This window comes from Rosa rugosa, chromosome 1 (assembly GCF_958449725.1).
Source record: "Rosa rugosa chromosome 1, drRosRugo1.1, whole genome shotgun sequence".
Classification (NCBI taxonomy): Eukaryota; Viridiplantae; Streptophyta; class Magnoliopsida; order Rosales; family Rosaceae; genus Rosa; species Rosa rugosa.
In genome coordinates, this window is record NC_084820.1 from 34,754,241 (window position 1) to 34,826,329 (window position 72,089).

A 72,089-nucleotide genomic window follows, 5' to 3' on the forward strand; every position below is an offset into this window, starting at 1 on the left:
TGTGTTGGTCTTCCTTTTGATCTCTTCTTCTCTTGCCCATTACAATACGTCTTCTTCCTTCGTCTGCTGCGTTTTCTCAGCTGATCGACAACGCCAAGGCTCTTCTCAGCTCTTATCTCATCTGTAGATGGAATCGGTATGGAAAGCATCATCTCTCATCTCATCTCATCACTTTTGGAGTTTGATTTTGAATTGATTTTGAGTTTGATTTTGGGTTCAGCTTGTTTGGGAGCATCAGTTTCGGATTGATATGCGTTTGGGTTCGATGATGTTATCAACTTGTTTCGATTTGATGAGAAAGTTTCTTGCTTGCTTCTTCAGTTCAATTTTTAAGCACTTCAGCTTGTTTCGAACTGATCTCTCCTTTCTTACTTGCTTGCTTCTTCAGTTCTTCTAATGAGCATGAGAGCATCAGTTTGATTTTGAAATAAGCATCAGTTCTTTAACTATGGTTTGTAATAACTTTAAATTTATGTTTGGTACTTTGAAGTTTGAACTTGATGTTTGTGCTGCTGGAACTTTGATTTACTGCTACTGGAACTTTGATTTACTACATAATTTATGTTTGTGCTGGAACTTTGATTCACTGCTGTTGGAACTTTGATTTACAGCTTTGGTTTACTGCTACTGGAACTTTGATTTACTGCTGGAACTTGGAAGTTGGAACTTTGATTTATGTTTGTGCTACATGTTAACTATTTGGTTTGGAAACAGATTGTTAGACTGTTGGAATTTTGATTTAGGTTTGGAAATTGCTTTTTGGTTTGAAATGTTGAACAGTTGGAGCAAATTGTTGATGTTTGATAGTTGATCTGCAGGTTTGACAGATTGTTAATGTTATTTGTCTAGTTGAGAACTTGAGATGTTGATGTCATGAACAGGTTATTTGAAATGTTCATTACTTGATTTAGAGAACAAATTATGAGTGGTTTATTTTGTTGATGTTTTGATAGTAATGCCTTTCGGTCTGAAGAATGCCGGTGCAACTTATCAATGACTGATGAACGCCATGTTCGCGGAACATCTCGGAAAAATAATCGAGGTCTACGTGGACGACATGCTGGTCAAGAGCATAAGGGCCAGCGGACATGTGGCAAACCTCAAGATCATAGTAACCATTCTCCTGGCCTATGGTATGCGCCTCAACCCAGAAAAGTGTTTCTTTGGCGTCACCACCAGCAAGTTTCTGGGTTATATCGTCAGCGAACGAGGCATCGAAACCCGGACAAAGTACAAGCCATCCTCAACCTGGAGGACCCTGAGTATAAGGTACACGTCCAGTGCCTCCAGGGCAAGTTAACCGCCCTTTCTCGATTCATCTCCAGACTCACTGATAGGTGTGCCCCATTTTTCAAAGTCCTCAAAACGACTCACAAGAAAGTCATCGACTGGAACCCAGAGTGTCAGGCGGCGTTCCAGGGCTTGAAAGAATACCTGGCGGCAGTCCCACTCCTTTCCGTTCCTATGCAGGGAGAAACACTGTACATATACCTAGCGGTATCAGTATCAGTGGTAAGCTGCGCCATTGTTCGGCGTCAGGGCCAGGAGGAACTCCCAGTATTCTACGTCGGCAGGGGCATGAACGGAGCAGAAACAAGATACCCTCCCTTAGAGCAACTCGCTCTCGCACTCATCGTTGCCGCCAGGCGCCTCCGCTAATACTTTTAGGCCCACACAATCCATGTGTTAACCAATCAACCGCTGAGGCAGGTAATGCAGAACCCTGAACATTCGGGGCGCCTCAGCAAGTGGGCCATTGAGCTCAGCGAGTTTGACATTGATTACAAACCAAGAACCGCCATGAAGGGCCAGGCGATGGCGGACTTCATTGCTGAACTCACCGAGCGTCAGCCAGAACCCGGCATGGAGACAGAGCCCGGAACGAAAATGGTAACCGCTGAAGAATCAGCTCCCCTACACTCAGACTGGAACCTGCATGTGGACGGCTCCGCTAGCGCCAAGGCCAACGGCGCCGGAGTCATCTTAACAGGACCCCGGGGACTGAAGGTGGAATACGCGTTGAAATTCAACTTCAAAGCTTCAAACAATATGGCGGAGTACGAAGCACTCATCGCCTGCCTACTCCTCGCCATCAACTCAGGTGCTGACAGCGTCAACATCTTCAGCGACTCTCAATTAGTCGTTAACCAGGTCAACGACAGCTTCCAAGCCAAGGACCAACAGTTAGCGGCATATTTGGGGTACGTCAAGACATTGCTCAAAAAATTCAAATTTCACACCATCACACAAATCCCCAGGGAAAAGAACGCCAAGGCTGATTCACTGGCGAGACTGGCAACCGCCCAGCCACATCAGAGTCCAGCGGACACAAGAATGGAGTGCCTTGACAAGCCAAGTATCACAAAGACCCTGGCGGAGATCTTCAACATTGAAGTCAATCCCAGCTGGATGGACGAGATTATCGAATACAAGCGCAACGGGACATTGTCGGAGGACAAAGTCAAGGGGCGACAGCTCAAGCGGAGAGCAACCCGCTACAACATCCAGAATGGCAAGCTCTATCGCCAGGGGTTCACCCACCCCAACCTCCGCTGTTTAACCCCAGAAGAGGGAAAGGTCGTGCTGGCAAGGATCCATGGCGGAGAATGCAGAAACCACTCGGGCGCCAGATCCTTGGCCAATCGCACAATGCGACAAGGCTACTTTTGGCCCACACTCGGTGATGACTCCCGGCGGATATCGAGATCTTGCCACAAATGCCAACAGTATGCTGATCTGCCACATGCACCGGCAGAGCCGCTATCAATCATCATCGGCCCATGGGTTCAGTCTACGTGGGGCCTCGACTTGATGGGAAAATTCCAAACCGCCAAGGGCCAGTTCAAATACATCATTGTTGCTATCGACTACAACAACAAGTGGATAGAGGCAGAGCCACTGACGGCAATAACTACCGCCAAGGTAATTCACTTCCTCTGGAAGAACATCTACTGCCGCTATGGTGTCCCACATACAATCATTACAAACAATGGCACATAGTTCAACAACAAAGAACTCATATCTTTCACCGCCAACCTTGGCACCAAATTGAGTTTTGCGTCTGTCGCCCACCCCCAAACCAACGGCCAGGTCGAAGCAGCAAACAAGATAATCAAGAAGCTGCTGAAAAAGAAACACGACAACGCCAAGGGTTTGTAGGCGGAGAAGCTTCCAGAAGTTCTATGGGCCATCAGGATAACTCCAACTTTCGCCACCGGTGAAACCCTTTTTTGTATGATGTTCGGAACAGAGGCTGTCCTACCGATTGAGGTAACTCAACCTACCGCTAGGGTCGAAGGCTACTGCCCAGAGACCAACAGCGACAGCGTCAACCTGGACAAGGACCTCCTAGAGGAAAAATGACACAAGGCCCATTTGCACAACTTGCAAAACAAGCAGCGGGTATCGCGTTTCTACAAAGCCAAGGTCAAGGCCCGGAACCTCCAATTGGGGGACTGGGTAATGAAGGAAGTCATTCCACCGCCAACAAAACTCCGCCCAACTTGGGAAGGTCCGTACAAAATTGTGGAAGTCGTTAGCCCATGCACCTTCTACTTAATGGGCAAGGATGGCGTCACAACGACCCACCCTTGGAATACCAAACACCTTCTGTATTACTACAAATAGTCATGCCGCTACCCAAGAGCATCTTGACTTAGCTAAATTTTTGTTCAATATTTAGCTAAGGGAAGCTACCCAACGGGTACTACCCCACTTTTGTAAACGCTGATCAATCAGCTATCAATGAAACGAGGAATTATTCAAACCATTGTTACCAAGTCTAGCACCGAGGGCAACTGGCAACGCCAGCAATCGTCAGCGGACCACGTCCGCTACATGGTGCACTTGGACCAATCTTAATTCCTTGAATGTTTCATTGATTGGCAAAAGAAAACTCTAAGTCAAAACCCTAGCGGTACAAGCATATCATGACAAACACCAAATTTCAAAACTTCATTCCATATAAAGGGCTGGGACTCCCCACCCAAAAGTGTTCATTACAAAAAAAAAGAAAAAAAAAAGAAAGGAGTTTACGCCTCAGCGGCTACAAAAAGGAGTTCCAACATCTACCAGGGGTTGGCCTCAGCATCTTCACCTTCGGCATGCGGCGGCGGGTGTGCGCGGCTTGTTTGGTTTGACCCTCGGGCGGTGGGACTTGGAGTCTCTATGGTACCATCCTCCGAGTTTGAGCCGCCAAGAACCCAGCACGGGACACCTCCGACTAGGTAGGAGGAGGAGTCCGCTGGGAGCCATCCGCCGGGCGTGCGCCACTCTCTTAGCTTCCCGAGCGAGCGCCTTCAGCTTGGGCGGGGACCACACCCTTCGCCAGCGGGGCATTCTTAGCTGGCGGCACATTGGGCTGGGACGCCTTCACCCAGTCGATAGCGCCCTTCTGTTTCAGCATCTCCACATTGGCTAGGGCCCCAGCCTTCGCCGCCTTAGTCATTGCATTTTTGTAATCCGCCGATTGTTTGAATGCCTCAACGGCGGCGGCCGCAGGGCGGCTCCCTTCAGCTCTCAGACGGGCGACCTCACCCTCTAGCTTCTTCACCTCGGCTAGTCTGGCGGCGGACTCCGGCTGCAGGATATCAATCTTCTTATCCTTGGAGGCCACCCGCTCCTGCAGCAGGGACATGTCTTGCTCCAGCTTGGAGACATGGTCATTCCGCTCTAGGTCCCGCTTGACTGCCACCGCCAGCTTGCTGCGGGCATCTGCGGCATCACAGTCAGCCTTTGTCAGGCGCCGTTCCACCTCCGCCAGCTCTCTCTGAAGACCCTGGATCTCCTCCCTGAGCTCCCGCTCAACCCGGGGCTGCTTCGACGCCGCCAGGAACATTTCATGCAGCCCAACCAATAAGTGACCGAAGGCCGAGCTAAAGGGCGACTGGTCAATGGCCGTTGGGTGCGAAATCCCCGCTAGGCCGCCAAACCCCAGCCGCTCGCAGAGGTGGTAAAGAAATTCCCGCACAGCATCGGTCATGAACTGCGTACGCGGCGAACGAGTCCAGGTCACTCGCGGGCGCTTCTCTCTCCTCGACCACGGGAGCCTTGGGCGGAGCTTGTCGAGCCCTCTTCTGCTGGCGGGCCCCAATGGTCTCCACATCGTCCCCCTCTTCCTCATCAGGGGAGTCATTCTGCCGGCGCCTTCGCTGGAGCACCCTTGTGTTCCCAACAGCAGGCCTCGATCCCCTCGGCGGCGGCTCCTCCCTTGCAACGGTGACGGTCTCCGCTGGCGGCACTGTTTTCTCCTTATGTGGGCCACGCCGGTTGGCAGGCACCCTCTCTTTTTGCGGCGCGGTGGTAGCAGACCCCTTTTTCCCGCCATCCACATTGGCCCCCGCTTGAACGACTGGCAGGCCGTCATCACCAAGGTGGGAGTGGTGCGGCATACCACCACTGGAACCTCGGACGGGCTCAGTGCCAGCGTTTCCGGGTTCACGACCGTCTGCTGAGCCGCCAGCCCGGAGGCATACATGGTCTCCAAGAAGTTGTCAATCTCTGCACGATCCATAGCCTTATCAAAAGCGTCGCGGCTCGCTTTGTTACCTAGCAGAGTTTCTAAAAAAAAAAAAACAACAAACCAGTCAGCCTGAGGCACTCTGATCGAAGGTACAATGTGGCGGAGATTTCTTACCAATGGCACAAGTCAGTCGTTGATCGACCAACAACTCCCAACCGGTAAGAAGGCGAAAGTCCAGCAAGTTGCGATTCCGCCAACAGCCTCTGATGCGTGTCACGCGACACTCTTCTTCACGAGTCAGGTTATAGCGCAAGCCCGCTGCACAAACAAACAGTAATCGTTAGTAGAAATACAAGGCTATGCATAAGAGAAACCGCCAGCTATGTTCAGCGGAGACCGGTAAACAACCTCGGATATGTTGAAACTCCGACTTAATCCTAAACGTCGGCTCCCCCTCGTTGGACCCAGCTTGATATTCCCACCCCGCCGTGGCAACACAGAAGGTCCCCCTCCAGTAGGACATGGAATCCCTTAGGTTCTCGATCAGGTTTGGCGCTCCCTGACGGCGGCTCAAATTCACCTGCCCTCTGCAACCTCGGCGCTTCACATACACTAGCTCCTAGAAGTGTAGGACTTCCGCCACAGTTGGTCCCTCACAACCGGACAACAGCCATAGTGAGTTCAGCGCCAACATTAACCGCCACATATTGGGACAAATTTGCCCAAAAGCAAGGCCAAACTCGCACACCAAGATTTGAAGATTTGGCACCAGCGGGAGTGTCACTCCTTGGCGGAATATCGCCTCGTGCACGGCGGCAAACCCCTTTGGAAGAATCGATGCTTTCTCGTCCACCGTCGGCGGACGCAGCTTCACCGAACCTGGCAACCGGAACATCCGCTTCACCCGGTTGACCGCGGCAACAGTCATCCGCCCTCCTGCCTCGTCAACAGGGGTGCCGTCCTGGAGGACCCACACTGACTCAGCATCCTCCCCCGTCAGCGGAGCCACTGGCAGCGCTATTACTTGCCAACCGCTCATCACGCCTATTTTTGGCAGCGGCGGCCACCCCTGCCCTAGAACTCTCTGGACGCGAGGCACGACCCATGGCTACTTCCCAGGATATGGTTTGTAGCGGCTCAACCTCTAGCGGTTCTGGCAGTGAGGTTCCTGCATGGGCAGACGGACGCAACGAGTCAATAAATATTTTATCCGCCACGCTGAACGACACGTCAGACCCGGAATCCTCACTGCTCGAAATCTCTACGACGTTAGCCATCCCAAACCCTAAAACCCAAATCAGTTAGCGCAAACAAGATCTAGCCTACGCCTACATCAGTTATAGCCAAGAACATCAAGAACAGTTACCCAGAAAATGCCAAAACAAGAGCAAACACACTCAACCCAGATTCGACCATCTAGCAAATCCCTAAACACCAACCCTCTGCTAAACACCATAACCCACCCCCAAATCTCACTTCACACCCTCAGAGCACACCAGAGAAGAGCAGATAGCACCCCAAAAACATAAACAACAAAACCCAGAAACCAACAGATCCAATGAAGCAGGGAAGAGAATCAAGATACCAACCTTAGTGGCGAAAACTCCGGTGTGATGGTAAACAATAGTCTTCGATGGGGAAAATGTTCATTTTTCCGGGAACGATAACCCCACGAAATCCCAGCAGCCTCCTTCTTGAGTCTCGGACGAACAGAGCTTGAAGACGACGACTACAGTTTGAAGCTTTAGCAAAGTGTCAAATCTCGCAGAGTTCCCCCCCCTTTTATGTCAACATTAACGAATTCTAAACCGTCCACTGAAAAACGACATCGCGCAACAGCCGTACACGTGTCCCACGGCTCTACTTACTCTCCGGATTAACCGAGGCGTCGCCTCGGTTACGAAATCCATAATTACTCGCATTAATTGCGAGAAGACAGCCAGGCTTAGGAGACACGCCTCCAGACGCTAACCCTCTAGGAGTTGGCCACATGTCGACCACCATCAGACGAAGCGTCTAATGGAAGTAACCACTTGGGAAGAAATCACCAACCGTCCGAAGTCTCCGCTGAGCGGAACCCCGCCAGCAGAACTTCTCCCTTATCACCTTCCAAGTGATGAAGTCTCCGCTGAGCGAAACCCCGCCAGCGGAACTTCTCCTTTGTCACCTTCCAAGTGATGAAGTCTCCGCTGAGCGAAACCCAGCCAGCGGAACTTCTCCTTTGTCACCTTCCAAGAGACGAAGTCTCCGCTGAGCGAAACCCCGCCAGCGGAACTTCTCCCTTGTCACCTTCCAAGTGACGAAGTCTCCGCTGAGTGAAACCCCGCCAGCGGAACTTCTCCCTTGTCACCTTCCAAGTGACGAAGTCTCCGCTGAGCGAAACCCCGCCAGCGGAACTTCTCCCTTGTCACCTTCCAAGTGACCAAGTCTCCACTGAGCGAAACTCCGCCAGCGGAACTTCTCCCTTGTCATCCTGCAAGCGGGGTGTCTTCCGCTACACACCTCTACCGGAACCCCCTTTTCATCTTGCAAGCTGCGTACTTTGTTCAGCAAAATATCGCTCAATAAAATACCGCCAAGCACGTCTACTGGACGCTGCTTCCTGCTACAGTCAGCAGCGGATCCCGAGGCCACGCCTTACTCTGACAACGACCGCCACGCGGCGTTACGGTCAGACCGTCCCTACAGGACACGGGGACTTGTCAACAGTCTACGACGGCCCTGATCAGGCACGTTGACCCCCGTCACTTGGGTACTAAAGATTGGGCTCGCTACCCAACACTCTCTGCTCCGTGCAGCTCCCCCTCAACAAACAATTTGTCGACCATCCGGAGGTCTATCTTAGCCGGGGAGTGGGGGACTCCCTAGAGGGCCTAGCAGGGGCCCACCCGAAAGGGTATAAAACATTTGCTCAGTAAATCCATGGTTGACAATGCACTGACGCTAATTATGCTATTGCAAGTCTAGCGGAAGATAATGCTTCAAACCGCTGAACAACTCCCCAACCAAGATTGCCCTCCTTGACTGGGGACTTAGGGGACTTGTACATACATGTACATTTACAAGCATAATTAGCTATAATGGGCTACGCTCATTGTACCGCCAGAGGTACTAATTCCCGCCAAAGGAATAACATACAGATACACAGCCAGGCGAGCTACAGCCTGAACCTCGGATCACCCCCAGATCACCGCCAACGCGCCGCCACGCGCCGTGCCAAGATAGCATCAGAAGCTCCTGAAGCTGGGGACTGAAGCACATCAATCCCACATCGAAAACAAGGAGAAGATCAGCCTCCTCCTCACCTATAAGAGGTTCTCTCCTCTCTCCTCATTAATTACGCATTTACTACTCATTTATTGTTATGCTATCTATATGCATTGACTGACTTAGGCATCAGAGAAGTGAAGACCGCCCAACGCGGTCTCCCTCTGACGCCCTGTCTTTCGTTTGACAGCTAGCGAAGATCACCAAATCCACAGAGTAGTGGTCTGCCCACCGGACCCGCGTTAAACGAATGTTTGGCTACCGCCAGACTTTGAGCATTAACACAATTAAGTTATACAACTTTAGGAGGAAAATTGGTATAGGCCAACGTATTTGTAATTAAAATTGAAATTTTTATCTTATGTCCACGCACATCCATTGACTGAATATTTACATACGTGATGTAAAAAAATAAGCACGTTTAGCGGTTGTCATGTCATCGGTCAACCAAGAAGACATACAAGTGACAACGGTTGACCAATTCGATTGGATTCGAAAATATGGTGAAATTGGCTAAATTTTTTACCACACTCATAATTTATTGTAATAATCACATCCACCGGTCGGTTTTTTCATTTTATTTGAATTTATAGAGGTTTCTCTTTGGAGTGTATGATATATAAATATAGGTTTATAAGAGTAACTAAGTTTGACCTAGTTGATCGAATTCGAAACAAGAACTAAATTGGCTGGATTTTTTACAACCACCATAAAACATTACAATCTCTCCATCGAGCGGTTGGTTTCTCCATATTCATTTTCCACTTCATGGTTGCTTTAGAATGGACCTCAACAATTTAAATGCAATGTATAAGTCATACAACTTTATGAGGCAAATTGGTATAGGCCAACATATTTGTAATTAAAATTAAAATTTTTATCTTATGTCCACGCACATCCATCGATGAAATATTTACAAACGTGATGTAAAAAAATAATCACGTTTCGCGGTCGTCACGCCATCGGTCAACCAAGAAAACATACAAGTGACTACGGTTGACCAATTCGATCGGGTTCGAAACTATGGTGAAATTGACTAAATTTTTAACCACACTCATAATTTATTGTAATAATCACATCCAACGGTAGGTTTTCCCAGTTTCTTTGAATTAATAGAGGTTGCTCTTTGGAGTGTGATAGGAACATAATTATGCGATAATAATGTTGTTAATTCCCATATTTAGTTTGTTAGTTTATCTTATTTTCTGGTTAATTTAGTTGTTTTTATGTTTATTAGGTTTTCCGAAGCAAGGAAAGAAATAAGAGCAAAAGGAAGGATATCAACCAATCTCAAACTTGTCTCAGTTTCGTTTTCTTTCTGTCCTCGGTTTTGACGTTTTCTTCATTTCTTTCTGGATGCCTTGTGTGTCTAGTACGTCTCTGTAAATTTTCGTGTTTTTTTGGGTTGTTTTGGTTAGGTGTTTAGTTTGTTTTTCGACTGCTGTTCAGTAGGAACTGCAGTCACATTTTGTGACTTTTGTTGAAGCTTTTAGTTTAACTTAATCCTCTGCGGGAGACCCTTATTTCCCTATACTACAATCGACATATTTGCAGGAGAATAAGGAAAATCAATAGCTTTAAATTTAGCTATCAGAGTGTATGATATATAAATATAGATTTATAAAAAATTAGTGTCTTTAAAGATTTATTTATAAAAAAAGCCCGCAAGGCCCGCTTTATATGGACGGGCTTGGATACTTCAATTTACAATAAAGCCCGGCCCGTTATTATTTAAAAATATAGTAAGGCCCGACCCGGTGTAAAATATGTACACAAGATGAAACAAAGTGTTACATTAAAATAGAAATTACATTAAAATTGATTTATTTAAGGAAATAAGTAAGTAAAATATGAGGAAATAACTATTAAAACATCGCATTAAAATGCTCCTGTAAACAAGATGAAACAAAGTGTTATAGTTTCCGGTGTCAACATAGTGGGTGACATGCTAAAAACAAGCGCGCAATTTAATCCTGCAAAATGTAGTTGTCAGTATAGAATAAGTAGGGATCGTTCTAGCCGAAGATTGAGGGTACACCTGTAATTGTAAAAATAAATAAATAATTAATAAAAGTAGGAAGTATTATTTACAAAAATAAAACAAAGAAAAGAAATATATACAAGTAAACACAAATAAGGGGGTGTTAGGATTATAAAATTGAAAATTAAAATAAAGAAAATAAAGAAAATGTAAAAACATATGTACAAGGGTGGAACGCAAGGAATAAAGATCAAAACCACAATCATATGAATGAAATCCAATCACAAATCCTATAATTGATTATCTGTGTCATGAGAAAGAAGTTGACCATGTGAAACGTTAGTAGGTAAACGATTTCCCATATTTTACTTTGCTTGAATAATTGATCTAAGTGAAAGCACCTAAATCAATCCTATTGAACATGAAATCATAGTCTAGAAAGCTAGCTAATCAAGAACACATTCAATGAATGAAGAACAAAGAAAGGATGTCAACCAAAGTGCACAACCTAGTATGAAAAAGTTCATATATTTGCAATCCTCCTAAATTGATTTCGACTTTTGTCCAAAGCCTTTACTACTTATGATTTAGGTTCACAAAACTATTAGGTGAATTGTTTACCTAAATCTAGCTCCTATTACATGCATATATCCTAAGTTGGCCACCAAAGAAGACATACATATAAAAGTTTTCTATAATCCAAAATCAATTAAGCAATCTCACATAAGCAACATAGAAATCAACACAAAGAAATTACAACTTTGTTTCAAAACATAGAGACGGCCTTTAAACTTTGCCCTTAACGTCATGTTAACTAGAATTCATAACTCTACGAATCAAACAAAAAAAAACAAAAAAAAGTATGAAATACACCATGAAAGATGGATGACAAGCCTTGAAACGAAGAACTTCGAGATCCTTGAAAGCAAGCAATCTTCTAGGGACAACACAAGGGTGGATGGCGGCTAGGATCTTGATGTATTGCATAACTTCTTATCCTCCTTGCTTGAAACGCAGAGCTTCTGAAGACTAGAGAATGGAGAGAATTTTTGGTGTGTGAAAAGAATGAAGGAATTAGTGGTGTGGTGATGCTCCTATTTATAGAAGGATGTCAACTTAGTCTCCAAGTCTTCATGAATCTTCTATTAATTTCCTAGGAATTATCTGCTCATGCCACACATCTTCAACTAATCAAATAATGCCACATCAGCTCTGCTATGTCATCCAACCAATCAGAAATCTTCAAATTATCACCTTGATTATAGGGAGATTATTTTTGCATTAATTACATGATTATTTTCTGATTTATCTCCTCAATTTCAGCCAAGAATGAAATGTGGACTTCAAGGAATGTATCTGGACTTGTTTTCAACCTTTTTGTTTGTTGTAATCCCTTGAATTTCTCCAGGATAAGTTCAAAACGTCACCTTCTTGAATCTTCTTTTATTTTCACGGAAAATCATGTATTTATCCCAAAAAATTACTCATTTTACCTCCAAGACCCCTATAATATCTAGGGTTCTTCATTTTGCCGAAAATTCCCAAGTATTCTAGAAGAATCTTGAGTTTTGAATCATCTTGAAGCCACATGGTCTCCTAGTGCCCTCAGGTTTCCTAGCCTCATCAGAATTTCTACATTGACTGGGATTCCTAGTCGGACCAGGAATACTCCATTTCTTCATTTCAGCTCATTTCTGCATCCCTTGTACCTTGCCTTTATCATCTCCAACGTCTCACATCCTTTTCATGTGTCTTTAAGCTCATTTCCTTGTCATTTTCTCCGATGTACCTAGAAAATAGAAACTAAATTAAAAATGATTAAGTAAAGAAAATAACTGAGCAAAATATGGGGAGTTAAATATTAAAATGTCGCATTAAAATGCTCCTATCAGTGGGAAAGTTGTTGTTAATGTAATATGGCATTTTGTGAGCTTTAGCTTTCCTTTATGTCACCACAATTGTAAAGCAAATAGAGTAGCCAGTAGAACACTCATTGCTAAATGGTGCATGTCAGAATGTATAGAATTAGTGGAGACTCTTGATATTATTTCAGAATATTCTCTTTTTGCTTATTTCAAACAGGTATTTACGCATCACGTCTCCCCCCACCCTTGTATTCTGTGGTTTCATAAATGGACAATGCTTAAAGGCAGCCACACCGGCCCTTCCTCAAGAAAAAAAGAAAGGCTTACAATGGAGAGTGCGAAAGGTATCCAAAAAGAAAAGCAACAAATCTGAAAATAGATACAACAATTGCATCAAAGTTACATGGAAATAAAAATATACACTACTAGAATAATGTCATTAGACATCACCACTATTAAATCGGTCAGGATTGCACCTGATGTTAAAAAACATGTTAACATCAGTTTGTGAAGAAACCGATTTCTGTTGCTATTATGGACATCAGTCACCAAAGAAAACGATGAGAAAAGTTTTGTTCGAAAAATTTGAAAAAACACGGAGGGACTAAGTTTTAAAGTTTGAGAACGCGGGGACTAATATTTCATTTCCCCCCACACTTGGTATTTTTTTCCGCTTTCTCTAAAACTGTCGAACCCTAGCTAATGACTTCATCAGTTCACCTTGTCGACCTATTCATTCTCCAAGCTGAAGTTCATCGAGTCCCCGACCTCCTTCTCCGACCCAAGCCGACTGGAGCCGCCTCCGACCTGACCCCGAGTCCCGACCTCACCCCGTGTTCCCCTGCCTCGCTCTCTGACCTCGAGTCCCCGATTTCGTTCTGCAGACCCCGATCTCGTTCTCCGCCTCCGATCTGACTCGATTCTTCTACACTATTTATCATCATCTGCACTCAGGGACGGAGACACTACAGATCGATTTTGGTTCCACCTTCCAGAGTTGCAGGCTCCAGCAATCGAGCCAGCTCCCCTTTCAGTTCGCCTGAGCCACCTCCACTGCGAGTTTGCATCTCTGCGACTACGTGAAGGATTCAATCCCTGAATCTCAGGTAAACACCGTAAACTGCTGATTATGTTTGATAATTGGGAATGGGTTGTCCAGATTCTTGATTCATGATGTTTGGTGTTTTGGGTGAGGTGTTAAATTGATTACCCAACAGTCCAATACCCAGCTTCTGTCTGTCTGATTGTTGCTGGAAATGAAGAGGCAAAATCTCCACAAGTTAAGTGGTGCTTTGGTGCTGGTGCCATCGTAAATCATCTTCATCATCTTAGGTACCAATTTCTCTTCTTTTTGGTTTTATGAGTTTTGGTTATTTTAGAAATTGGATGTGTTGATAATGTATGAGTTCTGCAACGATTTTGATTGCTTGGAATTGGATGTGTCCAGTTTGAATGATCTGCAATTGGATGTGTTGAGTTTGATATTTGATATTGTGAATCATTAGAGCAGCTTAGAGTAGCCATTTAATTCTATCTGTTGGAGTAGAATTCCTACATATGTAATAGTAAAACAAAATATGAGAACCAAACTATGAACTAGAAACACTTATCTGGACATTCACTCTCTCTATCTACTGTTGAATTTAGGAGACAGATGTACCTAATTAACTTTGATGATTTCCTTACTCTACCCTTGTATTAACTTTCTGGCAGATTTTCTATTTTAAGTGTGTTAATTTGATATTGAGGTTTTTCAATGTTGATATAACTCCAAACTTCCTCAGGATCTATTTTATGATAATCACCAATGTTGATTTTACCTATTTTAATATGCTTTCTTGTTTTCTGGCGTCTGTTTGCCTCTTTCCATTTCGATCTGCAACTGTATAAAGATTAAAGAATCTAATCTTTAGTGTATATTTCGGGTACTTCAGAATGACGATGGTGGCTGGGGACTACACATCGAAGGACTTGCAGGGCTTTGGTTCCAGTTTTCTGTGATGGGTAATGCTCGAGCCATTGGTGCGTTTCCGGTGCTTGTGTTAGTCCAGTTCTTTGTTATTGCAGCAGAGGCAAACACTCAGGAATGTAAGTTCTCTTCAATTGTTATGTTCTTTCTCAAAGTGAAGCTAATCAGTTTTCCTTGATGGTATGGCAGCAGACATTGGTTTTTCTTCTTTAGCTTTGTTAATAAGCACCTTTTTGCATCCCCTAGTTGTACAAAGAGCTTTATGTAACTGTTTCTGCTTTACAAGCTTCTTGTAAGTCACTGACTGTGGATTGAAGCTTTAAACATGATTTGAATTTTGGATGCAGATGGTTATATGCAGATTCTTATGGATGAGTGGAATATAAAACCTCCTAGTTGGGTGAGTGCCGATCCTTGTGACGGTTGGGAAGGTATTAAGTGCACCAATTCACGCAACACTGCCTTGTAAGTTCTTGGTCTTCACCTTTTTAGTGCTCCTGGAAGTTGCTTGCTTCATATTTTATGAGGATATTACAGGAAAAATCTTAAAAACAGAATGCTGCTTTGGCCTGGTAAGTCGCACTAGCCAAATTTTATGGAATATAGTGTTTTTCTGCAGTGAGATGAGAATGGCTATAGTTCTTTTCAATGTTATTTTTCAAGGTACACAGAAATCTATTGATAAATGTATCAGGATTTAGGATGCAGAATCATGACTAATAGTAATTATCTTTTCCTCAGGTTCTCGGTTTACGAACTTTGTGGGAATACTTAGCCAAGGACTAAGAATAGCTCCTCCTGAAGCTCCAGCTACTGGTTATATGGTTTGTTTTCTTTGTCTATGTATATATCTGTATTCATGAGCTCAAGAAGGCCACAGTGAGCTCATTTGCATCCCCCCTTATCCTTTCTTTTTCTTCTATCCTTTTTCATGTGTGTTTTGATCATTTTGATATTCTGTATATATATTGACATCATGTGTCAACTAATTTTAACTCCCGTAAAAGTTTTCAATTTGACCTATGTAAAAAAACAATATACTGGATTCATCAGACTTATTATTTCTTACAACTTTTTCCCACTTAACTTATCTTTATGCATTCTACTGTCATTCAGTATATGGATAAACCTCCTAAGGGAAAGCACTTTACGAAGGGACTTGGCAAGAAAAAACCTGAGTCGGACTATGTTAAATGGAGAGATGATGTCACTGTGCCCTGCGGCAAACCAGTGGATTCACATGTCAGGGCCTCTGAGCTGATGTATAATGAGTATATTGTTTATGATACAGCTCAAGTAAGTTATGAACTCTGTTCTTGTTTTTTTATCTTCTATATGGGATAGTGGCAGTTTCTTACACTAAACTTTACGTGTTTATAAGATTTTGATTTAAATTAATTCTCTACTAGTAATACTAGAAGTGGCAGCTACATTAACTGGATATCAGTGTAAGATTGTGTACACTTCGGGTTCTAATTCTTAGAGCCGCTCTAAATAACTGGATATCAACCTTTGCCTAGTGTTGGTACACTACTAATTTTAGAAGTTGTTCTCTGAACATGTTAAGATGCAATTTCTATTGAAGGTGAAGTCCACTTAAGGTTAGTTCCAGTTCTAGCAGGACCAATTAAAGTAGCTGGGGTCAGTATTTACTGATTTATTATAAAAGTTGTAGAAAGGCCTTGATTTTCCGGTCTTCATTCATCAGGAGGTTTCCTTTAAATAGTTTTTTTTTTTGGTACTCATTCCTTTAGCTTCTGTTATAATCTGACTGACACAATACAACATAAGTGATACTCCTTAACTTGGTTACTGGGAAGAGTTTAACTTCACGTGGCAAATATTTATTATCTGGGTAACCATGTTGTTTTGACAACATGCACCAATCTATGGTTTTAACTGACAAGCACTAACATATATTAATTGAATATAACCTATGATCTGCAGATTAAGTTTCACTCTCCTGAAGAGGAACTAGCCTTTGGTCCTCCTGCTTGTTGGTTATGGGACTATTTAAGAAGAAGTGGAGCTTCTGGGTTTCTGCTACCCCTTTCTGGTGGAGCAGATAGCTCGTCTGTGGCTGCCATAGTTGGCTGCATGTGTCAGCTTGTGGTAAAAGGTTAGTTTTTCTAAACTATCCTATTTACCATTTGTTTCATTTATTTTTGTGCCATTGACTTGTGGGCTGCATGATGCATGGATTGTAACCATATGTGAAACGTAGAATACGTTGATCATTAGCCTTGCATGCTCACTCGTGATAGAGTTTACATATTCCATATTAGAACCATACCATTTTCAAGTAAACCTGAGCAAGCTTTTTGCATATAGTCTAAAACAAGCGTCTCACGTTTAGGATAGTGAACATAGAGGTATTGGGAAAGTTAACAAGGATTCTCCTGCAGATTAATTCTCATAATATTATATAAAGTAACTCAGTAACTTGGTTTTACTGCAGCTCCGACTCGACAAAATCACGGGCAAAGGTTCTAGCAGATGAAATTGGCGCATGGCATCTTGATATCAGTATAGATGGTGTTATTTCTGCACTTCTGACGCTGTTTCAAGCAGTGACAGGAAAACGACCACGATATAAGGTAAAAGTTATCTACCTTCAACCTCTTTTCCTCCTTGTGTGGCTCTATTGGGATCAGGATTTGACCATAAGCAATAATGCTATACATGATTCATCAATGTGGTTTTTGGTTGACAGATAGATGGAGGATCTAATGCTGAGAACTTAGGTTTGCAAAACATTCAAGCACGAATCCGAATGGTGCTGGCTTTTATGTTTGCATCACTTCTACCTTGGGTTCATAACAAACCTGGATTTTATCTTGTTCTGGGTAGTTCCAATGTGGATGAAGGATCGGAGAGGGTATACCCAACAACAACTTGACGAGGTCCGCATTGAAGTAGCCGACTACTTACAGACTCTGCTGTAGGTTCTGACCAGTTTCTTGATTTTGAGTTAGGCTAGCTTTTAATTAACTTTTTTGTAGCAATTATGAACAAACATGAATACTAATTGCTAGGCTAGCCTTGTAGTAGGTGAATTGGGGTTTTATTTTGCCCATTTTGTAAACTGTTAAGGATGATGATTTCAGATATAATACTCCAATATTCAAATCACTCTTGTCAACTATTGAAATTGCAATTTATAACAGCAGCTACATATTTTGTGGACATCATCCTCTTTATAGAATGTGATGTCTAGATATAAAGTTGAAATCAGTTTTAACCATAAAAACTGATGTCTAGTGATACAGATACATCAGTTCCAAAATGAAAATCGATGTTACTGAAATATACAAACATCGATTTTTTGTCGAAAACGATATGTTACTGAGTACCAGACATCAGTTCCAAAATGGAAATCGATGTTACTAAAATATACAGACATCGATTTTTTGTCGAAAACGATATGTTACTGAGTACCAGACATCAGTTCCAAAATGGGAACTGATGTCTGTAACAGTATCAGTCATCGGTTCTTAAATCAATAACGATGTTAAAACGCAAACTTGTGTTATGTAATCTATATTTCTTTAAGCATTAAATACAATAAAATGTGGGTTTAACAATAGTAAAACATGTAAGTTTGTTATCATTTAAACCTATTTACATCGATTTATAATTAGGAACCGATGTCTACACGAATACTAGACATCGGCTAAAAACCGATGTCTGCATTTTCCGGATCTTTCTCATCACCCACAAAGACATCGGTCGGGTTTTTGTTTCTCATCGGTTTTTGGCCGATGTCTGGGGCCATAATTCTAGTAGTGATAGCAAGAGCACAAGCACGAAGATATTTTTACCACTGCGGATTGCTACCGTGTAGTGAATTTTGCACTCGAGGATATGACTACCCATGCATATCCAACGCCCGTAATGACGAAAGTCAATTTTGCGAAGAACATAGGGCAATTTTCCACCAACAGATCGAACATAGTCATGTTGGCAGATGATCCATTTCGAATAAATACCATAACTCTGGGTCCCAAACTCAATACCAATAAAGATCATGAGTCCAATCCCAGTGCAATAACTAGAGAGGTGCCTAATAAAGGAATCAGATAAAACACTCGGGTTGGATCCAACACCCGAATCCCAAATCCATCTGGATTCAAGTCTCGCTAATTCGAGCTCCATTTCGACACAAAACCATCACGCCAGCAACATGCATAAGCCATTGTCTGCACACCATTTAAAAGAAATATTTTAGAAGAAAGAAGGTTAAAAAGGTATAATTCTATTACCATGTAAACTTTGGAGGTAGAACATCTCAACGGTTCAAACAATTTTCTTGTTGATTATTTGAGAAAGTATGGATAAAGGCAAGGAGATAATAAATCCATCTACTGCTGGATGGATAACCATTCCAACCAAGGCCAACTCAGCCTTATTTTCAGTCAAAAGCTAAACCAGCTTTTAAATTTTATGTTGTCTTTGAAGGGTTCAAGAACAGGAATCTTTCATATTTGGGCTGAATGTTGTGCTTGGATAAACAAATATCATGGAGCACTATGGAAAGGCTTCACCAATATCGATGAAGCAGTGCTGGAATATCAAAAAAATATATATGTCAGCAAAAGTAAAATGGCAATCGCGAAAAACACAAGACTTTCCATCTCAACCAAAGATTGGAGACTTTTTCAATCCAGGGCTTCCGGGAGCTATCTATAAGACAGTCAATGCAGTATGGAAAAATCATATTGTTAGAGCAAAGAAAGAATTCAGAGTACAGTTATATATAACACAACTGTCAACTTAGGTCACAAATCTGGCTGGCACAACTAGATGTAGATAAGTAGAAAATTATAAATTCAACTAACTCTAGTTTACATAAAGTAACTACAGTTAACTAACTATGGTTACATATTTACCTAACTAGGATTACATCTTATCAATCACCAACCATGGTTAAGTTAAAGTGCCACCTAATCTATCAATATATTTCTACCGCATTCGAAGAGACTGTATACTTTTTATCTGCTATCATCTTTTTAGGCAGTGTTGTGTCAGTCCACTATGCTTCCATAGTATATTCCAAATTTTGGTAACCCACGTCATCTAATCCCAAACTCTGGTTGGAATGGACTTTTTCTTGGCGCAGTAAGTAAGACATTTGGTTGGGGTATTATAATGGCATCGCGGTTTGATGCAGGGATTACTGGTTTTACTATGCTTAAATTGTGAGCATTGTGATAGTTTGAGATTTACTTTGTTTCGCAAAATTGTTCTTGAATTTTCAAATGATTTAAAAGGTTACAAATATGTCAAATGTTCTGTTTTCGGAGAAGGGATGCCTGATTTATGTGGTGTTAATAATGAAGTTCACCTTTAACGTTACTTGAGGTGAAATTTTTTTTATTATAGTTTTGTTAACCGAATGTTGAGTTGAGGGTTAGAACATGTGGCTGTTAGTCACGACTTGGCTTACTTACGCTTGTTATTGAAGGATGTGAAATTGATGATGTTGTCGTGATATACGCTTATTGATTGTGCTAGGTTGAGATAACTCAAGCATGTGTTTTTGTATGTTTGTTTTGAGTTTATTTACACAAGCTTATGATCTTATCAAGTTTGTTTGTTGCAACCTAGTGCACTATTCGATAGTGTAGGTGTTTATCCTACAGATCAGGGTGAACGTAGTTGAAGTTGAAAGGTCTCTTGCTATTGTAGTTGTAGGTTTAGAAACTTAATCGTTGTTTTCATTTGTTAGTCTTCCATTGTGTAGTGAGTGTGGTAGATGTTTACTTATTGAATTGTTGTTTCAGTTTAATTTGTAAACTTAGTGTAATGTAATATGTGACTTTAAAGAACAAGTTTATATTGACATTGTGGGTTCAATGCATCATCTTGTACTTGTTTTAAAAGCAAAAATTTTCAGGTTTTTTGTGTTGATGTCTAAACCATCACGCCCAGTGTATTTGTGATTGTTTAACTTATTTATTATTTGTGCTTAAAAATTGGGGCGTGACAGAAATACTGGGAGTACACGGTAGATGGAGGATTGAGAAGCGCTCTACCTGGATGACTAGTCCTCTAGTTGATAGGAGCAATATTTGCTATATTTTTAATGTTATTTTCTCTACATTTTACTTAGTTATTTCCTTAACATTATCATTTCTAACTTAGTTTTGGTTTTTAGGTATTTTTGAGTCTAAAATGGAAGGCAAAGTGGAAATGGTGCAAAAATGGAAAAAGATGGAGAAATGAAGTTTTTCCAGTTCTACTAGGAGAAGGAAGTTGAAGTAGGAATCCTGAGTTAACTAGGAGTCAAGCTCGTGGAAATGATGAGAAATGGCAAAAATGCAATAGTACGTCTTAAATGGATTAGGAAACTTGTTGGCAGAAGGAGTCCTGATGACACTAGGATACTTGAGTGGACTAGAAGAGCCTAAGAACAATCATGAAGTTTCTAGATGATGTCATGGAAGACATGTGCAAGGCATGTGGCGGAAAAGCAATCAAGATTATATAAGGAATCCTAATTAGAGACAAGATACGCATCAAAGTCAAATCCGATTCAAATTAAGAAATCTGTCCATGCAGATCAGTCAAATTGGACAGTTTGGGAAGGTTTCTACTCCATATTTGATATGATTTTGAGGATATATTGCAGCCATGATGATGTGGACCATTGAAATTTTTTTAGAGGAAATCTACATCAACACAAAGAAGGAAATTGAATCAGAATTGAAGAAGGAGATCTAGGGATGACATATAAAGCTTCTTCTATATATACACACACCTATGTTGGACATCCTAAACATCTTCCTTTACCCCATTCAGCCATCTCTCTCCTTCCATATACGTCTATCCATTCCACAACCCTGAATTCACTGAAACCCTGAATCAAATAACGCAATCCTCCCCTTTTCTCTCTCAAATTGGGCCACCATCCTCTCTTCAAGTCAAGAAGCCACGATCAAGCTCCATCAAAATCTCCTTGCCATAGTCTTCATCTTTCCTCCACCACTTTTGAAGCTTTCTTGCGTCCTTGAGATCTTCAAATGTGTAACCATGTCCGTCTCAAGTTTAATTTCGGTTTTCTTCTCTTGTCATTCAAAACAGATTTTTGTTTTGTTATTTTGGATGTTTCGAATTCTTGTGAGATTAAAGTTTGGATGTTAAAGATTGAATTCCAATAACCATGAAGCATGTTTTGTTTTAGGTTTTTCAGATTATAATTTTCGATTTTAAATATGTGATGATTGTTTGTTGATTTTGTGCTTCAGTCCCACCTTTTATGTGTGTATATATCTTAGTTGGTTCGAAACAATTAGGATTTGCATGTAATTGATTCCAAATTAAGATATGCTAGTGTTCTAGGTCTTAATTGCTAAGTGAAAAACCTATAGTTCCTTAGGTAAATCAACAAAGAGTATTGCATGCTTGATTAGCGTTCTAATTTGTGTGTTTGGCTCAAATCAATCAAACTTCCACATGATCTTAATGCGTTAATTGTGTTTGGTTAGGGAATTGATCACTCACTAGCTTTGCATGATTAATAGGATTAATTATTATGCGTTCATCTAGTTAATCTAATTAAGAGAAGTAATAAGGACTTTTTATGCGTTAATTTCTGTTCTTGATTGATTTCTTTCTATGACATGTTTGATTCGAAATTTATGTTTGATAATCTGCTTAATATGCTAATGGTTGTTAATTATATCTCTACTTCCTCCATTAATCTACTTCTACTTTGATTCAGATTTGTTTGTTCATTTAGGTTAGATAGTTAGATTTAAATACAAACTCTCATAAATCCCCTTATCTTGTAATTTTCGTATATACTTATACTTATACTTTGTTTTATTTTTGTTTTATACTTAGTGAATAATAATGATTTATTTAACGTTGTTGACAGGAAGTATATCCCAATCCCCCGCTTAGAACGATACCCTACTTACTCTTAACTACAATCTGATGCAGGGTTTTAAATTTGCACTCACTTTGAGCCTATCACTAGTCCCCTAAGTCCTCAGGCAAGAGAAGTCTAGATCTGGTCATGCTAGCTATGGCACCAGGTGTGCTGCTATAAGGCTATCGCTTCAGGTGAGTTAGGGTGATTGTCCCGTTCTCGTGCCTGAAGGTAGCCGTACCTGTATTAGGGTCACTAAGAGTGTTGCTCCCATGTGGTGTGACATTAGTAATGCTATCAGGAGACTATACCAAAATCGATTTACAATTTAAAACCCCATCAATATAGTAAGAGTAAGTACGGTATGGTTCTTGGCCAGGGATTAGGGGTATGTAACTCCTGCAAAAGACGTTAATTAAATAAAAGAATCAAAGTATGTAAACATGGTATTTACGAAAAGGAAAAATTTTGCAAACAGTACACCAAGTAAAGGCCACTAATAATTCTTATACACAAAGTTTCAAACCAAACATTTAGGTACACGAAATCTGAAACTCGACCCACTATCAGTACACGACGTCAATTTTTGAACCAAAATATCCATTATGCCCTCAATTCTTTTTTTTTTTAATAATTTTTTTTTCTGTTATTTTTTTTCCTTCGTTTTTATCTCTTTCTTCTTCCGGGCTCACTCCCTCACTCGATCTTTCGCCGTCAAGGACGACTCTGTTCCGGGCAAGGCCTTCGGGTCCGAGACCCCAATCTGGCTGAGCGGGGCCCACGAGCTTCAGTTCAACAACTGCGAGAGAGCCAAAGAGGCCCAAATCCACGGGATCGAGACCTTGATCTGCATCCCAACACTACTAGAATTTTGTTCATAAACATCGGTTCTGGACCGATGTTAAACTAATTTTCGACCGATGTCTTAGTGGGTGTAGAGAAAAGTATAGACATCAGTATAAGCGCGTTTTCAACCGATGTCCCAGACAACAACCAACATCGATTCTAAAAAACAAATCGATGTATAATCGTTATAATCATCATATTTTTGTATGTTAGGTATGTCTAATTCTTCATATTTTCACATTTTATGGTTAATAAAGTATATGTCGAACCATACCTATGTGAACATTTGCATCGATTTCTATTCCAGAAGCGATGTCTAGTACACTTGTAGACATCAGTTGCCATGAGTATTGTTTGTTCGTGGGCATTTTTACATGTAGCTTGGCACATTATTTTCTTAGGAACGATGTCTGTATCTTTAGGCGTCATCGGTTTTTTTTTAAGGACTGATGTTTCATTTAACACAGCACATCGTTTTCATTTAAGCAAAACGATGTTCAATGGTTTTATGTACATCGCTTGCTTTTTCTAGAACCGATGTGTTGTTTCATTATAAACATCGCTTTTGTTTTGTAAAATCGATGTGCACTGGTTTTGAGTACATCGGTTCTGCGGACACAACTCGATACATTAATAATCATAAGACATCGATTTTCATTTTGATACTGATTTCTAAACTCTCAAGTGACTTCGTTTTCCTTGGCATTACTGTTTTGTTATGCTTTTATATACTTCACTTCATTTTGACAAGCGTGTTGAGCTAAGTTTGCATCTAGCTGCTGCTAGGAAAAGAAATGCATTTCATAATCATCCAAAAATTGGGGCTTTCCATTAATTTTCTTTCCAAATTCATGATTGAACATATGTCACAAAAGAAAACCCCAAAACCTACAAAGGCTAGCCTAGAAACATATGAGCAACAATCTACAAAATTTCAACACCAAACTTTGCTTCAAAGCAAAAACTAGCCTTGCTCAAAATTCATCTTGGTAGTCAAGTGCAAGAGAAATATGTATTAAGCTAAAGGTTCACATGAAGTGAAGTAAACAGCGGTAACCAGACCAATGTGACTAGATCACCTTATCAGGCTTGCCCATCCATTTCACTTCACACCCTAGCTCTTCATATTTGGCAGCCAAATATTTCACAACTTGTAATCCAAGGCCCTGCAAGAGAATGACAAAGTCAGTTTCACAGTGCAACATAAACGTAATGACAGTGATTTTTGGTATTACTAAACTCAACAAAAAAAATATAAACCCAACTGATAGTAGTGATATAAGTGCGAAAACAAGCAATTATATGAAATTAATAATATTTCATCCAAAAAAAAAAAGGAACAACAAATGAAACCTCCTTTTCCTTTATTTATCTTTTATTTATTCGGTAAAGATGGGCTTTTTCTGTTCCATTGGCAAGCATACCTGAATCAGTTGTTGAGCCGCCTGAACCTGTGATGAGGTGCCTTTTATTTCCACTGTAATTTCATCAGGTAGTCCCCTGCTCTCTTGTACAGTTAACAAGGCTCCACTACTACAACGAATAAATTCAATACTCCTTCCTTCAACCCCAATAATGTCCTCAGCATAAGACAGAGGAATTTGCATTGTTTGCATAATCTGATTATAGAATGCAGCAGAGAAAATACTGTTAACATAGAACAGAAAAATACCCCAATGATGTCCTCGGCATAAGACAGAGGATTTGCATTGTTTGGGTAATCTCCCTATAGAATGCAGCAGAGAATATATTGTTATCAAGATTTCATACATAGAACAACAAAATACAAGACTACTGAAGCAGAATCAATCTCAAGATTACAGGTTTCTTATTTCTTGTGTAGCCCTATTCACACTAATAGTTGTTTCATGAACAACAACAGAAATTCAGAGTATATATAAAGAAACTGGCATATGCAACACAACCTGACACATTCTGGCACTATAGGTTTCCAATTGACAACAATGTTTCACAATATCCCCTACATCAAGACATTTGTTCTCAAATACACCGAGTCCTTTTGTAAAACATACAACTTCATAGTGAGTGCACGACCTCAGAGGCAGCATAAAATGGAACCTCTTCTGCCAGAACAAATATTAGGTATCAGATGCCTTGTTTAGAGAAGTAAGAATATCATTCATTCGAAGAGGCAAAAGAACTTGAGAACAAATGACAACTAAGGATAACAGGTATAGAAAATACTGGAATCTAGATCACCGATTGCAAATCTAAGCTTTAAAAGTAAAGCACAAAAGAAAAGAATGTAAACTTAAATACAAGAATCATTTTAGTTCCAAATTTCTGTAAGTGACTCCTTGCTAATTTGAAACGGTGATAACCACATAAAATAGCTACATGATAATTATACTCTGCATTGGAGAAAAAAGGATAAGACTTGAACACTGGTAAGACAATGAAGATAAGATACGGAAACCACTGATATTTTACTGATTAGAGAAAATCAACACTGTGCCACACTAAAAGCATACCTCCAGACAATACTCGCATAGAAGCAGCGGTACTCTCCTGTATAGATTTGATTAATGATCCTTGTTTTCCAATTAAATTAATCGCTTGTGTGGATGCTACCAACAAACGGATGGAACAGAATGCAACTCCAGCAGCACCAGAAAACTCTGCCTCGCCTGCACTCTCAGATAATCCAGCGACACGTTTGAATACTCTTATTACAGCATCCATTGCAGGGGAAAGAAGAGCCTCTGGCTCTTCCCTTCCGGAGATCAGCACCTAAGTAAACAGATTGTATCAGAAATGTTGTGACAAAGAATGATACCAATGTAGACATTTAAGTCAAATTGCTAGTTGAGGTGACATGTATCCATGGAAGGTTGCTAACGTGTCAATCTCAGACGCAGAGCATGAAAAGCATTCAATACACACCCTTATTAGTTTTCTAAACTCTTGAAAAGTGCAACTAGAGAATTGCAGACTTGTCAAATCTACAACAGAACTGCAAACTGTAACTTTTGGAGGTCTTTCCTAAACTTACTAATATCTTGTTTTCAAGTAAAAAAGTTGATATAACAAATAATTATGTAAGCTAAATAACCTGTTCAAAATCAGATTTATGTTATACCATTTTGGAGTACTAATATAATTTGATGATAACACCAAAAGTAAATACATCATCAGTTAACTAAGCAACCTGCAAACCAACTAACCAACAAATGAAATCACACACAATTGTATCTCAATTCCCACGCAAGTGCAAAGAAGAACTACAGCCAGAGAAACAGTGATAGGACCACATTGAGATTAAGGAATTAAGTTTCCCATGGGAAAGGAAGTATAAAGCTAGAGATTAGCTCAAGTCTTTAATCATGCACAGAAAGCAATCCTTTTTTTCCATTAGCTTAATTAACTACTGAACTTTAGCTATCACAGCAGAAGCTTGAAAGATATCATCACTACCTAAATGTAGTGTATCAGATCCATAAAAATGAAAAAGTTTAGAATCTCCTTTAATTTTTTCAAGTCATTTAGGGGATTAAAATAAAACCAGGTCAAGTCCCATGAAACTCAAGTACTTTTCATGACCAATTTGTTTCGAGCTAATTACTGAACAAATAAACTTCAAACATCAAGAGAGTCATACCTTCGCTTCGTCCTTGGGCATTCCTTCTCTCCATGCTTGATCAAAGAATCCATACAAGTAACTGGAGCCAGAACCTATAACACAGAAAAATATGTCAGGTCAAACCACAGGCAAAAGTATCGCATTAATTGAACCTCCCTCATAAAGTGGAAATCATATCCAGTTAGAACCAAAGCATGCAATTGAAATCAGTTCTCACGATATAAAGAGAACAAGGCTATGATATCCTGATCTGAGCCTTCAATGCAGTATATACAAGCCAATATCATTAACCACAAGATGAATTCCTGGCATGTAATCCAGACGTATACTAGCCAAATCCAAGATTATGATAATCCATAAAGTTCACAAGTATTCTAACTTGAGACCATAACTCACTAAGCATCTAATTCCAACCAATTAACAATATGCTGTACTGTTTTGCACAAGTACTAGATTTTACACACCCAAAGCAAACAAAGACAAATTCACTCACACAATGTCTACTCCCTATATTGAAACGAAAATTGTAGAACTAGGTCATAAAAAAGCTTTAGCGTGCATACCTCCAATGGCAAATGGCGCCTTTATGACTGTGCCGCCAAGCGGAACTCCATAAATCTTTCCCCCTTCATACTTGTCCCAGCCTCCCACAATCAACCCAGTTTGCAACATATTCTGCCAAGCCCAAAAAACAACAGTTTAAACCCCAAACAACTAATTGAACTACAAATAAGCTCACACAATAGTATCAATAAGCGAGAAATTCACCAAACCTAACCTTGTTGCCATATGACAGTAGCCTGATGAGATTAGCAACAACTTTGACAGTAGCAGGCTACCATAGCTGAACACTGTACAAACACAAATACACAATTAAATCCAGTAAACCATTAACCCGAAACCGCAATACAAATCGATACGAATCAGTGAAATAAAAGGCACAGAGGCTGAAAAAGACTCACGTGTGCTGATGAACAAAGTGCCTCACATAGTCGGAAACAACCTGAGAATCTGCAGCCTGCAAATTGCGAAAACTCCACATGCTCAAAAATTCGATCAAAGACAACAAATTAAGATAGGTCTAGGCAGTAACGAAGATGAGAATCGTACCGATCCAGAGCGACAGACGTAGACATTATCCGTGAGCTGAGTGATTTTATCCGAGCACCGATTCTCAACATAGACACCTATAAACAACACAAACAAGTATACAGAATTATAAATCAAACAACAATGGCGACGAATTTAGAAAATTTAAGCAGAAAAAGTTAGGGTTTTGATGAGAGAGAGAGCGACGACTGACCAGTAGAGACATAGTTCTGATACAGTTTCTCTACAACCGAATGATTCCAAACAAATCTGAAATCGGAAATCGAAAAATCCAGTTCACGATAGAGCTTAAAAGAAAAGCGAAGTATCACGAAGCTTACCCTTTCTACCGGCGAGCTTACGCTTTTCCCTGCAGAAGATCCTATAAACCTTGTCCTTCAACGAGCTCGGACAAAACACTTTGGAGGGCGAACTGTGAAGAGTTGAAAAGGGTTTTGGAGAAGCAAAATCAACTCGAATCCCTCAAGCAGAAGAAAGCGAATTTGGGTTTGGCAGGGGGAGGGCAGCAGCGGGAGTTGATGAGGACGTCGTCACCGTCGTAGTGGGAGGCGCGTAAGATGACGGACTGGACGGAGTCAATGCCGAATAAGCCGAGGACGTAGAAGAAGGAAGCAATGAGGAGCTCTAGAATGGCGGCGATCGAGTTCGAGTAAGCTTAGAGTCCAGAATGGAGGTTGAGTTTGGGAGGAGATCCAGTTTGGGGTGAGTTTAGAATGAAGGAGTCTCGCTAGGGTTTTCTGTTTCAGTTTTGGGGTCGGGCGCAAATTTTTTTCTAAGTGTGAAAGTTTTTAGATTTAGTACCCGCTTCTTCAATTCACTTAAAATAATTAGCGCGTTTTGCAAAAATAGGTTTCCGCAAATTTTCAAACAAAACTTTTAACACCGGTCATTTTAAGACCCGATGTTAATGATATACATTTAAATCGGTATTTTCGTAAAACGATGTTAGATTACGTTTTTACATCGTGTGCAAGTCTGACCGATTTAAAACATGCGATGTCTATGAACAGATTTCTAGTAGTGCAACTTCCGACGGTGTTCTTGAAATGGGTTCCTCCAGTTTGATCAGAGAGAACTGGGGGTTGATCCAGCAAGCCAAGTCGTTGTTCGGGTTGGATCAGCCTGACCCGGAAACAAGACCGCTCGAGTTCATCAACCGGAACTTCTCCATTTTTGACATCGGCATCATTTCCGGCGTGCAGGAAGAGGATCACAGCTCGTACAATGACGACAAGAAACATGTTTTTGGTTCTACCAAGAAGAAGAACAGAGCTCCGAACCCAAACCTGGACTTCGCAGATTCCGACTGCCAGATGAAAAGAGCACCGAAGAAACGGGGCCGGAAACCCGGGCTAGGCTGAGACACGCCGCTCAACCACGTGGAGGCGGAGCGGCAGCGGCGGGAGAAGCTCACCTCGCAAGGGCGGCGTTGGAAGCGAGGGAGTGAGCGTGGAGGTGAGGAAGGCGGCGTTGGAAGCGAGGGAGTGAGCCCGGAAGAAGGAAGAAGAAAGAGATAAAAACGAAGGAAAAAAAAAATAACAGAAAAAAAAAATTATTAAAAAAAAAAAAGAATTGAGGGCATAATGGACATTTTGGTGTCAAAAATTGACGTCGTGTACTGATAGTGGGCCGAGTTTCAGATTTCGTGTACCGAAATGTTTGGTTTGAAACTTTGTGTATAAGAATTATTAGTGGCCTTTACTTGGTGTACTGTTTGCGAAATTTTCCCTTACGAAAATTACAGAGATAATGGGGAGTTTAAAGAGTTTATATCTAATCTAATTACACAAGTGATCAAACAAATCTGAATCAAGATAGAAGTGAGTGAATGGAACTAAATATAGATGTAATTAACTACTACTAACATGTTGGCATGGTTTTAAAACACAAATTATGAATCAAACATGTCATAGAAAGAAATCAATCAAGAACATAGATGGCATACAAAGTCCTTGTTATTTCCCTTAATTAAATTAACTAGATGAATGCATTATAGTTAACCCTATTAAGCATGCAATTACTCGTGGTAGCTAATAACTAACAAGAACACAATCAACGAATTAAGCACATATGGAAGTTTGATCGATTTAAGCAAAGACAACAAGTTAAAACGCTAATCTTGTCATGCAAAATTAATTGTTGATTTACTTAAGGAACTATAGGTTTTTCACTGAGCAATTAAGACCTAAATCAATTATATGCTTATCATTCAAAGTATGCATCCAAAGATTACAAAACATAGAAAGGATGGGATTGAAGCATGAAATCAACAAACAATTCGTGACATGGTGAAATCGCAATTTTCTAATTATAAAACCTAAAACCGAAACATGCTTCATAGTATTTGAAAATTAAATATCAATATTCAAACTTCATTATGACAAGAATTCGAAACATACATTGAAACAAAATAAAAATCGGAATTGTTTTATAAGGGAAGAAAACCAAAAACATAATAGAGATGGACATGGTTATACTTTTAAGGTCTTCAAGAACGCAAGAAGAAGCTTCAGAGTGGTAGATGCTTGAATGATGGCTATGGCAAAGGATGTTGAATGGAGATGAAGCTTTGCTTCACAGCTTCTTGACTTGAAGAATGGATGGTGGCCGAAACTTGAGAGAGAGAAGGGAGATTTTGCGATTTTGATTCAGGATTGCAAGATGATTTTCAATGTCAATAGCTACCCCTTTATATAGTGCATGGCAAGGCCAAGAGTCAAGGTGTTTCTCTACTTGTTCTGGATCATCTTACCAATAGAAATATTCCAAATAGAAGTAGAAATCAACTTGCATCCTCAATGAATTATTGTTGCCGAAATTACTATGTATCTTCCCTCAATTTGGTTTTCATTCAACTCGTATGTAATCAAAAAACCTTAATTGATAAATATTCTCTTTTATTTTATTTTCCAGATTGCACACGAAGTAGATATCTTTTCCAACTCTCCATATTTGACGTCAAAAAGATATTCTAGAACCCTCCTTTTAATTTTCATGGCAACAAAGGAATAATTATTCCTTTAGGACCCCTATGTGACGTCTCAACTTCTTTCTAGAATGTTCCATGTACCTTTTTGAGTCATCTTGAAGCTACATGGTCTTCTAGTCTTCCTGGTATTCTAGTATCATCAGGACTCCTCATGACAATAGGCTTCCTAGTCCAATAAGGACTCTTTATTTCTGAGATGTTCTGAAATCTTCTGAAATTCTCCTTATATAACAGGGACACCTAGTGACTGCACCAAAGTTAGTACACAATTTAAAACCCTATCACTGTAGTAACAGAAAGTAAGGTATCGTTCTATCTGGAGATTGAGGGTGCTCCTGTCAATTAAACGTCAAAGAAAGAATTATTAATTACAAGTATACATTATTTGTGAAAATGACAAAGTATAAAGGGGTTTTGAAAAGTTTGTATTCTAATCTAACTAAACTAACTACATTGATCAATCACTCTATGAATTAAGGTAGAGAGAGGGAACGAAACATGTAGAGATGAAGTTAACAATCATTAACATGAAAACAAGTGTTGGAGACATCATTGAGTATGAAAGTGTATGCAAATTTATGGATGATGTGCCCTACTCCCAAGTATAGGATGTAACGTCCCAAACCTAAATTTACCGGTTTACTAGTTTTTCGATCGGTAAACGACATTCACATTTACTTTTGACTCCGTTTCGATCTTTTAGAGGCCCTAAAAGTTGACATTTTTTCGGGTCAAAATTTGAGAAAACTTTCTTCATGAAAGTCGTAGGGGACGTTAAACAAAGCACTTGCATATGTGATACGTAAAAATCGGAGTTCGTATACGAAAGTTATAAGCAAAAAGGTAAAGTTACTGTTCATGGTAATTTCCTATATATATGGAAAGTTATTGTGGTAGCTTCCATTTTCAGAAACTACCCCATGTGACTTTCTCTCTCCTCTCCCTTCTCTCTCCCCCACCCGGCCACTGTTGCCGGCTGTTTCTTCTCCGTCCGGCGACGGATTTGGACTTCGCCGGTGGCTATGGAACCCTCTCTTCCTCCTCTCCACGTCTATGGTTCTTTGGTGGTGCGATTTGGGCCGTAGGAGGTGCATGATACGTGCAAAAGCATTCACCAATTTAAACCCTGAAAAATGTAGTTGAATAAGCAGGGATCGTTCAAGTCGGGGATTGAGGGTACAAACATGTGAAACGAAATCAAAGAAACAAAAATATACATTCACACGAAAATTTACAAGAACACAAAGTTAATAAGTACAAGCATGCATAAAATTCGAAACAACAAAGAGTTAGAGAGAAAAACATACATGTAACACAAAATTAGAGAACAAAGAATGAGAAGGCAACGAAAACTAACATATATATACTCACACAATTCGAAACAACAAAGAAATACAAGTTAGAATGGTTTTAGAAATCCTACTCCTACTTATATACATTTTACAAGTCATATTCACATTAGAAATCCATATACAACAAGGATTATTACTTCTACACTAATTAGGAGTACAAATACTAAAAGAAAACAAATTCTAAATCAAGTCAAATAAGGAATCCATGTTTAAAACTAACTCTAACTACAAGCTATTATTTTCGAATTATTTACATTATTTTCAGATTATTTTCTTGATATTTACGTTAACATGCAATCCTAAAAAAACCTAAATAAATTTTCACCTATTCACAAACAAGAAAACGTAAAGATAAGGGGGTTTTGATGATTGAAAACATAAATTTTCAGAAAACAATAAAGAAAGAAAACGTTTTATATACATAGGTGGGAAAAGAAGAACTTTTGAAAATAATTTATCAAGAACAATTCAAGATCAATCCATTCATGCAATCTTTTTATCTTATTAGTTACCATGGAACGTTATCAACTAAGAAACAAAGATCAAAGCAACCAATGTCCCTTATTTTACTTCCCTTTACACAATTGATCAAGCAACACACTTAAACAATATATTTCGAAGACAAGTATCACACAATCAATGCAATTTGTAATCTCATGTTTTCGAATCATTAAGAACAAGTGAAAGTTTAGTCAATAAACATGCAAATTCAAGTACTCAACGCAAGTCTTTTCAAAGCATGCATAATCTGATTTTGACTTATGTCCTAAGCCTTTACTACTGAATTGAATTAGGGTTACAACGCATAAACCTAATTACTAGCTCCAATTACATGCAATCATTCTAAGTTTGCAACCAAAGAACAAGAACACATAAAAGATTGCAATCAAACAAAATCAGATCATCATTCCATAAAATCGGCAACTAACAAAGATCAAAGACACATAAACAAACCAAACATCGAAAAGAACATCAAAATTGCATCCAAAAATCTTACATACTCATAGTTTCGATTTTACACAAAGAAAATCAAAAACAGAAATTCTATCTAAAAGAACACTAAACCGTGAAGAAAACATATGGAAGATGGTATGAACAACTCTTAGTCACATCCCAAAGATCCAGCGCAGCTCCAAGGTGGTGGCACAAGGTAGAATTCACGGCAAAGATGGAGGATGGCACGGCTAGGAACTTGAAGATGTGAAAACCTGAAAACTCAAGAACACAACTGAGAAATCGAAATTGTGGAGAAAAAGTGTTAACCTTGAGACATCAAATACACTAGGTATATATAGGAGGACGTCCCAAAGCTCTCCCAATTCGTTTCTACTTGACTTCTCTTAGTTCGTGTTGATTTAGGACTTCTTTGACACAAAACAGATTTCCGGCAGAATTGACCTCAGTGCACTAAAACTGTCATAACTTGTTCTAGAAACTTGATATCAACAAACCGTAAAATTCTATGGAAACTAGACATCCGTATCTTTCCAACCATATAAATATCATAATTTTCTGAGCTCTGAGATATTTTTGGCACTCCGTTGAAGTTGACTGATCTGCATAGGCAGTTTTCCGAATCTGTAATGGATTTGACTTTAAAGCATAACTTGTGTCCATTTAGGTTTCCCTTGGCCGTCACATGCCTCTCACATGATCTCTATGCCTTTATTGAAGATGAAATGTCAAGAATCTTCAAGAATATCACGGAAATTCTCAATCCTTTTCCACTTCGAATTCCAACTCCATATTTCTCTCAAAACCGAACCCAAAATGTATTCTTCTTCTAAGTGTACGGCATGTGATCCTACTTGAGTCTTCTAGACAGTTCTTGGATGTTCTATATGCAAGTAGGTTTCCTAGTTGAATACAAACTTCTTTTCTGCGATGCTTCTACACTCTTCCGGAACCTTCTTGAGTAATCCTTATCCAACAGGGACTCTTTGTCACATTAGGTTTCCTTATCTGAGTAGAATTGGGTTTCCTTGTTCAAGTAGAACTCCTAGTCCAAGTCAGCTTCAGACTCCTACTCCAACTGGGATTCCTTTTCCTAGTTCAAATTGGGAGAACTTCCATTTCTTCATTTCTCTTCATTTTTGCGTCACTTGTGCCTTCCTTAGTCATTTTTGGACTTTGAGACTCTATTTACCTGTAAAACACTAACTAAGTTAAATTGATCAAGATAAATGAAATAACTTAGCAAAATATAGGGTTTAAACATTATAAACGTCACATTTTAGGCTCCTATCAGTGCAGCAAGGCGGTGATCGCGGTGGCCATTTCGAGTCTCCGGAGATTTCTCGTTTTTCGACCATTTTCGGTCGTCCCACCACCCATAACATGGAGTCCTTGTCTTTGTGGTTCGACCCATGCCCGTGGGTAACCTCAATTTTGCCGGATTACGGCGAATCGATGACGAGAAGCATTCCGCGGATTTGAGGTAAATTCGGGTACTTAGACTTGAAATTGAGCTTTGTCACAGTTATGAATGATGCATAGAATGTCGAGATGATGCTACTGGTGAATTTTGGTGGCTATCGGAGGTGGTGGCCGGAAGCGCGTGGAGGCGCGTAGGACAGTTTCCGGTTTTCGGTTTTGGTTAGATAATTCAATTGTGAGTTAAAGAATATGTAGATATGATTTTTGATGGAAATAGGAGAGGTTTGATATTGATTTTGAATTTCCGAAGTTCGATAGTTTGGTTATTGTTAACGTTAGTGACCGAGGGGTCTCTAGTTAGCTTAAGTGAGAGAGAGAGAGAGAGATTGACACGAGATGTATAGTGGTTCGTCTCTGCCTTAGCGGGAGACTACGTCCACTTGAAAGCTTATACTAGTGTGTTGAGCCTTGCGGCCCAAGAGGGATTACAAAGCATGTAATGGGATCGTGTTTAAGTGGGAGGAGACATTCATTTTATAGGTACAAGTCCCCGAAGTCCCCAAGTAAGAGGAGCTTCTTGGTTGGGGAGTTATAACCACGAAGTCATCAAGCATAAGTAACCGGGCGGCACGGAGCCCCTACAAGTCCCCGAACTCCGTAAGCAAGAAGGGACTCGTTTAATCCTGCACAATGAGACAAAAAGAAACGCGCATATGTAGAATGCTTGTTGTATTGGTTACCGTCCGTATTAATGGAATGCGAAAAGAATTCGATTTGTAGTGAACAACAAATGGTAGAAGAATTCAATATTCCATTAATGTGTATGAACATGTAAAATATTGGTAGTTGTATATGTGGATCTTATGGCCATATAACACGCACAATAGATAGTGACAAGTGTAATGGGTGTCCATATAAAATTGTGGGAGTAGTCCCGGTGACATCGTATGAAGCGTTTGTGAACTTGGGGCTTAAGTAAAACATGCTGGACATGATCGAGCAAGTTGGGTTGTTCGAGCAAGTTGGGTGTAGTTGAGTGTGTAGGCGATGTGCGAGCATGCGAGGCGTGGCCCAGCAGCAAGTTGTGGCCATACTCGATACCCAAGCGAGTCGTAACCCGAGCAAGTCGTTTATCCGAGCATGTTTAATTAAGTCGTAAGTGTCACAAACGCTTCTAGATGAGTGTCACATATTTATTTAATTGAGTTGCAATTAAGTAGTAGCATGGCATATGTGTATAGCATGTACTTGTAGTAAAGTTGATAATAACATGTTGTAGGCATGTTGAAGTGTCATGGAGACATGTATAGTCATGGCAAAGGCTCTAATTGCAAGAGCGCAAGAGGTAAGATATAGTTACTTATCTTATGTCGAGCATGACGGTCCATGTAATCGATCGATGACCACAAATAGCCCGCTTTGGCCTTGCTCTCGTGAAAGGTTGTCCGATTGAATGAATGTTCATGTTTCTTGTGCCTCAAAATTAAATTTTGAATTAGCAATGAAACTTGGAGAAGCATTGAATGATTTGAAACGATGTCCGATATGCATCCTTAACAAGAGAAACGATTAGCATATAAATTTGTAAAATTATTAAATGCTTGGTAAGTGCATTGGTCGGAGAACATGCATATACACAGAAGGTTTTGTACTTGATGATTTATATGAGGCCTAGTGGGACTTTGGCGGTGGAAGCATATATACCATTGGTCATGCACTTGAGACAAATTAGAGCAAGTCATAATTAAATGAATGTTTAATTGCATGGCAAGTGTAGTGCTATGTATCATGCTGCACTCATAAATAATAATTTGTTTCTGTGGAATAGAGGCATATATGTGGTGTTCCAAGCTACACCTACATCGCTATAAACACATGGTAAGGAGAACCAAGTGTATCATGCTGCTGATATGTGGCAGTAAGATAGTCATGCTTTATCACCAATAAGCACGTGGTCTGCTTGTGAGTATGGATAAGAGTATCAGATAAGTATAAGCTATAATTCGATAGACTTAGCTTTGTTAGTTGCTCTGGCCACCATAGAAGCCCACAGTTCAACAGCAGAATTGAAGGCAGAGTCCGCCTCAGTATACACATCTTTCGGACGATCGTTGAACTTGGGTGAGGCCGGTGCTGAAACTTCCTTGGGTGAGGCCGGTGCTGATCAAAGAAGACGGTGGTGGGTGTCAAAAACAGATTTGGACTGGGTGTCCGCCAGTTTTTTGCTTGCCGCTGGCATTCGGCCTGGGTGGAGCCCAAGCCTGGCGGTGGAGTCCAGCGGAGATGGTGCTAGCGGAGCACTCGACGGAGTTGGGCGGAGCGGAGCCGCTGGCTAAGTTCGGCGGAGGTTTTGCCGCTGATAGTGTTGGGCGGAAGATGCCGGCGTTGATGCCGGTGTTGGCAGGCTGGTAGTGCTTAGCGGAGGAAGCTCGGGTCAGCGGAGGTTGGCCAGCGGAGCGGAGCCTTGTGCTCACTTGGAGCTCGGCGGAGACAGCGGTGATTGGGCACTTGAGCTCAGCGGAAGATCGATGTTCGGCGGACACTCAGAGGTCGGCGGAGATTCGGAACTCAGCAGAGCGGAGCTCTTTCCTAGCGGAGGTTTTGCTCGGCGGAGGCCTGGCTAGCGGAATAGTTCAGCGGAGACCCTTCCGGCGGTGAAGCTCAGCGGTGGTCGGTGGAGCGTTTGCCTAGCGGAGGTGTGGGCCGCAACGGACCAAAGCTTAGGGGTGACTGGCGGAGAGAGAGTTCGGCGGTGATGGAGTTTGACCGGAGAAGTTGCAGCGGAGGCAGGAGAAAACGCAGCGAAAAAGAAGAAGAAGGGTGTCCAGAGAAATTTTTGCCGCCCATTTTTTTTTTTTTTTTTTTGAAGGTTCAGCGTTGACTAGACGTTGACCGGACCCTGATGGGCGTTGACTGCCTCCGCCGGGCCTTGACCGACCCCGCCGGGCGTTGACCAAGCATTGACCGGCCCCAATTTGATGTTGAACGAGCGTTGACTCGACACTTTCGGGTCAAAGTTCGTGGTAGGTGACAAAGCCTTTGTGTTGGCTTCCCACAGACGGCGCCAATGTTAACGTTAGTGACCGAGGGGGTCTCTAGTTAGCTTAAGTGAGAGAGAGAGAGAGAGAGATTGACACGAGATGTATAGTGGTTCGTCTCCGCCTTAGCGGGAGACTACGTCCACTTAAAAGCTTATACTAGTGTGTTGAGCCTTGCGGCCCAAGAGGGATTACAAAGCATGTAATGGGATCGTGTTTAAGTGGGAGGAGGCATTCCTTTTATAGGTGAAGGAGTGCTCTTCCTTTACATGGTTTTCGATGTGGGACAAGCAAAGATAACTATTCTAGTGTAGAAAGCCTAGTTTGTGAGGGCATGTTGGCAAGGCCGGAAAGGTGGCTTCCCGGCGACGGATTTGCGATTTCCGGATACCGTAGCGTAGCTTGAACATAGGGCTACAAGATGCAAGTAGCGGTTGGGCCTCACCATGGCTTGTGGGTGTCCCAAAGAGGGTGTTAATTATGCTTGGTGAGATAGCAAACTAGCCTTGCTAGTAGAGGTATCTACAGTTATTGATTTACGAGAATCCGGCCATCAGATTTCTCTCGATTCTGCCCTAGAACCTTTAAATTAAGGAATTGTTGTTAATGGTGAAGTTTTGGTTAAATCGGAGAAGAGATGGAAATGTTGAATTATGAGGATATGATGTGGGAATCGTATTTAATTTTTGGATTGTTATTCACTAATTATAATTGTGTACAGGACGACGTACTGAGCTACTGCTCGACGAAGGAAACCGTTTGTTGATTTATCGGAATTTTCTAAATTATATTTAGTGGCATGCTGATAATATTTGAGTATTTGATTTATCGAGATTTATTGAAATATGCTTCCGGTGATTATTGAGGATTTATGGAATTATTGAGTTTTCTTTTTTGGAAGCATTTATTGATTTTTGAGTTATGAGAAGTATTGAGAAGTGGTTTTCGGAAAGTGATTGATTGAGAAAATATTATGAGAATTAAGAATTTTCAAGGATTATTGAGATATTGAGTTGATTTATGCTTTCGACGATTTACGGATGTTTTATTTAATTAATATCGGGTTTGTTTCCGAAAGCAATTATTTGAAAGAATTGGATTCCAGTTTATTGAGGAGGTAAATAAGTCAGCGCATGCATGTGTTACCTGGTCGGCAGTCCCCTCCAGGTAAGTCTGGTTGGCAGTCCTCTCCAGACAATATTCTAGTCGGCAGTCCGCTCCAGAATATTCCGGTCGGCAGTTCCCTCAGATGCGTCATCTGGTCGGCAGCCCCCTCCAGATGGCATGAGGTAGTTAGTCTACCTATGGTTAGTCGGCAGTCCCCTCTAACCATCACCTCCTCGTCTGGTCGGCAGTCCCCTCTAGTTATCGCCTATTTGAGATATGATCTTGTGATATGAATAATTTAACGAGATTTTTGAAATATCAGTATATATTTAAGAGATTTCGAGATGTTCGATATTACTTGATTGAGATTTCAATAAAGATGATGATTAAGAGTGTTTTCAAGATTTTACTGCATGCGAGGTTTTAGAGAATAACTTGGGAAAGCATTACGTTTCACTTGTTCATTCGAAATTACTTATTTTTTGTCCACTCACTCTAACGATGTTTAAATGTTTTTCCCCTGGGCCCTTCGGTTTCAAATGCCGAGTTTGCAGGCCAGATTAGCTTGAGGTCGAGCGTACATGGAGTTGAGGCATAGCTGTCATAGCTTCCGCATTATATAAAGTATTGGTCATTTATCTTGTATTCTATCCTCTTGTACACCCTGTGCATTAGATTGCTCTAATAACCCATGAGATTAATATTCTTAAGTTCAGAATTGTTTTGTGAAATGGGAGATGTTGTGATTTAGGGAGCAGGGTGGCTCCAAAAGAATAAGGTGGGATTGCTTGGAAGTGTTTTGTTTTTCTACAGGTTTTTGGGTAGTCCGTTTTAGAGGAGGTTCCGCCAAATTTTTGGTAGAATTTCTTCTAAGATGGACCCCACAGGGCCACTTTATATTTCAAGGTGAAATCCGGGGCGAGTCCTGTCATAGGAGGTCAAGTTTTAGTAAAGGGAAAAAAATAAGAGTATCGTACCCAAGAGATTGAGTAACTCTACCCTAGCTAGATCACCGTGAAAATAAACCTAGAAAACACATGTAAAGTCTACCTTTTTACAAGTTCACACCCTTAGCCCTTTGGAAGCTAAAGATCATGAGAATGGTATTAACAATTGTGGTAGTGAGCGGCTTGGTTGATTTTAATTTGGATAAAGAAATTTAAATTGTTGGGACTAATATTTCCTATATTTTTAGTGCATTTCTCTCTACATTTTACTTAGTTACTCTCTTAACATTGTCATTTCTAACTTATTTTGTGTGTTTTAGGTAGTTTTGAGTCTAGAAATGGAAGACAAGGAGTAAAGAGCGCAGAAATGAGAAGAAATGGAGAAATGAAGTTTTCCCAGTTCTACCAGGAAAAGGAATCCCAGTTGAAGTAGGAATCCTAACTCGACTAGGAGTGAGCTTGGAAAAATGATGTTCGGAAATGAAGAAATGATAGAGTCCCAGTTGGGCTAGGAAACCTGATCACACTAGGAGTCCTGATGCTGCTAAGAGACCTGGTGAGACTAGGAGATGTTGTGTCTTGAAGATGACTCAAGATAATTCAAGAATGTTCTAGAAGAAGCAAAATTGCGTCACATTTGAAGATGAGTTTCGAATTGGATCATTTTGAGAAGCCTGGCCCAAAGATTGAAGCATATGACTTGCATATGAGTCTCTAGAATCATCCATGACGTCTTGAGGAGTCCATGGGCCATTTATATTGTTTTTTTCCGTGACATATAAAAGAAAATATCAAGGGAATTTCAGCAATGCACAATTTGGGATAGTTTTGGATTTCTATGGAATTTTGGAGAAGAAAATAAAGGAATAAATATTGAATTCGGATTTCTGATTCCACTCTACATGCAAGGAGGCTGAAATATGGTCTAGGTTCAAGGAAGATTTCGGCAAAAGAAAGGTGACTTGCTCTCCAATTCTCATGGAATATTTTCATTGGCCGGATGATGTCACAAGTAGATTTCAACCTTGATACCCTAGCCCCTGCCTTTCACTATATATAGGAGGTTTGTGAAACCATTATACACACCACAAAATTCAGAATCAAAAGCCACAAACACTTCCCCTTCTCTCCAAAGTTTCGGCAACATCATCAAGTTCCAAAGTTCAAGACCGTGAGCATCCTCCTCTCCATTCAAGCATCCTTTTCGTGATCCTCATCCATTCCATCACCTTTTGAAGCTTCTTGTGTCCTTGAAGATCAAAAAGTGTAACCATGAACACCTTTATTTGTTTTCGGTTTTGGATTGTAAAACTATTTCAGGTTTTTAATAAATTGCAATTTGGTTTTTTATTTTGGTTCTATGATTTGCGATTTCTTGTGTGGATGAAGTGTTGATTTTAGATATGTAGTTTTGGAATACTATGAAGCATGTTTTAGGTTTTCAAAACAAAAAATTGCGATTTGAATATGTTGACTGAAGCATGTAGAAATTGAAGGGCCAAGTTTGTCAAGAAAAAGGCCGCACTTTCTTGGGCCTATAGACAAGTTTGCATATTCAATCACTCCCGATTCTTCGATTGATGGAAGCAAGAAGATGCGTCAACAAAACATTAATGATGCCATTTGGAAGGAAAGAACACATAGTGTGGATCAACGGTTGGCTAGGTGGGTGTATGAAGCCGGCATTCCATTTCATGCGATTGATAATGATAGCTTCAAAAGATTTGTAGAAGCGGTTGGTCAATTTGGCCCGAGTTACCGACCTCCAACTCAATACCAACTAAGAGAGCCATTGTTGAAGGAAGAGGTTGAGAGGACTAAAAATTCACTCAAGAAGCATGAAGAAGAGTGGGCAAAGAATGGTTGTTCCATTATGACCGATGCTTGGAGTGACCGAAAAAGAAGAAGCATTATGAACTTGTGTGTCAATTGCAAGGAAGGCACTACTTTTCTTTCTTCAAGGGAAGATTCGGATCAATCACACACCGGGGCTTATATCTTTGAATATGTTGACAAATGCATTGAAGAAGTTGGGGCACAAAATGTAGTTCAAGTAGTGACGGATAATGCTACTAACAATATGGCGGCGGGGAATTTGTTGAAGATAAAGAGGCCAAATATATTTTGGACTTCATGTGCCACTCATACATTGAATCTCATGCTTCAAGGGATTGGTAACCAACCAAGATTCAAAGGAGTGATTGAGAAGGCAAAGGCATTCACTATCTTTATCTATGCACATCACAAGACATTGGCTTTGATGAGGAAGCATACAAAGAAAAGAGACATAGTGAGGCCGGGAGTCACTAGATTTGCCACTTCCAGAAAACTTTACAAAGCTTGATGGAGAAGAAGAGTGAGTTGAGGTGTATGGTTGCTTGTGATGATTGGACCGCTTGCAAACATTCTAAGAGTGCCAAGGGGAAAGCGGCATATAATACCATATTGAGCACATCTTTTTGGAATGGGGTAACACTTTGGTTGAAAGTGTTTTCTCCTTTGTTTAAGGTGCTTCGCCTTGTGGATGGGGATAAAAAGCCATCAATGAGCTTTTTGTATGGAGAATTACTCAAGGCAAAGGAAGACATTAAAGAGGCATTCAAACATCAAGAGGCCAATTATCGGCCAATTATAGAGATTATTGATGAGAAAGCCCGTGGTTGTCTTGATAGTCCATTACATTTGGCGGCTTACCTCTTGAACCCCTATTACTTCTACAAGGATGAAGACATTCAATATGATCATATTTTCATGGAAGGGTTCTTTCTTTGTGTGGAGAAGTTTTTTCCCGATGACCTTGAGACCCAAAGTGTGGTGACAAATGAAGAGTTGTTGATGTATAAGAGCAAAGGGGGTGGATTTGGAAGAGCATTAGCTAAGTTGGGATGTGCAAAGAATGATGACAAGTATGATCCGGGTAAGAAACTAAGACTATTTCATTATTTTGTGAAAATTACAAGACATGATATTTATTTTGTTTACTTATTGTTATTGTTTTGTTTGTGGCTTTGTGCATATGTAGTTGGATGGTGGTCCAATTATGAAAATGGAACACCCAAATTGCAAAAAATGGCTAGAAGAATACTCTCTTTAACTACAAGTTCATCCGGGTGCGAGAGGAATTGGAGTACTTTTGAGGGAGTAAGTGTTTTCTTTCAAATGCCTATAAGAATACTCTCTCATAATGGCTGATTTGTTACTAACTTATATATATTTTTTATGTAGATCCATACAAAGAAAAGGAATAGACTAGATACTTCAAGGTTGAACAATTTAGTCTATGTCCAATTCAATGCCAAGATTATCAACAAAAAGAGAAGGGCTCAAGAGTTGGGTGTAGATGTGCTACTTGGTAATGAAGCTAGCAAGGCTCAAGGGTGGATTGTTGATGGTGGTGATGAAGAAGATGACTCGGATATTACTAGTGAAATGGAGGGAGAGGCTTTGAGAGTGGATAATGGGCTTAGGAGAAGTTCTAGAAATGTAGAGGTAAGAGAGCTTCATGATGAAGATTTTGTATCGGATGAGGACACGGAAGAGGAGGGAGAAGAAGAGGATGTTGACTTTGAGTCGAAGGAGTCTTGGATGGATATGGAGAAGAAGAGTTAGAGATTTAGCCATTTAGGCTTGCAATTGTTTTATCACTTTAGTCTTTAACTCTTTATGTATGCTTATTTAGGACTCTCTTAAAATTTGAATATTCTAGGTGCAATTTTATCACTTTAGTCTTTAACTCTTTATGTATGCTTATTTAGGAGTTAGGACTCTTAAAATTTGAATATTCTAGATTTCTAGGTGCAATTTTATTACGAGTCTTTATAAGTTTATATATTTTAAATTACATAAATAAAAGCTATAAAAATTAAATAAAAATTAAAAAATACAAAACCGCCTAGGTGCCTGGGCGCTCCTCCCCAGCCCACCGCCCGACTAGCGCCTAGCGATTTTTCGAACCTTGATGTTGAGCATGATTGTTAATTTCGAACTTCAATCCCAACTTTTATGTGGTAATTGATCTTTGGATGCATACTTTGATTGATGAACATGTAATTGAATCCATATTAAGGTGCTAGCGTTCTAGGCTTTAATAATTAAAGTGGAAAACCTAAATTTACTTAGGTAAATTAACAATGAGTCTTGCATGCTTGATTAGCTTTCTAACTTGTGTTCTTGACTTGAATTGATCAACTTCCATTGTGCTTTATGCGTTAAAAGTGTTTTTGTTAGTGATTAGCTACCACTAGTAATTGCATACTTAATAGGGTTAACTATGGTGCGTTCATCTAGTTAATTTAATTAAGGGAAGTAAAAAGAACTTTGTATGCGTTCATCTTTGTTCTTGATTGATTCTATGCTATAACATATTTTGATTCGTGATTTGATGTTTGAATCCTTGCCAACGTGTTAATAGTGGTTAATTCTATCTAAAAATCGTTCCATTCATTAATTCTACTTGATTCTGTGTTTTGAAGTGTCACACATGTATATAATTAATTACTTGTTAAATTAGAAAATAAAAATCCTAAATCCCCATTACTTGTATTTTCGTAAATAATATAAATAATGTTTATAATATATAGTTTTGTTTTGTCTAACGTTTTATTTTTCAGGAATTAATAGATCTATAATCCCCGGTTGAGAACGATCCCTACTTATTCTTACTACATTGATAGGGTTTTAAATTTAGCACTAATTTGTGCAAGTCATAAATGCATAAAATAAAATAAACAAATAAAAATGTAGAGACTAAATCAACGAGAAGAATAGAGACTTAGGCATCACACCTAACCTTACTCATGCACAAAATGTAACCCATATTTGATGTAATAACACGCTTTGACAAACTTCCCCTTAGTGCTTTGGTGAAGCTACCAAGAAACCAACTAATCATGCAATTTAACAATCTCTTCCGAAGCAAAGCTAAATTACACGACCTTTATACCATTCAAATCTTCTGGATCCTAAATAGCCTATGGTGCCGTGAGCCTAAATTGTTCCGGAATCAAAACTCACAACATCATGCTTTAATTTCAAGGTAAGAAATTCAAGCAACTTAGTTCTTCCCGTAGGAATAAGCTAAGTCACCACCTATTTAGCTACACATGCTTACGGAATCAAGAGTTTATCAAGTTCATGTTTCCGATTCATTAATTTCCTAAAGCATGCTTCTAGGTGATAAATCTATAAACACACTTAGGGTACATGAAAGTATAGTAAACACACTTAGGGTAATGTAAATTTTCTAGGTGATAAATCTATAAACACACTTAGGGTACATGAAAGTATAGTAGCCAAAAGATTCAAAACATTCATAAACATCAAAACACATGAAAATTTACATTATTTGCACATAAGTTTGGCTAGGGCCAATCCAACTACTCACAACACATGCTATTACAAATACAAGCCATGAACATCAAATTAAAGAGAGAAGGAAGAGAAAAGAGAAGAACTACCCAACCTCCCACCTAGCTCTCAAAGATGTCAAATGATGGGATCGGTTTTCGGTTTTTACAACCCAAAAAACCATACACATCCACAAAGCTCAAGAACAAGGGCTTGGATATATGAAAGCAAGTGTTGTGATTGATTTAGAGTGTGTAGTAACTTCGGTTTTGGTGAAACCCAAGTGCCTACACACCTATTTCTCACACAAACTTAAAGAACTATGTACAAGGTATGAAAAATAACCTAAAACTAGAGAAAAGAGAGATTTTGATGCTCCAAAATGAGGGAGCCAAGGGGATGCATTGTTTTGGAAGTGAGAAGAGGCTATTTAATGGCCAAGGCAATTCAAATCAATGGTGGATATCAAAATGAATCAATGCTGAGATCTAATTGACAAATGTGTAAGCACAAAATGTGGATCTAGTCTTTGACTCTACATAGAAATGACAGTTTCTGATCTACGGATCTAGTGTCACAATAGTGACAGAGGCAATTATTATCGTAAGGCTGAACCTCGGCCGAGGTGACAGGTTATGATTCAGTTAGAGCTCTTGTCTGTATGCCATTATATGTCATGGGGGTAACACGAGGTTACTTATGTCTCATGAATACACATTTTTTAAAAGAGAGTTTCAAGTGGTTTCCTTCTTTTATCATTGATTTCGGATTGCTTTAATTACTTTTGAGTTGTGAAATTGTCAAGCATGCGGGTTTGTGTCATTTTAATTGAGATTACTCATACGAGCTTAAAAAGCTTACCGGGTTTGTTATTTGAAATCCTGGTGCACTATTCCATGGTGTAGCGGTTATTCCTGCAGGTGAGGACAACCAGGGCTGAGTACGAGTCGTAGTTGCAGCAGTTTAGGTTTAGAACCTATTTTTGTTAGTGTACTGCTCTTTTTGGTATGCTCCTGGCGAGCGTTTACATTTGTATATCGGTTCTCTCGAGTTTTGTAAATACTTGTTGATGTGACGTTCGACTCGAGTGATTGAGTCTTCATTGAGACTATGATTTTGGATTATTGTTATTGCTTAGATTAAATTGAAAAAGTTTCTATGCATGCAATTTCGGGCAGTTGGTTAAGTTTTTGCGTTTTTCGGATTTGAATTTCTTTATTCAAAATTCGGAGCGTGACATGTAATATTCTCAAACCCATTTACAAGCACCAAATTACTAATAGGACTAGCATTGTGTACATACATGGCAACTGCCGGCCATAATTAACACTCATACTTAACCATGTCACCTTGGCGGAATGACTTCAGTGGAGTGATCTCTGGAAACACAGCAAGACTACCTCCACCGGCAAGCCAACTCCAGGCCGAAACATGCCTTGACGTGCCGACACGCGCCACCCAAAGTTGTCTCTGTAGAAAGAACCAAAACTCAGGAAACTGAAGGGTATCAGTCCCACATCGAAAACAAGAGTGAGGTAACTCACTATTCCACCTATAAAAGGTCCACTTCTCTCTCTTCATTGTACGCATTCAATAGCTATCTACCGCTACATTTGTCAATACAAGTACATCGTTTAACTTTAGCATCGGAGGAGTGAAGACCGCCAACCGCGGTCTCCCCTCTTGACGCCGTTGTATTTCTCTTGACAGATTAGCGGGATTTCACGAACCATACACATATCGGAAGATTGGACCCTTGTCCACGTTATCGGAAGCCGACATCATATGGCGGTATTATGAGCATTAACATTTGGCGCCGTCTGTGGGAATCTTTGAACTAAGAGTCATTTCCCATTAACCTACCATGGCTAGCGAAAGCGGCGAGGGCATCAGAGACCAAGCAGATTAGGCCGCCAACCCTCAGCCCAACCCTACCAACCCATCAACCGTAAATCGTGAATTATTTACCACACCAAGTAACGTAGACGGTCAAAATATCAACACCCCCGGGGCACTCCCAACGCAATCTGTCGTGGAAAACCAAACCGGCACAAGCCGTCAGACACATGGCCGGGACCTTGCTGCTATGTTAGAGATAGCCTTGGCAGACTTGCACAACGCAAACAAAGAGCGGGAAAAGAAGAGAAGGGAAAAGGCGGAAGCTCAAAACCAAGTGGCGACGCTATTGTCCAAATTTGACGAGTTAAAGAAAACACTGGGAACGAATGCACGACCAATCCAGAGTGAGTACTCCCAAAGCGCAAGGCTTGGTCCAAGCACAGGGACAAGGGCAGCACTGATACCGGTAATCCCAATAGGTGTCGCTCTAAACCCAGATGAACTGGCGGGATTAGAACCTGCACCACCACCGCAGTTGGCACAAGAGCAGGTAGCAGACTCACAACCGCAATACGACAACTCGTTCAGTGCCGGTCAACAAAGAGGAACCGGAAACATGCTTGCACCACGACAACAGATTGTGGCGCCAACCCAACACATGCTGAGACTGACTGTCGACGCCACCGCCTTGATACTGGAAAAAATGTGGGAGCTAGAGGAAAGGTTACTCAGAGCTGAGGCTGTCACTCAACCACTAGCGCAGAATTCACTCTTTGCGGCACGACCTGGTCCATTTACCGCTAGAATTTTACAAACCGTCATACCCACATATGCCAATTTGGCGGCTCAACAGATCCATTCGTGCACATGGATACTTTCAAGAAGGTGACAAATAATAAGGGATTTGATGACGCAACGCTTTGTCACCTATTCAGCGAAACGTTGGATGGCGAGGCAATGAGTTGGTTTTTCGAATGCCCACCAGGTTCCATGGACTCATTCTCAGCTCTGTCAAACGTATTTATGTCGAGATTCATTCTCATGACGGACGATTACCACAACTCCAGTCAACTATTCAGCATCAACCAAGGTATTGATGAGTCGTTGAAATCATATGTCACAAGGTGGAGAACCACCACATCGAGATGTCGGGATCTCGACAAAACCATGGTGCTGGCGGCCTTCAAGCAGGGACTCCACAAGGCAAGTTTTCTATATCACCTTAACTGCAATTGTCCAAACGCCACATATGACTACGTCATGAATGAGGCAGTCCTACACGCCCAAGCTGAATACAGCACCTATGGCGCCACACCACCATCACCACAAACTCCACTTAAAAACCCCCAACCCGCCACATTCCAACAAGGAAACACCACCACCACTCCAAACATAACCACACTGCCCAATGACAAAAAAAGGGAATGGCAGCAGGGTAATTACCAGGACAAGCGGCAAAAGGATCAACAGTATCATAACAAGGGCAACATATTTTTTCACAACAATCGCCGTGACAATCGCCACAATAAGCCCGCCACAAATGCTCAAAAATTTGAGGTTTTTACAGTCTTAACAGCGTCATATGAAGAAATATATGATCAGTGCAAAGATCAAATCCCACCACCACCCCCAAGAAAGTACCCCAGAGTAGGAAAACCTAGAAACACCGGCAAATGGTGCAAACACCATGAAGATAGCGGTCACAACACTAACGACTGCAATTGAGTCATTATACCGCGATGGAAAGCTGGAGCAGTATAAGGTCCAACAACAACCTCCGGTTGTCGCCAACATCGAGCCAATGCAGCGGATTAACACCATTGATGGCGGTGCTTTCATAGGCAGCTTGTCACACAGAGCAAGAAAGCGTTATGAGCGCGCTAACCACCCAAAAGAGGTATTCAATATCCGCTATGACCGGTCAGCCAAAATGGCAAAACGTGGTTGGGAACCAATCACTTTCTCCGAGGAGGAGGAACGAGGTATTCACTCACCTCATGACGACCCATTTCTGATAGATGCCATTCTCGACAAGTGGTCCGTAGGAAGGGTACTGAGAGATAGCGGGTCCACTGTCAATGTCATATTCAACGGTTATTACAAGCAACTGCAACGCAACAACAAACTCCTGCAAGACCACGAGCCACTACTTAGTTTCTCCGGCGACGTGACCCAACCTCTGGGGTCAGACTATATGCGCTTGTCGGTCGGAACAGTCCCCTGTACGGCGGAAATACTGACAACGCAAAAAAGCAAGCGCGCAATTTAACCCTGCAAAATGTAGTTGTCAGTATAGAATAAGTAGGGATCGTTCTAGCCGGGGATTGAGGGTACACCTGTAATTGCAAAAACAAGTAAAGAATTAATACAAGTAAAAAGTATTATATTTACAAAATTATATACAAAAGAAACAAGTAATCAAAAATGGGGGATTTAGAATTAAAATTAAAAATTAACATAAATAAAATAAAGAAAATATAAAAACACAGGGTAAAGCTATAGTATGTTAACATTTCTCATACATCAACTATTTTTATCACTTTAAAGACTCATGTTACCACTTTGAGGACTAATATTACTATTTTGTGGACTCATATGGTAAACTAAAAAAATTTACCACTTTAAGGACTCATGTTACCACTTTGAGGACTAATATTACTATTTTGAGGACTCATGTGGTAACTAAGAAAATTTATCACTTTAAGGACTCATGTTACCACTTTGAGGACTAATATTACTATTTTGAGGACTCAAATTACCACTTTTAAGACAATTGTATGCATGTCATACGTTAACATTTTGTAGAATTTTCCAAAAAGACATATACAAGGGTGGAACGCAAGGAATAAAGATCAAAACCACATCTATATGAATGAAATCCATTTACAATTTCTATAGTTGATTATCTATGTCATGAGAAAGAAGTTGACCATGTGAAACGTTAGAAAGCAAACGATTTCTCATATTTTACTTTCCTTCAATATTTAATCTAAGTGAAAGCACCTAAATTAAATCTATTGAACATGCAATCATAGTCTAGAAAGCTAGATACTCAAGAACACATTCAACGCATGAAGAACAAAGAAATGATGTCAACCAAAGTGCACAACCTAGTATGAAAAAGTTCATCTATTTGCAATCCTCCTTAATTGATTTCGACTTTTGTCCAAAGCCTTCACTACTTAAATCTAGCTCCAATTACATGCATATATCCTAAGTTGGCCATCAAAGAACATAAGCATGCAAAAGTTTTCTATAATCCAAAATCAATCAAGCAATCTCACATAAGCAACATATAAATCAACACATAAAAATCACAACTTTATTTCAAAACATATAAATGGGCTTTAAACTTTGCCCTTAACGTCATGTTAACTAGAATTCATAACTCTACGAATCAAACAAAGGAAAACAAAAGAAAGTATGAAATACACCGTGAAAGATGAATGACATGCCTTGAGACAAAAAACTTGAAGATCCTTGAAAGCAAGCAATTTTCTAGGGACGACACAAGGGTGGATGGCGGATAGGATCTTGATGTATTGCATGGCTTCTTCTCCTCCTTGGTTGTGACGCAGAGCTTCTGAAAGCTAGAGAATGAAGAGAACTTTGATGATATTTATTTTCTGAGGGAGAGAGGTGTTTTTGAAGTTGTGTGGTGTGTTGTTGATGCTCCTATTTATAGGAGGATGGCACCTTAGTCTCCAAGTCTTCAAGATTGATCCACACAGCATTAACCAATCAAATAATGCCACGTCAGCTCTGCTATGTCATCCACCCAATCAAAAAGCTTCAAAATCAATCCCTAATATATTTTTGCTGAATTTTCCATGATTTAATCTGATTTTATTCACAATTTTCGGCCAAATGTCTAGGCATGAACCTAGACAATGTATCTGGACTCATTTTCGAACTTTTCTCCCTTAAATCTCTCCATGGCTTTATCCTTAACATCCTCCCCTTGATTTTCTCTTGATTTTCACATTAAAATTGCAGATTTTATTCTCTAATTTCAGCCAACATATCTTGAGGGAATTAAGGAACGAATCTAGACTTGTTTTGAGTCTTTTCTTGTTGCACAATCCCTTGAAACTCTCCCAAGATTTTCTCAATGTAATCTCCTTGATTCTCTCCTTAATTTTCACATTATCTCCATCATTTCCCATGCAAAAATCAGATTTAATCTCCCATAATATCTCCCACGTCATCTTCAAGCCATATGGTCTCCTAATGCCTTCAGGACTCTCCTAATGCCTTCAGCTCATTTCTGCATCCCTTGTGCCTTGCCTTTGTCATCTCCAATGTCTCACATCCTTCATGTGTCTTTAAGCTCATTTCCTTGTCATTTATTCCAATGTACCTAGAAAATAGAAACTAAATTAAAAATGATTAAGTAAAGGAAATAACTAAGAAAAATATGATGAAATAATTATTAAAACGTCGCATAAAAATGCTCTTATCAAATACATACCGAATTCATTGTGGTAGACTGCTTCAGCTCATACAACGCCATTATCGGTCGCCCAGCTCTCAACAAACTCAAATGCATCATAGCCGGATACATGCTACTCATGAAATTCCCAACACCCAACGGCACTGGATCTGTAAGGGGAAGCCAGTCAATTGCACGAGAATGTTACTCAACAACGGTGTCAAGATCAAGAGGCCGCCATGAAATTTTAACAGTAGCCAATACACCACAGTTGACGGACAAAATTGATGACCCCGGAGATGACGAGGAAAAGTACTACCAAAAAGAGCCCGTCAACCCAGAGACGTCGCTCCGCACTGTAAGCATCTCCAATGAGCACCCAGAGAGAACTGTTCGTATCGGCCCCCAACTCTCCCCCGAGATAGCGGCTGAACTCACCCAGTTTCTCAAGGAGAACGCCGTAGTTTTTGCATGGTCGTACGCCGACATGCCAGGAATCTCTCCCGACATAATTCAACATAAACTCAGCATATGGCCAGCCTTTTACCCCGTCAAGCAGAAGCGACGGGCATTTGATGAAGAAAGATATCAGGCCATCAGGGAAGAAGTAACCAAGTTACGCGACATAGACTTTATTCGTCAGGTTCATTATCCACAATGGATTTCCAACGTGGTAATGGTAAAGAAACCTACAGGGAAGTGGCGGATGTGTGTCGACTTCAAAGGTCTGAACAAGGCATGTCCTAAGGATAGCTTCCCGCTACCTCTCATTGACCAATTGGTTGATGCAACAGCAGGACATAAGCTACTCAGTATGATGGATGCTTTTTCTGGCTACAACCAGATAAAGATGCACCCCGGCCACCAGGAGCACACAACATTCACCACCGAGAAGGGGTTGTATTGCTACAATGTCATGCCCTTTGGCCTCAAAAATGCCGGAGCCACATACCAACGGTTGATGAACGCAATGTTTACAAAACACTTGGGTAAGATCATTGAGGTATATGTCGACGACATGCTTGTAAAAAGCGTAAAAGCCAGCGGCCATGTAGCCAACCTCCGCATCATCTTTGCCATCTTGCTAGCATATGGGATGCCCCTGAATCCAGAGAAGTGTTTCTTTGGCGTAACCGCCAACAAGTTCCTCGGATATATAGTTAGTGAGCGGGGAATAGAAGCTAACCCCGACAAAATACAGGCAGTCATAAACATGAAATCTCTAGAGAAAAAAGTTGTACCTAGAAAAGTTAACGGCTCTCTCCCGGTTCATCTCCAGGTTAACCGACAAATGCCTACCCTTCTTCAAGGCAATTAAGCGGTCCCATTGTAAAGTGGTCGACTGGACGCCTGATTGTGAAGCAGCGTTTCAAAACCGCAAGGAATATTTGGCCTCTGTTCCGCTACACTCAACTCCGGTACCAGGCAAAACACTATACATCTACCTAGGAATATCCAAATCCGCCATCAGCTGCGCAATTGTCCGCATGGAGGCCGGTATTCTATGTCGGCAGGGGGATGAATGGAGCGGAAACAAGATACCCGCCACTTGAGCAACTGGCGCTAACACTTATAATGGGCACCAGGAGGTTACGTCAATATTTCCAAGCACATACAATCCATGTTCTCACAAATCAACCGCTAAAGCAAGTTCTCCAAAGTCCGGAACACTCAGGACGCCTTAGCTAATGGGCAATAGAACTAAGCGAGTTCGACATCGATTACAAGCCAAGAACCGCCCTCAGGGGACAGGCTGTTGCTGACTTCATAGTAGAGTTAACAGAACCACAACCTGAGCATGCCACCGAGGTGATATCGGAAGACAGAATACAGCAACCTGAGGCCGCACAGGCAAAGACACAATCACAGTGGGACCTCTATGTAGACGGCTCAGCATGCTCCAAGGCTTGCGGTGCCGGAATAATCCTCACAGGGCCAGGGGGACTTAACGTAGAATACGCCATAAAGTTTAACTTCAAAGCCTCCAACAATATGGCGGAGTACGAGGCACTTATCGCAGGATTATTGCTGGCCATCGATTGTGGAGCAGAAAGTGTCAACATCTTCAGTGACTTACAGCTGGTGGTCAATCAGGTCAACGACATTTTTCAGGCCAAAGACAAACAACTGGCGGCATACCTAGGTACGCCAAGACACTGCTCGGCAAATTCAATTTCTTCAACATCACACAAATACCCCGCGAAAAGAATGCACAAGCTGACTCCCTGGCACGCTTGACAACAGCTCAGCCATATCAAAGTCCCGCCGATACTAGGGTGGAGACCCTCGATAAGCCTAGCATCACCAAAACTCTGGCGGAGATCTACACCATCGAGGTAGGCCCAACTTGGATGGATGAGATACTCAACTACAAACGTGACGGCACATTGCCATCCGACAAAGTCGAAGCAAGACGACTGGTGCGAAGGGCAACACATTACAATATTCAAAATGGCAAGCTCTACCGCCAAGGGTTCACACATCCCAACTTGAAGTGCTTAACGCCAGAAGAGGGAAAGCAAGTCCTAGCAAAGATACACGTTGGAGAGTGCAGTAATCACTCAGGAGCTAGATCATTAGCCAACCGCACCATGCGCCAAGGATATTTTTGGCCGACATTGGGAGATGACGCCAAAGAAACATCAAGAGCATGTCACAAGTGCCAGCAGTACGTAGACCTTCCACATGCACCCTGGATTCACTCCATGTGAGGGCTGGATATTGTCGGAAAACTCCCAACCGCCAAAGGTCAGTTCAAATACATAATCGTAGCCATCGATTACGACAGCAAATGGATCGAGGCTGAACCGTTAACGGCCATCACCACCGCCAAGGTTCAGCATTTCTTCTGGAAAAATATCTACTGTCGATATGGAGTGCCCGATACAATCATTACCGATAACAGAACGCAATTCAACAACGAAGAACTCATCAACTTCACCGCCAAACTAGGCACCAAGATACGTTTCGCCTCGGTGGCACACCCCCAGACCAATGGCCAGGTGGAATCCGCCAACAAAATCATCAAGAAGCTGCTAAAAAAGAAATTGGAAGACAAGAAAGGCTTATGGGCTGAAAAACTCCCGGAAGTTCTTTGGGCCATCTGGACAACACCAACATCCGCCAACGGCGAAACCCCATTTTGCATGATGTTTGGCATAGAAGCAGTCCTCCCCATTGAGGTAACCCAACCAACAGCTAGGATTGACCGGCATAACGCCGCAACAAACGTTGCCGGCGTCAATCTCGACAAGGACCTATTGGAGGAAAGACGAGACAAGGCCCACGTGCATAACTTGCAAAACAAGCAGAGGGTGTCGCGTTTTTACAACAATCGTGTGAAGGCCAGAAATCTACAACTTGGTGACTGGGTCATGAAAGAAGTCATACCACCACCAAAAGCACTTCGCCTAACTTGGGAGGGACCTTACCAAATCATAGAGGTAGTGAGCCCCGGCACATTTTACTTAAAAAGCAAGGAAGGCATCACATCCACTCACCCGTGGAACACTCAACATCTCCGCTACTACTACAAGTAGCACCGTAATATGCCCACGAGCATCTTCACTTAGCTAATTTTTGCAAAATTTAGCTAAGCAAAGATACCCCACGGGTACATATTTTTGTAAGAAGCTGGGTCAACCCAGTCGTCAATGAAACGAGAAATTATTCAAACCATTGTCCCACACATGCACAAAAAAAAAAAAATAAATAAATAAATAATCACAAGTCAAATATATCAAGTCTGGCCAAGCCACACACTTTTGCTCTTCAGGACAAAGGCGATATATGTGCATTTAGCGGGCCAATCTTAATCCCTTTCATGTTCCACTGACGTGCAAAAATATTCCGCCACAATCCTAAGAGAGTTAGCGGACAAACATCCATCACAAGCACAGGAAAATAAAACAAGCGTTATATATAAAACATATCGGGACTCCCCAAACAAAAATATCATCCTGCTTACAAAATTGTGACAAAACCGCCACAGTACAAAGGAAGGCAATTACATTACAAGTTCCACATCAGCGTGCCCTAATCTTGACAAGAACCCAGTTTTCTCTTTTGAGCCTTAAAATGTAAGGAAATGCAGTTAAAACGTCGCATTAAAATGCTCCTATCAAGCTTCCACCAGCTTTACAACAAGTTCCGCTCCGCCGGACAACTCTTACTCCGCTGACCCAAGTCTCCACCGGCAAAGTGCTTTGCTAAGCACCATGCTCCGCTCCGTCGGACAACCCGCTAGTGAGTCTCCGCCGAGCACCGAATACCGCTGGACAACACCGCCATGTGTTCTTCAACGAAGCACCATCAGCGGGAAGTTTCTTCCGCTAAGCTCCATCACCGCCCAACTTCTTTCGCTCGGTTCCTCTGGACACCCATGGTTGAGCCATCCTCCGCTGAGGCACCACCGCCCAACTTACTCCTCCAGACAACATCTCCGCGGTTGTGCACCGCCGGACTATACACCGCTGACCCAAACTCCGTCAACAAGCTCCGCTAGCCATCTCCCGCTAGCTACCTCTGATGGTCAAGCCTCCACGGAGCAAAATCTTTGCTGGTCAAGCCTCCGCCAAACAAAAACTCCGCCGGGCACCGAGTCCGCTAACCTCCGCTCCGCCAACCGCCGGCGAGCAAAGCCCAGTGCACTCCGCTGGCACCATCTCCGCTTCGCCAGCCACAACTCCCTCCAACCAAGGCTTCCTCCGTTGGCCACCACCGCTGAGCATATCTCCGCCGAGCTTCACCGCTAGCCCGAGCTTCACCAAAGCTCCACTCCGCCGAACACCAACGGCGGCTTCGGCCATTCCCGGCCATCCTAGCTGCCATGGCTTCCGCCAGCTAGCTGCCATCAGCGGCACCGCTAACTTCCATTAGCGGCACAACAAGCTCCGGCTTCCAAGCATCGCCGCTCTCTGCACGCTTGAACGCCCATCTTCGATGCTCGATCACAGTTAACACTACCCTCGCTCAACCTCTGAGTTATGGAAAGATAAGTCCTTTTCTCTATACAGTTTGTTTCTTTCAAAGTCGCCGACATTCAATTATATATGTGCTCTTCGACTTGCTCTGCATTTATACTTCGCGTGTGCCGATCAATAGCCTGCAATGGTGTTTGCATCTGCACACGTCCACTTAACTTGTCTTGAGCCCAGGTGTCCGCTGAACAAATTGTTAGACATGCACATATAATTCTATGTTAGACACCTCAGTCAGCGTTATGCTTGTACGTACTGCATGCATGCAACCACACACGTACAACTAGCTTAGCTGGCATTTCATAATTATCAAATTGGCATGACTTTGTGGCTATCATAATTATCAAATTAGCATGGACGTGGGCCAACCAGGAAACTTATTTCACTAAGTTTCTACCGTCCAAATCCATAACTAACTGGCATGATTTCTGCAATCATCAGTTGTCTCCCCACGTTAGTATGTCGCTGCTTTCCAATGACTAGCTTATATAATAATCTTGTAGAGCCACACCTTTACAATGATATATCATGCATATATTACTAATACACATGCACATGTCGGTTACCACAACCTTCCCATGTGAAGTTGTCCGTTGAATCACAAAGCATGACATGCCATATACATTGTACTACTATATTTGTACAATTATATTATACCCCTATTTTTATTTGGTCATTTCCCTTTTTGTATGATCAAATAAATCACACTCCTGTCACTTGAAATACAGCATTTCTCATACTTTTACCCGCTCGAGTGCAGGCAAATAATAAATTCTATTTATCAGTCGATTCATTAATATGAATAAATTGCTAATCATTTACCTTATGTTAAGGAGCTACAATCGCTGAGTACCGCTTCAATTAACAAGCCTCTTACTACGGTGCTTCACCAAAGCAATGGAGCGTCATGCTTGGACAACTCCAACATGATTTGGGTACTTATCAATTCCAATTCCAACTCCAACTCGCTCCAAATCGGCGTAAGATAAGTAACTATGTCTTATCTCTTACGCTCTCGCAATTAGAGCCATTACATGCTTTCACTACTTTTAAGCATACTAATGGAATATCACACTTGATATATCTTTACATGCTTCCATAACTTTCAAGCATGCCTACAACATTCGTAGATTTGGCAACGCTTTCTACGTCTCACATGCTAGATATGCCATGCTTCACATACCGATCTCAATGATCTTTTAGCATATCTACAAAAATGCAAAAATGATATTAGCATCCACATTACAAGTACATGCTATACACATATTCCATGCTTATATTTTAATTGCAACTCAATTAAATAAACATGCGACACTTAAACAAAATATTATTACTTGCTCTGTGTGTTTATCATTTTTCATAGACCAACCGCCAAGCGGTAAGGCAACGCCTCATAATGACAATGACCGCTACGCGGCATTGCAGTCAAGTTTCTCCTCCGAGAAATAGTAAAGGGACTAGTTAACACAGCCTACGGCAGCCATTAATCCGGCAGTTAACCCCGACGCTTGGGTACCAAAGATTGGGCTCGCTACCCAACACCCTCTGCTCCGCGCAGCTCCCCTCATCAAACAATTTTCTGACCATCCGGAGGTCTATAGCCAGGAGTGGGGGACTCCTCGCAGGGCCTGGCAGGGGCCCACCCGAAAGGGCAAAAGCGTTCGCTCCAACCAATTCTAGATGGACAACGTACTCGCACTAATTATGCTTGATATACGGCACAAAGCTACGCTTTGGTATCAACCCGCAAGAACACCCTCCTTGACTGGGGACTTCGGGGACTTGTACATACAGCCCAGCATAATTAGCAACGGTCACGCTCATGCCTCAGGGCATCACCTCGAGCTACCCGTTAATGCGCCGCCGAGCTTTCACGCTCTCGCCTCAGCGGCAACCGCCGAGCTTTCACGCTTGTGCCTCAACGACACCGCCGAACTTTTCGCGCTCGTGCCTCAGCGGCACCGCCGAGCCTTTCGCGCTCGTGCCTCAGCGGCACCGCCGAGCATTTCGCGCTCGTGCCTCAGCGGCACCGCCGAGCTTTTCGCCCTCGTGCCTCAGCTGCATCGCCGACTTTCGCCCTCGTGCATTCCCGGCACCGCCGAGCTCACCACTCACGCCTTCCCGGCACCACGAGCTTCCGCTCACGAGCTCACCGCTCACGCCTTCCTGGCACCACGAGCTCACTGCTCACGCCTTCCCGGCACCATGAGCTTCCGCTCACGAGCTCACCGCTCATGCCTTCGCGGCACCCCGAGCTTACCGCTCATGCCTTCGCGGCACCCTTGAGCTTCCCGCTCATGCCTTCCCGGCACCACGAGCTTCCGCTCACGAGCTTACCGCTCATGCCTTCCCGGCAACCCTTGAGCTTCCCGCTCATGCCTTCCCGGCACCACGAGCTTCCGCTCACGAGCTTACCGTTCATGCCTTCCCGGCAACCCTTGAGCTTCCGCTCATGCCTTCCCGGCAACCCACGAGATTTCCGCTCATGCCTTCCCGACAACCCTTGAGCTTCCCGCTCATGCCTTCCCGGCAACCCTTGAGCTTCCGCTCACGCCTTCCCGGCAACCCCTGAGCTTCCGCTCATGCCTTCCCGGCAACCCACGAGCTCCCCGCTCATGCCTTCCCGGCAATCCTCGAGCTTTACGCTCATGTCTACTTGACACACCACACGTTAATGGAACATTGAATTTTTCTACCATTTGTCGTTTACCGACCACGACAAATCAAATTATTTTCGCGTTCCATTAATACGACCGAAAACCAAACAGTCACAAACCGTACGCGCGGTCATCATTCATGAGTTACAAATGCATACCTTCGCGGCACTCATGCAACTTACATCTCACGAGTGTAACCCCGTCAAACTCGACTTCGTTCGTCTCCTTGCGCGCGTCACACATTTATCATATGCAATCCATCTGCTCACACGACCATGTATCACGCACCCCATACATCATATATGCCAACGCATATCAATGCAACTCACATTTGTTGCCCAATGCAACAAGCATTCTACATATGCCTATTTTTTGTGTTTGTTGTGCAGGTTAACGAGTCCCTTCTTGCTTACGGAGTTCGGGGACTTGTAGGGGCTCCATACCGCCCGGTTACTTATGCTTGGTGACATCATGTGTATAACTCCCCAACCAAGAAGCTCCTCTTACTTGGGGATTTCGGGGACTTGTAGATACCTACTAGCATGACTAGTTTGCTATCTCACCAAGCATAATTAACACCCTCTTTGAGACACCCACAAGCCATGGTGAGGCCCAACCGCTACTTGCATCTTGTAGCCCTATGTTCAAGCTACACTACGGTATCCGGAAGTCGCAAATCCGTCGCCGGGAAGCCACCTTTCCGGCCTTGCCAAGTTGCCTCCACAATATGCTTTTCTAGACTAGAATAGTGACTTTGAGTCCCACATCTAAGAAAATGTAAATGAGGGAGCCTCCTTCCCCTATAAAAGGAACTCTCCTCCCACAACTCAACACATCCCATTACATCTTTTGTAATCCCCTTGGGCCGCAAGGCTCAACACACTAGTGTAACATTCAAGTGGACGTAGTTTCCCGCTAAGGCGGGAGATGAACCACTATACTTCGCTTGTGTCGACTCTCTCTCTCTCTCTTTCTCTCTTACTTATCGCTAACTAGAGATCCCACGGATCACAAACGTTAACATTTTCTTTTATTCGTTTTTCGACGGAAACCTCCTAAGTTATTTCTCGACTCTGTCTTAGGCCCAAGTGGAAGAACATTGGCCCAAAGTTAAATTGTCGGCCCAATAGGTGGTCTCGACACCAAATTAATCTCCAAAGTCAATTCCTTCACTTAAATCAACTTGCGAAAAATCTTATTGGCGAAAAATTTACCTTCGAAAAATTAAACAATATTTTCAGGGGCTCACACTCCACCCCCCTAAAAATAAATTTCGCCCTCGAAATTTACCCAATGCATGAATGAGAGGGGTTACTTCTTTTCACCTCGGACTCGAGTGTGCACAAGACATAGTCTTACCTTCCTCTAATACTTTTTGAACCTTTACCTTTCACATGGTTCATCTTACCTCACCTATGGGGACGACCTCATCAAACTTTCTAACCTTTTTTTTTTTTTTTTTTTTTTTTGCAATTTGCAATTTTCCTCAATCACATTGTGTGTGTATATGCATACATTTGACTTCATAGTCTCACCCAACTCCTTTGAGCTCAATGCAATAGACAAAGACATTATCATTTCAGCCTTTCTGACTAATTCAAAACGCCTTAAAATAAATCGGGGACTAACACTTAGTCACCCACTAATCTCAATAACAGCATACTGCAAAGCAGTGGTAAATCCACTTATCAACCTCGTTTCCATAACTATATGACCAACACTTTAGGGTAAGAATTTCTCAAGCGTTACTTGTAAACAATTCGCGTGGAATGCCCCATCACGCATTATCTTACACAACACAATGACATTCATAAATCTTCCACATTTTGTGCTTCCGTTAGCTACATATCCCAATTTCGGGGCTATTTTTATCACTTCAACAAGTGTTCCTATTATACATTCCATAGGATACACTTCTCTCCATGAATCAGGATTCTTTTCGATAAGTAACTCGCTGAATAGTAACTTCATTGCAACCATGTAATAATAGCTTACTTTTCAAAATCACCAAAAACAGATTGACGTCTACACCAAATCTCCATTCCACGAGAGTAGATAATTACTCGGGAATTTAAACCTTAAATATAAGTTGCAACCAAGAAGAGAAACCAAGCTTTGTCTGTATGTCTAATATAAATAACTTTTGTAGAACGTCACTATGAATGACATGTCAACGATGTCATCGCTGACGTCAGCCTCGTAGTTATTGACTATCGTGGCTACCAAACGTATACCTCTTTGCTCGTGGCTCTAGCAGATACTTTTTACTCTAAGAACGAACAATCATGACAGATTGTCCAAATGACGTTGAAACCAAGCACATAATTCGGTAGACTTGACGTCACATTGTAAAATCGCAACACCTAGGTATCTACTACACGTCATGAGACACCAGTCAATAGGTCGCTTGGCATGGACCGAACAAACCGTCCAATGCTCAAGGCGTCAAGTTGCAACAATAGCTTCCGATAAGGCTCAACGAAATTCGAGGATCACCAATTGAAGTTGACTCCTCGGAATTTGTAAAGTTCGTAGCATTTCCATTCATGGCCTCGACCTTGAACTATCATTTTCACCCTACGAACTCGCTTGATGTCAAAACTCAGAAATCAAGTCATAAGCGCTCCTTCAATTTTTGGTCAAGCCAAAACAGTTGAATCGGTTATAAGCACTTTATTTCCTTGTGTCCTCGTCCGACAACAAGGAAAAATAATTTCTAAATATTTTCCTCTAAAGTAATCCTTTACTTTCGAAGTGGGTGTCCTGAGTAAATTCGAAGGTGAACAAACATTCTTCCAACCACCAGTTTTACATAAAAAGAGTAACCAAAAGTAAAAGAAAACCACAACGAGATTAACATTTCAAGTTTCCAAGAAGTTGGAAAATAATTTTGAATGGGTTCACGACTAAATTTTTTGGATATGCAATTCCAACCAAATCCCTAGATCCAAATCTAGAAATGTTGTCTGAGACCGTCATAAAATTTCAGAAACTTAAAAGTAGTAGAGGTCGGATAAAACTACATTCGAAGTAGCTGTAGAGACAAAATAGTGAAATTCTCAGAATTTCAATTTTGCTTGAAAACAGATTAGGGAAATTTTCAACTTTCCTACTTTTCGAACAAGATTTGTTGGCAAGAACCATTTGGTGGGTAAGGGAATAATTTCAAAGGCATGTCGCTGGGATAGCCTTGATGATAGTTTTGAGTTTGTTTTCAAAGGCTGCAGAACTTAAAATGTTCGAGCTTTGTAAAACAAAAAACTTCAGTAAGGAAAACTTGGTTGTTTAAGGTGTAGTCTCTTGACTTACGAGGGAAATATTTGAGTAATGCAAGAGACAAAAATCAGCTTTTGTATTAAGAAGCAAGAATGTAAAACAGTTAATGTAAACTCTGGGTGTGGAAGAAATGATTCGAAGCCCTTGCCTCAAAAGTGAACGCGTTAGGTAAATGCGTAAATTGTCACCTAGATTTTCGAACTCGTACTTGTCTTTTACCTTTTCATGCCTCGAATCTCGGTGTAGTGGATTTCTCCCCAAGCAAAACTAGGAGATACATCGATCCGGGAGAGCTACAATTGACTTGCGAATTCTTATTTTCCATTAGAATCTCCAAATATACGTATTAGAAATTCTAGCCCTGACGTACTTCCTCCAAACTAATCATCGTCACTAAGAGAGAACTAATTCAAACTTTGATCCTTTAGTGCAACGAAACCTTTGGAACGGTTGTCCCAATAGTAGACTCATGAGCTCGCCAATTGTGCACAAGTATTTGTGTTCAAACTTTTCTCGACTTCTCCCTTTTCTTGATGGCGAAGCCACAACATGTAATTCTACATGGCACATTGATCGCCTTTCTCCACATCCCTGTAGAGGGAGGCATTAATTCAACTTTCGAATTCTCAATTACTCCTTGACGTCACCATTTAAGCTTCATTCTAACTACGTAATCAAAGTTGTCTTTCAAGAGTGTGCTACCAACTTGTCCACGTTCCGAAATTCGTAGCGTTTTTGACTTCAAAGCAATCAAAGATTCCTTGAAGTAAAGAAAACTGGCTGCTAAAGTTATAATCCTTTAAAGATTTTTTCTTGACCACTCTTAGAAACGTTGCTGGTGATCCTACTAATACCAGTACAAGGGCGTGACCTTGTGATCTCGAAGCGTCCTAACATTTCCAAGTACGTTGCTGGTATCGCAATCATTTATTTTCCCAAAAATTTCTCTGATTATAGGGAACATAATTTCTCAACTCTCTGCGGACCAACGGCAACCCAAGAATAGTTTCTGTGACTCTACTAGTCGTTCTTCAATTTCTTGTGTTTCCCAACAATGTAATCTTGTCAACACAACAACACAACATTAGATTTTCCGAAGCAACAAAGCTTCATATCGTTCCACCAACTCAAGCAATACTTAATTTCATGTTTGTGTTGCCATTAGAAGTTTCCCTATTAGTCCACTACTTGGGAAACACTTGAGAGGTGTCCACCTTACCCGAAAGTCACACCTTCTTTCCGTAGAGCATCGATGGGGAATCGCTGCAGTCGGGCCATCACTCGGAAGAAAGAAGAGGAAATCGAGCGAAAATACGAACACCACTGATCCAAATGACTACATAGGGGTCATTAATTATCTCACTTTTTACACTAATTTTCACTTTGATCCGCCCAACACTCTATATTTGTCAATACATGCAACAATATATGTAGTACAATAACTTCAATCCATCAATAAAATTTACTCTATAACACTAGCATGGAGGTACATAGATATTCCTTTCAACTTCATCTCTAACCTACTTTTCCGAGTATCAACTCACCTAATATAACCTCGTTAACTCCTCAATGCTTAATCCCCTAATAATTTACCCAACACTTTATCCAATTTTCATACTTACTACCTTTGGAGCGTTTGTGGTCGAGTGGCATCATGACGGCATTGGCAATTTAAAATTTTAACCAAACTTTAAAGCACCACAAAAGACAAACTAAATAATTTTCCAAAGAATCTCAAAGGTATCTTTACTTTTCAAATCCAATGGTAATTCTTTGAATGACTCGGAAGTAGCCTCAATGAAAAATATTTACAAGTGAAATGAGGTAAAAGGTATCATCCGAAAAGAGTAAAATAAAAAGAAAGAGGTCAAAAACATATTTTTGCCAACATATTCTTAAATGTCCAAGAAAATCGAGCGTTTTGCCCAACTAAATCCAATGCTGGAAACATTTGAAAGGGTTGCTAGTTCTGTAAAAACAATTTCAAAAGTAATTCGGAACCTAGAGCTCTGATACCAAATTTTCTGTGGTGACCCGAGAGAGGGGTCCCACAGCGCCGCGACCCCGAGCCAATGAGAAACCAACATGTCACGAATGACATCCCGATAACTCAACAACCCGAAATCGCAAGGCCTTTTGGGTTTAGGTTGTTGGTTTACAAAACATTTTCTTGGACAAATCATTCTAGCAACCGAACATCATATTTTCAAAAGCGGAATTTAAAGTAGGCTAAAGGATTTGGGCTTACATTCGGAGCCCAATTTGGAAAACAAATCACTGAGTAACATTCAGTATAAGAGACGCGCCCCAATGTTGCGGGCCTCTCGAAGTTTTATAAATGAGCGTGTCATGCCCCGAATTTTGAATAAAGAAATTCAAATCCGAAATGCGAAAACTCAACAAGCACAAGAAGAATAAACATAAAATTTTTCATTTAAACTAAGCAACAAACAAACTGAACTCACAATGTCAACACTGACTCATTCTTTAGAGTCACATATTACATTACAGATAGTTTACAAATTAAACTAAGTTACAATTCAATAAGTAAACAAGCTCACCAACTCTCTACACTGTGGAAGACTAAAACCAATACACTTCTACGTCCAAGCTACAGAAAGTACGCCCCAGCTTCGACGACGATTAATCGATATTCTAACCTACACAATAAACCCTACACCATGGAATAGTGCACCGGGTTGAAACAACAAACCCGGTAAGCTTTTTAAGCTCGTATGAGTAAACTCAAATAAAATGACTCACGTCACGCATGCTTATAATTTCTCAGCTCGTGAGATAATTAAAGCAACAATACATCACTCTTTTACAGTCATCATTTCACAAAGTCACAATAAGTTTTCCATGCATCAACACCACACCGAAAACTAAATCATAAAGACAATAGAGCATACATCATAACACTTATTGTGTTCTACCACCTTAGAACACAAAATCATGCTAAGGACTAGCTTAAACTAACTCACACATAAATCAACAAATAACATTACACACATAATCATTGTCACATAGACCACCACCCAGTACTGCCACACAAGTACTACACGTACTGCCATAAAAGCTGCTACAAAAGCACTACTGACACATCAACAAAGGCTGCCACACAAGCACTACTGGCACTACCACAAAGGCTGCCACACAAGCACTGCTACACAAGCACTGCTACAAAAGCTGCTACAAAAGGCACTGCCACAAAGGCTGCCACAAAAGCATTTCACTACCCAAACAACGTTACAGTGAAACCATTCCAACTCACAAGGGATTTGTTTCACCAATCAAAACTACACCAAGGTCTCAATCACCATCAAAATAAGGCATGCACAATCACTCATCAATTCCTACCATCTCATAACCAAAATCACAGTAAGGTTTAGCCTCAGCTAACCTACACATAGGTCATCACAAAGCATTCCACGAACACAATCAAATTGCAGAAAATTTCTACCACAACAACAATCAGAGAAGCAACACTCCACAATCATTCCCAATACCATACTAAGACCTCAGACCACACCCCAACATCTAGCTAGATATACCGATGCCATCCCAAACACCAAACATACGTGCAAGAATGAATGCTCCACTATATCACAACCCTATCACCAAGAAACTAATAACCTTATCACCAAGAAACTAATAACCCTATCATTCCCAATACCATACTAAGACCTCAGACCACACCCCAACATCTAGCTAGATATACCGACGCCATCCCAAACACCAAACATACGTCCAAGAATGAATGCTCCACTATATCACAACCCTATCACCAAGAAACTAATAACCGATAAGTACCTTCCAATTCCAAAACATCTGCCGATCCAACTCAGGAAAAACACAACTACTGGTCAAATACTTGTACCAACTTTAGATACAAGCATAGGTCAAACACCATGACCCTAACCAACCAACTTCAATCGTACAAAAGGATATCACTTCCATAAAATAATCATTGCCGACTCAATCAGAGTTCAATCCAGAGGTTCTCATTCCTCAAAAGACTACAACTCAAAGAAGCTACACAAAGCTCCTACACTTTACCTACAGAGCCGACCTATGCTCTGACGACTTAACGTTCTAGACAACACCTAAACAACACCTAACACTCCCACATACCCAATGATTATATCAATACCGAAGAGTATATGATGGGGATCCGTTGCAGATGGGCCATCACTCGAGTAGTACTGATTGTCACCAAATATGTACCTTACGCTCTGATACCAAACTGTCACACCCTGAATTTTGAATAAAGAAATTCAAATCCAAAATGCGAAAACTCAACAAGCACAAGAAGAATAAACATAAAATTTTTCATTTAAACTAAGCAACAAACAAACTGAACTCACAATGTCAACACTGACTCATTCTTTAGAGTCACATATTACATTACAGATAGTTTACAAATTAAACTGAGTTACAATTCAATAAGTAAACACGAGCTCACCAACTCTCTACACAGCGGAAGACTAAAACCAATAGACTTCTACGTCCAACCAATAGAAAGTACGCCTCAGCTTCGACGACGATTAATCGATATTCTAACCTACACAATAAACCCTACACCATGGAATAGTGCACCGGGTTGAAACAACAAACTCGGTAAGCTTTTTAAACTCGTATGAGTAAACTCAAATAAAATGACTTACGTCACGCATGCTTATAATTTCTCAGCTCGTGAGATAATTAAAGCAACAACATTTAACTCCACAAACACAACCAAACATCCAATCAGACTAGATAAAAATTAGTAATCCCTGCATAGAAATTTAGTTCAGGAGATCACCAAATTCACACAATTCAAATCATAGCAACTCCTGCATATAACTTAGTTCAGGAGATTATATTTAAAATCAAACAATTAGAATGACACGGAAAATAGATAAAGACGTCAAACAACTCACACTAGAGTCGATGATCACCCATCAACTTCAAATAAATCATCTCACAACAACCCACATCTTTTACACAAAATCATCACAAAGATCACCACTCAGGTCATCACGCATATATTGTTTCCTTATCTCCATCAACCTCCAAAACAATAGCGAAACCAATTCCAAAACAATATATTCTCAAGTCAAAACCATCATCAAAATTGTACACATTTCAATCAAAGATCAGACCGACAAAACCCTATTTCCTTTCAAATTCTATTTATTTGCCTCAATATCACAACGCACAACAAAAGTGAACAACATGCCCAATTCCATCAAGATATATATATTTCACGTAAATATATATATACATAGTCATCCACTCAGGGATGCCTACTAATACCAACTATAGTTCACATGCACCAAAATCTGAGGAAATTCATTTTATACTTAAATTCATTTTTTTACCTATGAGCCGTAGCCCTATGAACCATAGTCGATCGAGTTCATATTATTTCAAACATATCTTTTTTTCGAAAACGATTTACAATTATCAATCAATTCCGACAATCAAATTACTCGGTTCGTAAATGAACCACGTGAGATTTACTCAACTCAAAATCATGCTGCGTCTTCATACAAAACCAAGACAAGCACCAAATCGTCCAAACTCTGCTCACACAATTTCGTCAATCATCTAATCATATCAAGGTCACACTCAATACAACACAAAGCACACAATTCACAAAACACAATTATACGACGAACCAACAGTCGGATCCTCATCCGAGACCATCCAACGTCTTTGGAACACTTCTACGATCAATAAATCAAAACTACAAGTCGATCGAACGGCCGAATCCTCACGGACCGAAAACCGATCGAATCGAAAACGCTAAAACCCTAACATGCTCATACGATCTCCAAAAATTACGCGTTGTATATCGAAATGCTCGTATCGACAAGTAGATCAAAATCAGGAACAAAAACTATCCATGAGGTGGCCGGAAAACACCACCACAGTGGCGGCGCCGCCACCCACCCAAAGTCAAAATTTGACAAAACTTCCAACACAAAAGATCTTCATCTCAACTCCAATTACAACTTTCATAACTAGCACAAAGTCTGAATCGAAACCATATGGCCGAAATTTACCTCGAAAGCTTTGAAATTTGAAGAACCCTAGAATCACAATCTTCAAAATTCGATCTCCACACTTTAAATCGTTGCAAGCTACCTTGGGAGAAAGCATCTACATCCTCTGGGCTCCAAAAACCCTCAAGAAACACCGGCTACGGTGGCTGGAATCGTCGACTTCGATCAAGGCGATTTGCAGCGCCGCCGCCAAACTTCCCGGCCTTGCTGCGTCATGCATGGGCCGACCACGTCGTGAAACTTCACAGGGTTGTAGATGGGAGTGAAGTGAAGACGTAAGGACAAGAATCTCGACCTATGGTGGCCGGACGGAGGAGAACGAAGCCGGCAAAGGTGACTGGCGAAACTGGGGTCGGGAGAGAGGAGAGAAAAAGAGTTTCCCGATTTGGAAACTTCTGATTTTTTTCCTATTTAACCAAAATGGAAACTTTTTCCAAAGGTCATAACTTTTTTCCTGAAACCATACTTTTCGAATAATTAATCGTCCGAAACACTTCCGCTCCATTCATGATCCTCGAAATCATACCAATGAACACTTTAATAATTCCCGAAGCATTTAGGAATTAATAACGAATTTTCGGGGTATTACAGAGCGAGTAGGAAACAAATAAACAAATAAATCAGTAAGAAGTAAATAAATAAGTTAGTTCAAAATCCGATAAAGAACCCAAAACCTTCTTTAAAAAAAAAAGTCAAAGAGGAATGCGCCAAGCCGGACCATGTGCCTCCTCTACGCTCCTCGACCACATGCTTGAAACTTGCACACTGTTGTAGGGGTGAGCTTTCGTCCTCGCATGCCTAGTAAGGGCCGGCCCAACCATGCTGAGTTTGAAAAATAATATACTTGAAAATATTTACTACATAATATTGTGGACGTTTATCGAAAATACTTTAAAAAGAGGCAACAACAAACATTTATTCTCTTTTATAAAACATATGCAGCACGCTTCACACAACTTGGAGCTCCGAGATACTTACTTGTCGGCTAATCTAAGACAATCGGTGACCGGCCCAGTTCTTCATCCTTCGAGAACCGGCCAACTACTCTGTAGTGCTTGTGACTACACGTAGCGAAAGTGTCCATTTCCTGGCTCTGAGTGTCCTATGACTGGTTCACCGTCGGTACTTATCTTTTTCCTCGACGAACATAGGAGCACTAGGATCCTTAGGAATCAACGCGTCTAGGTCTCATTCACTTTCAGGTCACAAGTACAAACATACTATGGGTATAGTATCTCAACATGCAAGTCTAGCCTCGGTTTTTGCAATCAACAATCATCAGTTATGAAAACACAGGTATCACGAGGCAACGACTAATGAGCAACCAAAAACGTACTTGCAAGCAACATACTATTATACTATACCATTGCACGTATAACGAAAAGCCTCTAACAAGGAAGGGACAGCTCACCCTACCTGGATATGGAGTGCTCACCCAAACTTAGCTTTGTTTCCAACTTTCAATACTTCGTCCAATTCCATGTGCACATGTTAGGTCCATAATTACCTAGTAACTATTCCCCTAATCTTGCACTTTTGCTTAACCTTTGTGTTTATTTATGTTTATTTATTATGTTTTTCTTATCATGCTAGGAAACAATGGAGAAGCATGGAAATGCACTAAAAAGTCAACCTTAGCTTGTGTTCCTACTCTGATTAGGAGAAAGCAAGCTAGACAAGGAAGGAGGGGCAGCAGCCTAACAAAATGAACTTCAAATGAGTTGAAACTTTTCAGATCTATTCTAGACATCCTAAGGATCATTTATTATGAAGATTTAAAGAGCTAGTTCTGAGTGGAAAGCCGTCAAAAGATCAATCCAAGTTTCTGCACTAGAAGATGAAAACTGCAAAACCGGATCTGTACGGATTCCGGCAGCATTTCCGGCCAAACCACGATGAATTAAGCTCTGACATTTGACCAGGATGATCTACACATATGGATGAACATTTGGTATGAAGAAACCGAAGGCCAATTCCGAAGTCTCCGTGGAGATTCAATTGAAGAAAGAAAGGAGAAGAAAGTGATAACGCTAAAAGCAAGCGCATAATTTAACCCTGAAAATATCGTTAGTAGTATAAGCAAATAGGGATCGTTCTATTCCAGGGATTGAGGGTACACCTGTCATTGTCAAACAATTAAACAATTAAAATTCAAACAAAGTATAATATTCACAAAGATATTCACAAGTATAAACATTATTTACGAAAAAGGGGGGTTTTTGTTTTTGGTTTTCGAAAATAAAACTAAATAAGTAAAACAATTAAAATGCAAAAACATAAAGATAATGATGGAATGAGAGAACAAAGATCAAAACCGAAACCATGATTAAAATCGATTCAAACCCTAATATTGTTCATCTAAGTCATCAGAAAGGCGTTGATCATGTGAAACATTCGAAAGCAAACAATTTCCCATATTTTACTTTTCAATGCTAATTAACCTAAGTGAAAGCACCTAGATCAATCCTATCAAACATGTAATCAAGCCCTAGAAAGCTAGTCAATCATGACATGTTTAACGCATTAGACATAGAGAAAGGCTATCAACTCAAGTGTACAACTTAGTATGGAAAAGTCCACCTAATTGCAATCCTCGTTAATTAAATTCGATCTTTGTCCAAAACCTTTACTACTTTTGATTCAAGTCACACAAAGCAAAAAGTTGATTTATGTTCTTAAACCTAGCACCAATTACATGCAAATCCTATAAGTGTCGACCCAAATAAGATAAACATATAAAAGTTTTCTGTAAAGCAAATTTAATTAAACAAACTCACATAAGCAACTCTCGAATTACAATATATGAATCTGAAAATTCTCAATTAATCATAAAATTCCAGAAATTAACAATTGTTCAAACATATATGTCAACTAGAAACAATTCCAACGAAATCAAACAAGGTTACAAAGAAAGAGGTTGAATTACACCGTGAGATGGAGATGGGGACGGAAGATAAAACGTATGGAGTCTTGAATCTCGAAAGCAAGTTTCAAGGTGGAGAATGGATGACGATACTCACGGCTTGGTTCTTCTTCTTCTTCGGCCTTGCTTGAACTTCGTGGCTTGCTCTAGAGGATGGAGAGAGCTTTCGCGTATATAGTAAATTTCTGAATTATGGGGGTGTGTAAAACGTCTAGCATAGGGGGAGTATATATAGGGGACGTTGGCCTTGGTCTCCAAGTCTTCATGAATCTTCTATTATTTTCCAATGAATTATCAGAAAATGCCACATAACTTCAACCAATCACAAATTGCCATGTAAGCCCTGGTGTGTCATCCAACCAATCATAAGCCTTTAAAATAAGTCCCAAATATATTATTGCCGAATATCCATGAATTAATTCTGATTTTCTTCTTTATTTTCGGCCAAAATTCCTTTAGGAATTGTAGGAATGAATCTGGACTTGTTTTTGAACCTTTTATTCCTTAAATCTCTCCATGGACTTCCTTTAATGTCTCCCCTTGATTTTCTCTTGATTTTCATGACAAAATACAGATTTTTGATAGGAGCATAAAGTGCGACGATATTATTGAGTATATGCCCCATTTTAGCCTTGTTTCTCCCTTAAGTTTCGTGTTTTAAGTCATCGAGTCATTTTAAGAGTATTGTAGAGTGTTTGGCGTGAAATAAGCGGAAAAAGATAAATTCATGAAAAATCCTAGCTAGATCAGGATTCCTCACTGTCGACTGTTTTTGCGGTCTTTACATTTTAATTCCCTTTATTTT

The 72,089-nt window shown here is 40.9% G+C and overlaps 1 protein-coding gene, 1 long non-coding RNA gene and 2 pseudogenes across 4 annotated transcripts; 3 read left to right on the plus strand and 1 right to left on the minus strand.

Annotated features, from left to right (window-relative positions):
• The first annotated feature begins 13,239 nt into the window (after nucleotides 1-13,239).
• On the plus strand, nucleotides 13,240-17,734 carry LOC133724742 (uncharacterized). Of its 3 annotated transcripts, none has more exons than XR_009853963.1 (9): nucleotides 13,240-13,680; nucleotides 13,769-13,906; nucleotides 14,509-14,662; nucleotides 14,891-15,008; nucleotides 15,285-15,367; nucleotides 15,660-16,144; nucleotides 16,491-16,662; nucleotides 17,002-17,140; nucleotides 17,257-17,734. It is a non-coding gene; the product is annotated as an uncharacterized LOC133724742 (long non-coding RNA). The 3 variants fall into 3 exon arrangements; XR_009853964.1 differs by having other exon boundaries at nucleotides 13,792-13,906; XR_009853962.1 differs by having other exon boundaries at nucleotides 13,240-13,906.
• A 7,183-nt stretch (nucleotides 17,735-24,917) lies between these two features.
• LOC133726678 (uncharacterized) lies at nucleotides 24,918-29,214 on the minus strand (annotated as a pseudogene).
• Nucleotides 29,215-41,376: 12,162 nt separating this feature from the next.
• Nucleotides 41,377-43,391, plus strand: LOC133726688 (uncharacterized; annotated as a pseudogene).
• Nucleotides 43,392-47,834: 4,443 nt separating this feature from the next.
• LOC133726695 (uncharacterized) lies at nucleotides 47,835-48,692 on the plus strand. Its single transcript, XM_062154294.1, has one exon. It carries the CDS (start codon nucleotides 47,835-47,837, stop codon nucleotides 48,690-48,692), a length of 858 nt encoding a protein of 285 aa, XP_062010278.1.
• Nucleotides 48,693-72,089: the final 23,397 nt, after the last annotated feature.

Excerpts from the sequence above, each read along its gene's own strand:
- LOC133726695 (XM_062154294.1), top strand. The coding sequence starts at position 47,835 with ATGGATACTTTCAAGAAGGTGACAAATAATAAGGGATTTGATGACGCA.